Source organism: Besnoitia besnoiti, chromosome VI, assembly GCF_002563875.1.
Source record: "Besnoitia besnoiti strain Bb-Ger1 chromosome VI, whole genome shotgun sequence".
Taxonomy (NCBI): Eukaryota; Apicomplexa; class Conoidasida; order Eucoccidiorida; family Sarcocystidae; genus Besnoitia; species Besnoitia besnoiti.
Window position 1 is genome coordinate 119,467 of NC_042361.1, and position 61,864 is coordinate 181,330.

At 57.8% G+C, this 61,864-nt stretch overlaps 9 protein-coding genes across 9 annotated transcripts; 7 read left to right on the forward strand and 2 right to left on the reverse strand.

Moving 5' to 3' along the window:
* Window positions 1-4,453: 4,453 nt before the first annotated feature.
* Window positions 4,454-5,509, forward strand: BESB_064590 (microneme protein MIC17A; the record flags this gene model as incomplete). Its single annotated transcript, XM_029364854.1, has 1 exon — window positions 4,454-5,509. One exon carries the CDS (start codon window positions 4,454-4,456, stop codon window positions 5,507-5,509), a length of 1,056 nt encoding a protein of 351 aa, XP_029218437.1.
* A 2,069-nt stretch (window positions 5,510-7,578) lies between these two features.
* Window positions 7,579-8,652, forward strand: BESB_064600 (microneme protein MIC17A; the record flags this gene model as incomplete). Its single annotated transcript, XM_029364855.1, has 1 exon — window positions 7,579-8,652. The coding sequence occupies one exon, from the start codon at window positions 7,579-7,581 to the stop codon at window positions 8,650-8,652; it is 1,074 nt and encodes a 357-aa protein (XP_029218438.1).
* A 2,050-nt stretch (window positions 8,653-10,702) lies between these two features.
* BESB_064610 (microneme protein MIC17B) lies at window positions 10,703-11,758 on the forward strand (the record flags this gene model as incomplete). Its single annotated transcript, XM_029364856.1, has 1 exon — window positions 10,703-11,758. One exon carries the CDS (start codon window positions 10,703-10,705, stop codon window positions 11,756-11,758), a length of 1,056 nt encoding a protein of 351 aa, XP_029218439.1.
* A 2,069-nt stretch (window positions 11,759-13,827) lies between these two features.
* BESB_064620 (microneme protein MIC17A) lies at window positions 13,828-14,886 on the forward strand (the record flags this gene model as incomplete). The annotated part of the gene is made up of 1 exon (XM_029364857.1): window positions 13,828-14,886. The coding sequence occupies one exon, from the start codon at window positions 13,828-13,830 to the stop codon at window positions 14,884-14,886; it is 1,059 nt and encodes a 352-aa protein (XP_029218440.1).
* Window positions 14,887-16,961: 2,075 nt separating this feature from the next.
* BESB_064630 (PAN/Apple domain-containing protein) lies at window positions 16,962-18,011 on the forward strand (the record flags this gene model as incomplete). The annotated part of the gene is made up of 1 exon (XM_029364858.1): window positions 16,962-18,011. The coding sequence occupies one exon, from the start codon at window positions 16,962-16,964 to the stop codon at window positions 18,009-18,011; it is 1,050 nt and encodes a 349-aa protein (XP_029218441.1).
* Window positions 18,012-19,953: 1,942 nt separating this feature from the next.
* BESB_064640 (uncharacterized protein) lies at window positions 19,954-30,356 on the forward strand (the record flags this gene model as incomplete). Its single annotated transcript, XM_029364859.1, has 14 exons — window positions 19,954-21,546; window positions 21,732-21,832; window positions 22,322-22,409; window positions 22,767-22,893; window positions 23,244-23,312; window positions 23,481-23,992; window positions 24,554-24,838; window positions 25,163-25,253; window positions 26,398-26,643; window positions 27,403-27,407; window positions 27,552-28,205; window positions 28,572-29,177; window positions 29,638-29,736; window positions 30,255-30,356. 14 exons carry the CDS (start codon window positions 19,954-19,956, stop codon window positions 30,354-30,356), a joined length of 4,578 nt encoding a protein of 1,525 aa, XP_029218442.1.
* A 2,703-nt stretch (window positions 30,357-33,059) lies between these two features.
* BESB_064650 (uncharacterized protein) lies at window positions 33,060-39,802 on the reverse strand (the record flags this gene model as incomplete). The annotated part of the gene is made up of 6 exons (XM_029364860.1): window positions 33,060-33,649; window positions 34,168-34,277; window positions 34,875-35,657; window positions 36,174-36,229; window positions 36,582-37,927; window positions 38,128-39,802. The coding sequence occupies 6 exons, from the start codon at window positions 39,800-39,802 to the stop codon at window positions 33,060-33,062; spliced, it is 4,560 nt and encodes a 1,519-aa protein (XP_029218443.1).
* Window positions 39,803-41,611: 1,809 nt separating this feature from the next.
* Window positions 41,612-42,430, reverse strand: BESB_064660 (uncharacterized protein; the record flags this gene model as incomplete). The annotated part of the gene is made up of 1 exon (XM_029364861.1): window positions 41,612-42,430. One exon carries the CDS (start codon window positions 42,428-42,430, stop codon window positions 41,612-41,614), a length of 819 nt encoding a protein of 272 aa, XP_029218444.1.
* A 7,347-nt stretch (window positions 42,431-49,777) lies between these two features.
* BESB_064670 (uncharacterized protein) lies at window positions 49,778-58,689 on the forward strand (the record flags this gene model as incomplete). The annotated part of the gene is made up of 15 exons (XM_029364862.1): window positions 49,778-50,504; window positions 50,955-52,610; window positions 52,692-53,110; window positions 53,174-53,571; window positions 53,810-53,876; window positions 54,225-54,313; window positions 54,761-54,866; window positions 55,369-55,436; window positions 55,808-55,924; window positions 56,344-56,435; window positions 56,628-56,675; window positions 57,123-57,205; window positions 57,681-57,851; window positions 58,214-58,297; window positions 58,627-58,689. 15 exons carry the CDS (start codon window positions 49,778-49,780, stop codon window positions 58,687-58,689), a joined length of 4,188 nt encoding a protein of 1,395 aa, XP_029218445.1.
* Between the last annotated feature and the right edge of the window lie 3,175 nt (window positions 58,690-61,864).

A 61,864-nucleotide genomic window follows, 5' to 3' on the forward strand; every position in this document is an offset into this window, starting at 1 on the left:
AGCTACTGATACTGCGTTGACGGCCAGCTGAGATTATGCAAGCACGCGATGAGAACGAGTGTGACCAGCCCATGAAGGGGGGATTTGAAGACGAAGTGGGAGACGATCAATGAGCGATCGCTTCACTACAGCACTAACCGTTGGACGGCGAAGGGAGCGCTCGACCCGTCACCACAGCGTCGAGTGTCAGTCCACGAAAATATAGCTTATCGATAGCAGATGCCGACAGCTGTTCCACGCGGACCTCTGAGGCAGCCGCGGGCGACCGTTCGTTCCAGAACGTCTCGATGCTGCATGCCGGACATTTCAACGCTGCTTGTCAACCAGGGAAGACATCTAAGGGCCTGTAAATCATGGGGGTGCACATGGGACAGCGCACCTCGAACTTCCTAAAACTTACCCACTCGCGCAGGCTTGCTTTCTGCCTTCAGTTTGAAGTCTTCTATGCGGAAAAAAACTCCAGTTCTGGCTAATGCGCAGCATGACACCCAAGTCTTGCTGTTCACATGCCGTCCACGTATCTCGAGGTTCGCACGACGCGATGTAAAGCTGGTCCCCTCCGCCGAGGCGTGGGAGGGACACAACGCTGTCGCAACGCGCCGAAAGCATCCAGCTTCAGCTGCGGGTCTGTGTGGGTCCGCAGGAAACGTGCCGTCAAAGAACAGAGAATTGGATTTCTTTCCACTCGTTGGCGTTCTCTGAACCGCTGGTAGCTCCCCTTCAGCGAAGTTTACGTGTATTGGCACATTTTTCCCCACCGACGCCAAGTTTACTGCGGGGAAGGTGCCCGCATGTGGCTCGATCGTTGCCGATACTCAGGGCGCGGACAAGTAAAGGCTTGCCTCGAAGGAGGGCCCCCGCAGCGGGAGTCAGCAAAGGCATCCTGTGCGTAGCGCAGTCTTCAAGGGCGCTGGATTCCCATCACTTCCCTCGGTGTTTGCGCCTGGAGCTGCTCCCGATTAGATCCTCTTCTTTTCCCTCACGCAAGCCTTCATGCCGGAAGCGCGGTGCGCACGCTGCAGTGCTAGCCCGCGGACGGGGGGGACTCGATGCTCGTTAGCAGATGGGCGCGTCACCGGCAAGACACGCGCGCTGTTGCTCTCACTTTGACAGTGTTACATCCCACGAGCGCCAAGGTAGTAAGGGACCGAAACCCACGCGCAGTCGCGAATGCATTGCAGACTACTCCTCTCCCCCATTAACTTTGGCCTGCCAGGTCAGTAGGGGATAGAAAACAATGAGATTGCCCTGGTATTCTCTTCTATTGGTGTGCAGGCACGCGCGCCCTCCCCGCACAGCCCACGTCGCTCTACATTCGAGCTCCACTTTTTACTTGCGTGCACCCACTCAGAGCTGAGGTGACTCGATGGGTCAGCCTCTTTCCTGCCCTTGCCGCGGCATTTCGCCTGCTTAGTGGTGCAGAGGCAATGCGGAGCAACGGACTGCAGCATCGACTGAGTGACTTCCATTCCCTTGCCCAAACGACGGTGTGTTCGGCTAGGTGCGCTGTCGGCGGGACAGAGGACGGCGGCCCTCAGCTGGCCGAAGTCCTGGACGTCTCTGATAAGACCGTGTGCCAGATCAGGTGTAGCCAGCATCGGGCGTGTGCAGTTCACTCTGCTGAAGGGTGACAAGCGATGCATCCTCTACTCGCAGCAGCCCACGGAGACTGCGAAATGCGGATGCGGTTGCTGGCCCGAAGCGGTGTACGCCGTGCGATATGTTCGGATATGGCTTCAAGCGCGAAGGCAAACGGAACACATGGGGGAGAAAACTACCACACTGTCGAGGCGTGCCGAGAAGGCTGTGCGAAAGACTCACACTGCCAGGATTACGAGTTCAGTCTCGCCAGCAGCACCTGTTTCTCCAAAATCAACCCCAAAGCTGTGAAGGCTCTGACTAAGGCCGTGTCTCCACCCCAAAACATGCTCCCCAAATTGGTGCTCTATGAGAGACACTGACATTCACGGGTGTGACGCCCGGGGTAGATGGCAGACTGATACTCTCGACGAATGTGCTGCCGCCTGCTTCAAAGTGACACAAGGTGCGAGTACTACGTATGGCCGACCTACAAAAAAAACTGTCGGTTGAAGGATGGAGACGCCGGTGTCTCCAAGGGAACTCATACTCCGAATGCCTTCTTGGGATTGAAACATTGTGGCTTGCCCAATAAGCTACTTTCGTAAGATGCCAAGTACACTGGAGATCAGGTGGCGACCTTTACGAATTCGGAGGTTGGCAGTTTTGCTGCCTGTCAACTAAAGTGCTGGGGTGATAGCCGGTGTTCTCTTCTCCATTTCAACGCGAAGAAATGCACGCTCTCCGGAAGCAATGCAGTGCCTGTTGCGGATGCTGGCTCTAAAGCTGGCAACGTGGCTGTTTGAGAAGTTGTCGAGCACCGCATGCTCTCATCATTCTGCGACAGTAGAGGCTGCTTTCGTTCCTAAAACGGTTGGTGTGTGAAAGGGGCTGCATCCACGGACGCGTGAAGGCCGTCTGCTGTGTAGGACCCTCCTGTATTGCCGTCGCGCTCAGTGATGGGTGTCACACCTAGGAGCAAGCGGCATATAGCAGATCCCCGCGGCCACAAAATGCAGCATTCGTGGTTGGCAGTGACGATGGCTGGAATATTGTGCAACGACTGCAGCAGCGAGAGGTATCGTGCAACCCCAACCACGTGGTGTTACCTCGATTGAGTTCGCGCAGCCCCAGAGAGGGTTCCCAGCTTTTTTCCAACTCAAATGGTAATTTCAGCGTCACGACGCGGACCGAACCAGGTGACAGTGTTCGAGCTGCAGACTGAAGCGTCTCCCCTTCTTCCTTAATGACCCCCAGTGTGTTTTGTCTCCTTTGGTAGCAAGCCCGGCCGTTGCGTTTGTGAAGCGGCAGTCCATCCGTAGTAGAGAAGCGCATGCGGCAACAGCGGGTTAGGTTTATTGTTGATCTCATAACGAACTTCTGCTCGCCATACTACCTACAATTCCGAATTTTTTTCGTTCGAAACCGCCGCGTTGCCAGCGGCGGAACACCCATCAAGGAACTCTGCGAACTCTCTGTGGCAGACCTGTGGCGGTGCACCAGTAGAAGCGGACGCACGGGGCTGCTGCCTGGCGCGGAGCGTTGACGCTTACATAGGGTCGTTCCGTGACCTGCCGGCTCCCACGTGCAATCAGAGTGGTTTCGAACTGTTGCCTGGTTTCCGAGTCTGCTGGGGCCAGGCCGCCTGCGTCCGCCTTCCACTGTAAAACGAGCGCCCTCTGACATATCTGTTTGTTGGCGTCCACTGACATCGGAGAAAACTCGCACGCTAGAGGCCGCTGCAACGCGACTCCAGCGTTTTGTGCCTTCGTGGGTAAGCTGCTGTACTGAGCCGACGCGTATGGCAACGAGCGGAGTAGACGCTGTTGCTTGTGTTTCCGTTCCCCCTCGTCTTCGGCGAACACTGCGAATGCGTCGTCTATTCGCAGCCGTCTGCTGCTCATGTGGAGTGAGGGCGAGACGCAGAGAGTAGATCAAGGCAGGAGGCACGCATGCTGCAGAAGAACGCTCCTGATGCAACAACGGAACGCAGGAGTAAATAGGCTGAAACTTTATCGACCTTTTCCGAGGATGCACATGAAATCAGCCTCTCCCTCGCATGCCGGAAGTCCTAGTCTGCTTTTTTTTGATTCCTCTGTTTCCGAGGCAGTCAGCCGCATGCCGGCCACAGGTTGGCTTGGACGAGCTTCTTCACAAGTGTGTCGAGTGCCTCGCCTCCTCTTTCGGTTTTCCTCTAATCTCCCAGTACATACACCTGGATCGACCTGCTTCTGTAGAGGCCTCGACCTCACAAGGAATAGGAATGTACCTGCCTTCGTTCGCCGAGGCCTATGATGAACTGCTCTGTACAATCAATCACCTTTCACAATTCAAATTTCCGTCTACCGCTTTCTATCATTTCAACTGTATTTCGGCGCTATGAATTTTGTTTTGAATGACCACTTTGATAGTCGCTTCTAACCGGCAGAATGCGGGTCTTATTCACACAAAGCAGAAAATTATATTAACACAAGCATTTACGACAGAATTGCAGGCGGTGTCTGTGTGCAGGTAAACCTGACGGTTTCCCCAACACACACCGAGGCGTCGATCCATCGTGCAGAAGCGATGATGCCTCTGCACGCGGGGCACATCCTCCATATGCAACAGCTAGCGATGGGGAGTTCGATGGTGCCGCCTCACCGCCGCCGTGGGGTGGGGGAGACCAACTAGCCACGTGGGGACAGCGGCATGAAACGTCTAAGCTGAAGCACCACTTAACGTTCTTCCTTTCTGATTTCCCCTTTCAGTCGGTATAGCACGTGTGACTCCAGCAAACGTGGGTTTCTCTCGTTTCCTCCTTGCGTCAACACACGCTCGTGAGCGCATGCTTCCCCCGTTGCAGCGTCACGCCACTGATCGCGCCTTAGCAACCATGCGTTTTTCCAGGGCGGACCTGCCTCCGTGGCTCACTCTTTTTATTGCCACTGCAGCGCTGAGTCTGCCCAGAGTTACGGAGGCGATTCGGCACCAAGGGCTGCGGACACAAGCGGCCGGTGCCCATTCCTTTGTCGAAACTCAGCTAACGTCTGCCGGCTGTGTTTCCAGAGGCAGGGAGTACGGTAGCTACTTGTTGAGCGAGTTCCAACGCATCAGAGACTTCAGCGGTTGCCAAAAGGTGTGCAACCAGCATCCGCAGTGCGTGTGGTTCACTTACTTGACCGACACCAAACGATGCATCCTCCACTCACAGAAACCGCGGGACGGCGTGGAGAACGTGAACGCTGTGGCTGGTCCGAAGCGTTGCCCTATCTGTGTCATTGATGGGTATGATTTCCAAGGGGAGCCAAACCTTTCGGAGGGAGGGCAGCGTGGCATGAACACCCTCAGCGCGTGCGAAGCGGGCTGCCAGGCCGAGAAGTCTTGTCACTACTTCCTTTTCGATACAAAGAAGAAGTTGTGCCATTTCAAAGTTAGAGAGAATGCTCTGCTCGCGCTCCATCCTGCGTACTACGCAGCCGGTCCTAAAAAGTGTGCGGCCGACTGGTGCATCATGCCTAACACCGACTATCCCAAGAACGATATTGGAACGGCGGAGAAGACTGGAACGGCGGCAGATTGTCAAAAGTTATGCCGAAACGACGAGCGGTGCGAGTACTTCTCGTGGGATTCCGTCAACAAGTTTTGTTATAAAAAAGCAGGTTCTCAGGTAGCAAACAGCAAGATTAGGAAGAATGGTATATTCTCGGGGCCCAAACATTGTGGGTTGCCGACGACCGTGATCGCGGAGCGGACGAAGTACACAGGAGATGAGGTCGCTACGCATCGGCGGTGGGAAGTGGGCAACTTTGTTGCGTGTCAACTGAGTTGTTGGGAAAACAACAAATGCGCCTTTTTCCATTTCAACAACGAGGGGTGCACCCTGTCAGGCTCGGCGGCTGTGCCGCAGACTGACTCGTCGTCGAGAGGAGGGAGCGTCACACCTGAGTGAGACGCGTGCATGTTGTTGACTGGCTTAGGGCCCTGGACACAGTTGCCGCGGGTGGCAGTGCCTGCCGAGGCGCCTTAGGTGGCTAGCAACCTTGGGTCATCTGCCTTCCCCGAAGCGCGAGGGCGCATTTGTAGCCGTTGCGATGGACTACAGGGATCACGCCCATGCGTCGGAAACGCCCAGTGTAGGCGGCGTACGAGACGATAGCATCATTCTTCATGTTGACGAGCCATAGTGGCTAGCCCTCGGACTTTGCTTGTGAAACGCAGTAGGACGTGGTATCGTGCAACCCCGTGGTGTTACCTCGATTGAGTTCGCGCAGCCCCAGAGAGGGTTCCCAGCTTTTTTCCAACTCAAATGGTAATTTCAGCGTCACGACACGGACCGAAACGGGTGACAGTGTTCGAGCTGCAGACTGAAGCGTCTCCCCTTCTTCCTTAATGACCCCCAGTGTGTTTTGTCTCCTTTGGTAGCAAGCCCGGCCGTTGCGTTTGTGAAGCGGCAGTCCATCCGTAGTAGAGAAGCGCATGCGGCAACAGCGGGTTAGGTTTATTGTTGATCTCATAACGAACTTCTGCTCGCCATACTACCTACAATTCCGAATTTTTTTCGTTCGAAACCGCCGCGTTGCCAGCGGCGGAACACCCATCAAGGAACTCTGCGAACTCTCTGTGGCAGACCTGTGGCGGTGCACCAGTAGAAGCGGACGCACGGGGCTGCTGCCTGGCGCGGAGCGTTGACGCTTACATAGGGTCGTTCCGTGACCTGCCGGCTCCCACGTGCAATCAGAGTAGTTTCGAACTGTTGCCTGGTTTCCGAGTCTGCTGGGGCCAGGCCGCCTGCGTCCGCCTTCCACTGTAAAACGAGCGCCCTCTGACATATCTGTTTGTTGGCGTCCACTGACATCGGAGAAAACTCGCACGCTAGAGGCCGCTGCAACGCGACTCCACCGTTTTGTGCCTTCGTGGGTAAGCGGCTGTACTGAGCCGACGCGTATGGCAACGAGCGGAGTAGACGCTGTTGCTTGTGTTTCCGTTCCCCCTCGTCTTCGGCGAACACTGCGAATGCGTCGTCTATTCGCAGCCGTCTGCTGCTCATGTGGAGTGAGGGCGAGACGCAGAGAGTAGATCAAGGCAGGAGGCACGCATGCTGCAGAAGAACGCTCCTGATGCAACAACGGAACGCAGGAGTAAATAGGCTGAAACTTTATCGACCTTTTCCGAGGATGCACGTGAAATCAGCCTCTCCCTCGCATGCCGGAAGTCCTAGTCTGCTTTTTTTTGATTCCTCTGTTTCCGAGGCAGTCAGCCGCATGCCGGCCACAGGTTGGCTTGGACGAGCTTCTTCACAAGTGTGTCGAGTGCCTCGCCTCCTCTTTCGGTTTTCCTCTAATCTCCCAGTACATACACCTGGATCGACCTGCTTCTGTAGAGGCCTCGACCTCACAAGGAATAGGAATGTACCTGCCTTCGTTCGCCGAGGCCTATGATGAACTGCTCTGTACAATCAATCACCTTTCACAATTCAAATTTCCGTCTACCGCTTTCTATCATTTCAACTGTATTTCGGCGCTATGAATTTTGTTTTGAATGACCACTTTGATAGTCGCTTCTAACCGGCAGAATGCGGGTCTTATTCACACAAAGCAGAAAATTATATTAACACAAGCATTTACGACGGAATTGCAGGCGGTGTCTGTGTGCAGGTAAACCTGACGGTTTCCCCAACACACACCGAGGCGTCGATCCATCGTGCAGAAGCGATGATGCCTCTGCACGCGGGGCACATCCTCCATATGCAACAGCTAGCGATGGGGAGTTCGATGGTGCCGCCTCACCGCCGCCGTGGGGTGGGGGAGACCAACTAGCCACGTGGGGACAGCGGCATGAAACGTCTAAGCTGAAGCACCACTTAACGTTCTTCCTTTCTGATTTCCCCTTTCAGTCGGTATAGCACGTGTGACTCCAGCAAACGTGGGTTTCTCTCGTTTCCTCCTTGCGTCAACACACGCTCGTGAGCGCATGCTTCCCCCGTTGCAGCGTCACGCCACTGATCGCGCCTTAGCAACCATGCGTTTTTCCAGGGCGGACCTGCCTCCGTGGCTCACTCTTTTTATTGCCACTGCAGCGCTGAGTCTGCCCAGAGTTACGGAGGCGATTCGGCACCAAGGGCTGCGGACACAAGCGGCCGGTGCCCATTCCTTCGCCGAAGCTCGGGATACATCCTCCGGTTGTGTTACCAGAGGCAGGGAATACCGTAGCTACTTGTTGAGCGCGTTCCATGACATCAGTGACTTCAGCGGTTGCCAAAAGGTGTGCAACCAGCATCCGCAGTGCGAATGGTTCACTTACTTGACCGACACCAAACGATGCATTCTCCACTCACAGAAAGGGGCGGAACGCGTGGAGAACGTGAACGCTGTGGCTGGTCCGAAGCGTTGCCCTATCTGTGTCATCGATGGGTATGATTTCAAGGGAGAGCCAAGCCTTGTGGACCGAGGGCAGCCTGGCGTGAACACCCTCAGCGCGTGCGAGGCGGCCTGCCAGGCCGAGCAGTCTTGTCACTACTTTCTTTTTGATAAAGGCAGGCATTGCTATTTCAAGGTTAGAGATAATGCGCTGCTCGCGCTCCATCCTGATCAGAACTACGCAGCCGGTCCTAAAACGTGCGCGGCCCACTGGTGCATCATGCCTAACACTGACTACCCCAAGAACGATATTGGAAAGGAGGTGTCGACGCCAACGGCGGCAGAGTGTCAAAAGAAATGCCTCAACGACGAGCGGTGCGAGTACTTCTCGTGGGATTCCGGCTCCAGCATGTGTCATCACAAAGCAGGGTCTCAGGTTCCAAACAGCAAGGTTAGGAAGGATGGTGTATTCTCGGGGCCGAAACATTGTGGGTTGCCGACGACTGTGGTCGCGGAGCAGACGAAGTACACAGGAGATGAGGTCGCTACGCATCCACGGTCGGAAGTGGGCACCTTTGCTGCGTGTCAACTGAGTTGTTGGGAAAACAACAAATGCGCCTTTTTCCATTTCAACAACGAGGGGTGTACCCTGTCAGGCTTGGGGCTGTGCCGCAGACTGACTCGTCGTCGAGAGGAGGGAGCGTCACACCTGAGTGAGACGCGTGCATGTTGTTGACTGGCTTAGGGCCCTGGACACAGTTGCCGCGGGTGGCAGTGCCTGCCGAGGCGCCTTAGGTGGCTAGCAACCTGGTGTCATCTGCCTTCCCCGAAGCGCGAGGGCGCATTTGTAGCCGTTGCGATGGACTACAGGGATCATGCCCATGCATCGGAAACGCCCAGTGTAGGCGGCGTACGAGACGATAGCATCATTCTTCATGTTGACGAGCCATAGTGGCTAGCCCTCGGACTTTGCTTGTGAAACGCAGTAGGACGTGGTATCGTGCAACCCCGTGGTGTTACCTCGATTGAGTTCGCGCAGCCCCAGAGAGGGTTCCCAGCTTTTTTCCAACTCAAATGGTAATTTCAGCGTCACGACACGGACCGAAACGGGTGACAGTGTTCGAGCTGCAGACTGAAGCGTCTCCCCTTCTTCCTTAATGACCCCCAGTGTGTTTTGTCTCCTTTGGTAGCAAGCCCGGCCGTTGCGTTTGTGAAGCGGCAGTCCATCCGTAGTAGAGAAGCGCATGCGGCAACAGCGGGTTAGGTTTATTGTTGATCTCATAACGAACTTCTGCTCGCCATACTACCTACAATTCCGAATTTTTTTCGTTCGAAACCGCCGCGTTGCCAGCGGCGGAACACCCATCAAGGAACTCTGCGAACTCTCTGTGGCAGACCTGTGGCGGTGCACCAGTAGAAGCGGACGCACGGGGCTGCTGCCTGGCGCGGAGCGTTGACGCTTACATAGGGTCGTTCCGTGACCTGCCGGCTCCCACGTGCAATCAGAGTAGTTTCGAACTGTTGCCTGGTTTCCGAGTCTGCTGGGGCCAGGCCGCCTGCGTCCGCCTTCCACTGTAAAACGAGCGCCCTCTGACATATCTGTTTGTTGGCGTCCACTGACATCGGAGAAAACTCGCACGCTAGAGGCCGCTGCAACGCGACTCCACCGTTTTGTGCCTTCGTGGGTAAGCGGCTGTACTGAGCCGACGCGTATGGCAACGAGCGGAGTAGACGCTGTTGCTTGTGTTTCCGTTCCCCCTCGTCTTCGGCGAACACTGCGAATGCGTCGTCTATTCGCAGCCGTCTGCTGCTCATGTGGAGTGAGGGCGAGACGCAGAGAGTAGATCAAGGCAGGAGGCACGCATGCTGCAGAAGAACGCTCCTGATGCAACAACGGAACGCAGGAGTAAATAGGCTGAAACTTTATCGACCTTTTCCGAGGATGCACATGAAATCAGCCTCTCCCTCGCATGCCGGAAGTCCTAGTCTGCTTTTTTTTGATTCCTCTGTTTCCGAGGCAGTCAGCCGCATGCCGGCCACAGGTTGGCTTGGACGAGCTTCTTCACAAGTGTGTCGAGTGCCTCGCCTCCTCTTTCGGTTTTCCTCTAATCTCCCAGTACATACACCTGGATCGACCTGCTTCTGTAGAGGCCTCGACCTCACAAGGAATAGGAATGTACCTGCCTTCGTTCGCCGAGGCCTATGATGAACTGCTCTGTACAATCAATCACCTTTCACAATTCAAATTTCCGTCTACCGCTTTCTATCATTTCAACTGTATTTCGGCGCTATGAATTTTGTTTTGAATGACCACTTTGATAGTCGCTTCTAACCGGCAGAATGCGGGTCTTATTCACACAAAGCAGAAAATTATATTAACACAAGCATTTACGACAGAATTGCAGGCGGTGTCTGTGTGCAGGTAAACCTGACGGTTTCCCCAACACACACCGAGGCGTCGATCCATCGTGCAGAAGCGATGATGCCTCTGCACGCGGGGCACATCCTCCATATGCAACAGCTAGCGATGGGGAGTTCGATGGTGCCGCCTCACCGCCGCCGTGGGGTGGGGGAGACCAACTAGCCACGTGGGGACAGCGGCATGAAACGTCTAAGCTGAAGCACCACTTAACGTTCTTCCTTTCTGATTTCCCCTTTCAGTCGGTATAGCACGTGTGACTCCAGCAAACGTGGGTTTCTCTCGTTTCCTCCTTGCGTCAACACACGCTCGTGAGCGCATGCTTCCCCCGTTGCAGCGTCACGCCACTGATCGCGCCTTAGCAACCATGCGTTTTTCCAGGGCGGACCTGCCTCCGTGGCTCACTCTTTTTATTGCCACTGCAGCGCTGAGTCTGCCCAGAGTTACGGAGGCGATTCGGCACCAAGGGCTGCGGACACAAGCGGCCGGTGCCCATTCCTTTGTCGAAACTCAGGTAACATCTGCCGGCTGTGTTACCAGAGGCAGGCAGTACCGTAGCTTCATGGTGAGCGAATTGAACGACATCAGTGACTTCAGCGGTTGCCAAAAGGTGTGCAACCAGCATCCGCAGTGCGTGTGGTTCACTTACTTGACCGACACCAAACGATGCATCCTCCACTCACACAAACCGCGGGAAGGCGTGGAGAACGTGAACGCTGTGGCTGGTCCGAAGCGTTGCCCTATCTGTGTCATCGAGGGGTATGATTTCAAGGGAGAGCCAAGCCTTGTGGACCGAGGGCAGCCTGGCGTGAACACCCTCAGCGCGTGCGAGGCGGCCTGCCAGGCCGAGCAGTCTTGTCACTACTTTCTTTTTGATAAAGGCAGGCATTGCTATTTCAAGGTTAGAGATAATGCGCTGCTCGCGCTCCATCCTGATCAGAACTACGCAGCCGGTCCTAAAACGTGCGCGGCCCACTGGTGCATCATGCCTAACACTGACTACCCCAAGAACGATATTGGAAAGGAGGTGTCGACGCCAACGGCGGCAGAGTGTCAAAAGAAATGCCTCAACGACGAGCGGTGCGAGTACTTCTCGTGGGATTCCGGCTCCAAGTTGTGTTATCACAAAGCAGGGTCTCAGGTTCCAAACAGCAAGGTTAGGAAGGATGGTGTATTCTCGGGGCCGAAACATTGTGGGTTGCCGACGACTGTGGTCGCGGAGCAGACGAAGTACACAGGAGATGAGGTCGCTACGCATCGGCGGTCGGAAGTGGGCACCTTTGCTGCGTGTCAACTGAGTTGTTGGGAAAACAACAAATGCGCCTTTTTCCATTTCAACAACGAGGGGTGTACCCTGTCAGGCTTGGGGGCTGTGCCGCAGACTGACTCGTCGTCGAGAGGAGGGAGCGTCACACCTGAGTGAGACGCGTGCATGTTGTTGACTGGCTTAGGGCCCTGGACACAGTTGCCGCGGGTGGCAGTGCCTGCCGAGGCGCCTTAGGTGGCTAGCAACCTGGTGTCATCTGCCTTCCCCGAAGCGCGAGGGCGCATTTGTAGCCGTTGCGATGGACTACAGGGATCATGCCCATGCATCGGAAACGCCCAGTGTAGGCGGCGTACGAGACGATAGCATCATTCTTCATGTTGACGAGCCATAGTGGCTAGCCCTCGGACTTTGCTTGTGAAACGCAGTAGGACGTGGTATCGTGCAACCCCGTGGTGTTACCTCGATTGAGTTCGCGCAGCCCCAGAGAGGGTTCCCAGCTTTTTTCCAACTCAAATGGTAATTTCAGCGTCACGACACGGACCGAAACGGGTGACAGTGTTCGAGCTGCAGACTGAAGCGTCTCCCCTTCTTCCTTAATGACCCCCAGTGTGTTTTGTCTCCTTTGGTAGCAAGCCCGGCCGTTGCGTTTGTGAAGCGGCAGTCCATCCGTAGTAGAGAAGCGCATGCGGCAACAGCGGGTTAGGTTTATTGTTGATCTCATAACGAACTTCTGCTCGCCATACTACCTACAATTCCGAATTTTTTTCGTTCGAAACCGCCGCGTTGCCAGCGGCGGAACACCCATCAAGGAACTCTGCGAACTCTCTGTGGCAGACCTGTGGCGGTGCACCAGTAGAAGCGGACGCACGGGGCTGCTGCCTGGCGCGGAGCGTTGACGCTTACATAGGGTCGTTCCGTGACCTGCCGGCTCCCACGTGCAATCAGAGTAGTTTCGAACTGTTGCCTGGTTTCCGAGTCTGCTGGGGCCAGGCCGCCTGCGTCCGCCTTCCACTGTAAAACGAGCGCCCTCTGACATATCTGTTTGTTGGCGTCCACTGACATCGGAGAAAACTCGCACGCTAGAGGCCGCTGCAACGCGACTCCACCGTTTTGTGCCTTCGTGGGTAAGCGGCTGTACTGAGCCGACGCGTATGGCAACGAGCGGAGTAGACGCTGTTGCTTGTGTTTCCGTTCCCCCTCGTCTTCGGCGAACACTGCGAATGCGTCGTCTATTCGCAGCCGTCTGCTGCTCATGTGGAGTGAGGGCGAGACGCAGAGAGTAGATCAAGGCAGGAGGCACGCATGCTGCAGAAGAACGCTCCTGATGCAACAACGGAACGCAGGAGTAAATAGGCTGAAACTTTATCGACCTTTTCCGAGGATGCACATGAAATCAGCCTCTCCCTCGCATGCCGGAAGTCCTAGTCTGCTTTTTTTTGATTCCTCTGTTTCCGAGGCAGTCAGCCGCATGCCGGCCACAGGTTGGCTTGGACGAGCTTCTTCACAAGTGTGTCGAGTGCCTCGCCTCCTCTTTCGGTTTTCCTCTAATCTCCCAGTACATACACCTGGATCGACCTGCTTCTGTAGAGGCCTCGACCTCACAAGGAATAGGAATGTACCTGCCTTCGTTCGCCGAGGCCTATGATGAACTGCTCTGTACAATCAATCACCTTTCACAATTCAAATTTCCGTCTACCGCTTTCTATCATTTCAACTGTATTTCGGCGCTATGAATTTTGTTTTGAATGACCACTTTGATAGTCGCTTCTAACCGGCAGAATGCGGGTCTTATTCACACAAAGCAGAAAATTATATTAACACAAGCATTTACGACAGAATTGCAGGCGGTGTCTGTGTGCAGGTAAACCTGACGGTTTCCCCAACACACACCGAGGCGTCGATCCATCGTGCAGAAGCGATGATGCCTCTGCACGCGGGGCACATCCTCCATATGCAACAGCTAGCGATGGGGAGTTCGATGGTGCCGCCTCACCGCCGCCGTGGGGTGGGGGAGACCAACTAGCCACGTGGGGACAGCGGCATGAAACGTCTAAGCTGAAGCACCACTTAACGTTCTTCCTTTCTGATTTCCCCTTTCAGTCGGTATAGCACGTGTGACTCCAGCAAACGTGGGTTTCTCTCGTTTCCTCCTTGCGTCAACACACGCTCGTGAGCGCATGCTTCCCCCGTTGCAGCGTCACGCCACTGATCGCGCCTTAGCAACCATGCGTTTTTCCAGGGCGGACCTGCCTCCGTGGCTCACTCTTTTTATTGCCACTGCAGCGCTGAGTCTGCCCAGAGTTACGGAGGCGATTCGGCACCAAGGGCTGCGGACACAAGCGGCCGGTGCCCATTCCTTTGTCGAAACTCAGGTAACATCTGCCGGCTGTGTTACCAGAGGCAGGCAGTACCGTAGCTTCATGGTGAGCGAATTGAACGACATCAGTGACTTCAGCGGTTGCCAAAAGGTGTGCAACCAGCATCCGCAGTGCGTGTGGTTCACTTACTTGACCGACACCAAACGATGCATCCTCCACTCACACAAACCGCGGGAAGGCGTGGAGAACGTGAACGCTGTGGCTGGTCCGAAGCGTTGCCCTATCTGTGTCATCGAGGGGTATGATTTCAAGGGAGAGCCAAACCTTTCGGAGCGAGGGCAGCCTGGTGTGAACACTTTCAGCGCGTGTGAGGCGGCCTGCCAGGCCGAACAAGCTTGTCACTACTTTCTTTTCGATAAACAGCAGAAGTTATGCCATATCAAGACTAGAGAGCAGGCTCTGCTGGCACTGCATCCTAATAACAAGTTGACAGCCGGTACCAAGACATGTGCGGCCCACTGGTGCATCATGCCTAACACTGACTACCCCAAGAACGATATTGGAAAGGAGGTGTCGACGCCAACGGCGGCAGAGTGTCAAAAGAAATGCCTCAACGACGAGCGGTGCGAGTACTTCTCGTGGGATTCCGGCTCCAGCATGTGTCATCACAAAGCAGGGTCTCAGGTTCCAAACAGCAAGGTTAGGAAGGATGGTGTATTCTCGGGGCCGAAACATTGTGGGTTGCCGACGACTGTGGTCGCGGAGCAGACGAAGTACACAGGAGATGAGGTCGCTACGCATCCACGGTCGGAAGTGGGCACCTTTGCTGCGTGTCAACTGAGTTGTTGGGAAAACAACAAATGCGCCTTTTTCCATTTCAACAACGAGGGGTGTACCCTGTCAGGCTTGGGGGCTGTGCCGCAGACTGACTCGTCGTCGAGAGGAGGGAGCGTCACACCTGAGTGAGACGCGTGCATGTTGTTGACTGGCTTAGGGCCCTGGACACAGTTGCCGCGGGTGGCAGTGCCTGCCGAGGCGCCTTAGGTGGCTAGCAACCTGGTGTCATCTGCCTTCCCCGAAGCGCGAGGGCGCATTTGTAGCCGTTGCGATGGACTACAGGGATCATGCCCATGCATCGGAAACGCCCAGTGTAGGCGGCGTACGAGACGATAGCATCATTCTTCATGTTGACGAGCCATAGTGGCTAGCCCTCGGACTTTGCTTGTGAAACGCAGTAGGACGTGGTATCGTGCAACCCCAACCACGTGGTGTTACCTCGATTGAGTTCGCGCAGCCCCAGAGAGGGTTCCCAGCTTTTTTCCAACTCAAATGGTAATTTCAGCGTCACGACACGGACCGAAACGGGTGACAGTGTTCGAGCTGCAGACTGAAGCGTCTCCCCTTCTTCCTTAATGACCCCCAGTGTGTTTTGTCTCCTTTGGTAGCAAGCCCGGCCGTTGCGTTTGTGAAGCGGCAGTCCATCCGTAGTAGAGAAGCGCATGCGGCAACAGCGGGTTAGGTTTATTGTTGATCTCATAACGAACTTCTGCTCGCCATACTACCTACAATTCCGAATTTTTTTCGTTCGAAACCGCCGCGTTGCCAGCGGCGGAACACCCATCAAGGAACTCTGCGAACTCTCTGTGGCAGACCTGTGGCGGTGCACCAGTAGAAGCGGACGCACGGGGCTGCTGCCTGGCGCGGAGCGTTGACGCTTACATAGGGTCGTTCCGTGACCTGCCGGCTCCCACGTGCAATCAGAGTAGTTTCGAACTGTTGCCTGGTTTCCGAGTCTGCTGGGGCCAGGCCGCCTGCGTCCGCCTTCCACTGTAAAACGAGCGCCCTCTGACATATCTGTTTGTTGGCGTCCACTGACATCGGAGAAAACTCGCACGCTAGAGGCCGCTGCAACGCGACTCCACCGTTTTGTGCCTTCGTGGGTAAGCTGCTGTACTGAGCCGACGCGTATGGCAACGAGCGGAGTAGACGCTGTTGCTTGTGTTTCCGTTCCCCCTCGTCTTCGGCGAACACTGCGAATGCGTCGTCTATTCGCAGCCGTCTGCTGCTCATGTGGAGTGAGGGCGAGACGCAGAGAGTAGATCAAGGCAGGAGGCACGCATGCTGCAGAAGAACGCTCCTGATGCAACAACGGAACGCAGGAGTAAATAGGCTGAAACTTTATCGACCTTTTCCGAGGATGCACATGAAATCAGCCTCTCCCTCGCATGCCGGAAGTCCTAGTCTGCTTTTTTTTGATTCCTCTGTTTCCGAGGCAGTCAGCCGCATGCCGGCCACAGGTTGGCTTGGACGAGCTTCTTCACAAGTGTGTCGAGTGCCTCGCCTCCTCTTTCGGTTTTCCTCTAATCTCCCAGTACATACACCTGGATCGACCTGCTTCTGTAGAGGCCTCGACCTCACAAGGAATAGGAATGTACCTGCCTTCGTTCGCCGAGGCCTATGATGAACTGCTCTGTACAATCAATCACCTTTCACAATTCAAATTTCCGTCTACCGCTTTCTATCATTTCAACTGTATTTCGGCGCTATGAATTTTGTTTTGAATGACCACTTTGATAGTCGCTTCTAACCGGCAGAATGCGGGTCTTATTCACACAAAGCAGAAAATTATATTAACACAAGCATTTACGACAGAATTGCAGGCGGTGTCTGTGTGCAGGTAAACCTGACGGTTTCCCCAACACACACCGAGGCGTCGATCCATCGTGCAGAAGCGATGATGCCTCTGCACGCGGGGCACATCCTCCATATGCAACAGCTAGCGATGGGGAGTTCGATGGTGCCGCCTCACCGCCGCCGTGGGGTGGGGGAGACCAACTAGCCACGTGGGGACAGCGGCATGAAACGTCTAAGCTGAAGCACCACTTAACGTTCTTCCTTTCTGATTTCCCCTTTCAGTCGGTATAGCACGTGTGACTCCAGCAAACGTGGGTTTCTCTCGTTTCCTCCTTGCGTCAACACACGCTCGTGAGCGCATGCTTCCCCCGTTGCAGCGTCACGCCACTGATCGCGCCTTAGCAACCATGCGTTTTTCCAGGGCGGACCTGCCTCCGTGGCTCACTCTTTTTATTGCCACTGCAGCGCTGAGTCTGCCCAGAGTTACGGAGGCGATTCGGCACCAAGGGCTGCGGACACAAGCGGCCGGTGCCCATTCCTTTGTCGAAACTCAGATAACATCTGCCGGCTGTGTTACCAGAGGCAGGCAGTACCGTAGCTTCTTGCTGAACGAGTTCCCCGACATCAGTGACTTCAACAGTTGCCAAAAGGTGTGCAACCAGCATCCGCAGTGCGAATGGTTCACTTACTTGACCGACACCAAACGATGCATCCTCCACTCACACAAACCGCGGGAAGGCGTGGAGAACGTGAACGCTGTGGCTGGTCCGAAGCGTTGCCCTATCTGTGTCATCGATGGGTATGATTTCAAGGGAGAGCGAAACCTTTCGGACCAAGGGCAGCGTGGCGTGAACTCTCTCAGCGCGTGCGAGGCGGCCTGCCAGGCCGAGCAGTCTTGTCACTACTTTCTCTTCGATACGCACAAGAAATGCCTTTTCAAGGTTAGCAATAATGCTGTGCTCGGGCTCCATCCTGCAAAGAACTACATAGCCGGTCCTAAAACGTGCGCGGCCCACTGGTGCATCATGCCTAACACTGACTACCCCAAGAACGATCTTAGAAGGATGTTGACTGAATCGGCGGCAGAGTGTCAGAAGAAATGCCTCAACGACGAGCGGTGCGAGTACTTCTCGTGGGATTCCGGCTCCAAGTTGTGTTGGCACAAAGCAGGGTCTCAGGTTCCAAACAGCAAGGTTAGGAAGAATGGTATATTCTCGGGGCCCAAACATTGTGGGTTGCCGACGACTATGGTCGTGGAGGAGACGAAGTACACAGGAGATGAGGTCGCTACGCTTCCACGGTCGGAAGTGGGCACCTTTGCTGCGTGTCAACTGAGTTGTTGGGAAAACAACAAATGCGCCTTTTTCCATTTCAACAACGAGGGGTGTACCCTGTCAGGCTTGCGGGCTGTGCCGCAGACTGACTCGTCGTCGAGAGGAGGTAACGTATCTCTCTAGTCATTTCTTGTCTACAGGAAGTGGTGGGCGACTGCCTGAGGGGGGAAGGGGTAGATAAGGGCTGACGTTAAGCCATCGTGGTCTGCGTGTCGCCGCGTGCGCACATTCTCTCGAATGAAGTCAGGGGCACCATTCTTTCGGATGTGATGCCCTGTCCGCCCCATCAAACACATGACATGGCTGAGCAATTTGGCTGGCGCTATGTGAGCTGCTAAGTTTTTATCCATCAAATGTAATACAGACTGGTATTTTACCATGCGCTTACCTCTTGTCAGCGGGTCCCCGCACCAGGGTTCGAGACTTCTGTAGATGTTCGAGAGGCAGGTCATAGCAGCAGCACAAAACGCACCCTCTGAGCAAGGATGCTGATGGGACCGGCGTTCTCATGCGGGTCCCAGAAACACATTGACTCATTCAGTAGAAACCCCCGCAAGCCGTGTGAAACTGTCGTTCGAGTGAGGGGAGAGACTGCAGTAACAGTGGAGATGCGTGTGGCGGGGTTGGGCAAGCGCACGAACTCGGCGTGGTTAGCTCTTTCGCGCAAACACTGGTCGACACCACCCGCCTGCGTAGGCGGAAGAGCATCTACTAACGTGAACTCTCTGCGAACTGCGAGGTGCCCATGTTCTGTCGGCGCACAAAGGGGGAGGAGCCGCCGGGTTGGCGGGAGTAGCGGCGGCAACCTAGGAAACCAGTGGCACCACGAACACACACGTGCGTGCAGTCCACCAGTGGGTTTGGAATGATTTGCCGCTAGAGAGAGGGAAACTTTTGTGCATTCATGCGCAGCACCCTTACTATCCAGTACCGCTTGCGAGCGTGCGGCATCGCCCAGTAGAGCAGCCGGGGTCCGTGCTTCATTACGATCACTTGCTGCAGCCAGGACGCAGCAACCTTCGGCGTCGCCTCCTCACGCACGAACCACTGTAACCATTTCAACCGATGACACTAGATAGACTTCACCGATTCACGCGGTCAGACAATCCCGCGCCTGCGGGCATGACGCCACGCGGCCTGCAACTGGAAGCGCAGCGTACGATCTTCGAGCTGCCGTGGCAACTGCGCGGGTGGCACACCAGGTGATGTATCAGCGCGCACCGACCAGGTATGGTATCTTCTGGACCCGTTGCGCATGCGTCTCATGTCTCGTTTGTGCTCGTTTTCTTGGCAGCTCGACAGAAAAGGAAACCCGTTGTGGTCACGCGTCAGTGTCGCCTCTGCGGTACTTTCTAGCGCTCCTCGGCAGATGCAGCATCTGGGGATGGTTAGCGAGACTTTCACTGTTCAGAGTCCCCGGGGGGGCCTCCACCAGACTACGCGCAGGTCACCCGCATGCTGCGGCCTCCGACACGCTACCGGGAACATCGTGGCGTCGATTTTTGAATGCCTGATGTAGCCCTATCTGAATAGGAAACGTGTATGCGATACATTCGGTGGCAGGTCGTTGTGACAATGCTGCGGCGTGCCTCGGGGGACGGTGCTGCAAACGAGCAGCGCCAAGCGGACACGACTTAGTACTGTGCTGTGCGGTTCGCTCTCAGGCAGTCGTCGTTCCGTGACCTGCCGGCTCCCACGTGCAAACTCGGTAGTTTCGAACTGTTGCCTGGTTTCCGAGTCTGCTGGGGCCAGGCCGCCTGCGTCCGCCTTCCACTGTAAAACGAGCGCCTTCTGACATATCCGTTTGTTGGCGTTCACTGACATCGGGGGAAACTCGCACGCTAGAGGCCGCTGCAACGCGATTCCACCGTTTTATGCCTTCGCATTTTAGGAGCCATGTAACTGTCGGTCCACATACACGCTATCTCAGTCACTCTCCTGTCCGTTCACGCGCACGCGAGCGGGTTCGTAGTGCGTTGGTGTGGCCTTTCTGTGGATTTGCGCCCGGTTCGGCGTAGTGACGAGGCGACGAAGCTGATCCTTCCCGCAGCAGGGACATCACACGATGCTTTCGTGTCTGCTCTTTGCTGCTGCGGGCGCGGCTTCCGCGATTTCGGCACGCGCCGCCCGACTGGTTTTCATCTGTTCGGTCCTCGCATTCACCTGCGCGTCATGCGGCCGCCACGCCCTGGCACATGACAAGGTTTTCTCGGCTTCTGACTCTCCGTCAGAGCTGACAACTCCGGGGATTCTCGCCTTTGGCATCGCCGATGCTTGCGTGGGCAGCGAGGGGCTGGCTGAGAGTCAGAGAGGTCACGGAGGCGGGCAGCCCCCGGGCGTCGAACCACCTTCCCTGGCTGAGCGCGTTTCTTCTCGTGGCGGCGCCGAAGCTAGTCCACATCGCGCCGCAGCAGAAGCGGGTGCCAGTGGGCTGCCGCAGGGGCGTGCGCGAGGGGATGGGCAAGGGCCGCTGACCGCGGAGAGGGCCTGTGCAGCAGCGAGGAATGACAGGAGCGGCGGGGCTGCTTTGGCCTCGGCGGACTGCGCAGCGAATGTGCCAGACCCGCAGTCCTCTCGAGGCTACCAGCGCGCCGAAGGGGAGATGCCTGCGCTGTTCCCTAGACGCGGACCAGCTCAGCCCACAGGCGGTCATGCAAGCTGCGCCTCCCCCACGCCAGGGACGAACGACGGCGACACGCGAAAGCCGGACAGCTCCTCGCCTGCTTTGTCGTCTGCGCTCCGTCGCGCAGCTGCGGCGGTCTCCTCTATGGCCTGGGCTGCGCTGCCGTGTTCACCCCGTGAGCCCGTGGAGCCGCAAAAGTCGTCCACAGCCTCCGCCGAGCCGCCTCCTGCGAAGAAGGGCGCGGTGGTCGCGGGCAAGTTCCTTCTTCTCAGTCAGCTACACAGTGGTCTACACAGTGGTTTTTCTCCGTCGGCTCTTCCCTATCTCGGAGCTGCGCATGGGGGCTCGCCGGGCGTTTCAGCCACGCACGCAGCTGCGGCCTTCATCTCTGCGGTGGCGGAGAACACGCGGACGCTGAACGGAGAACAGGGAAGTGTCGCGCCTGCTTTTGACCCTCGCCCCTTTGTCCGCCCTTCCTCTTTTCTTCCGCCGGGCGTCTCATTCTCAAGCCTGTCTCTCCCTCCGGACTCCACTCGCCGGTCCTCGCACCTGTTGAAGCCGGCGGAGACGCGAGCGCGTGCTCGCGAAGAACCTGCAGGAAGCGACCCGAGTCTCCAGCTTCCGCCCAGAGTTGAGGGCGACGACGCGTTGCTGCCTGCGTTCCCTCTGGCTGGAGCTCCCACTGGGGATCCGCACCGGTCACCTCCGCCACGTAGTAGAGGTCAACCCGCCTTTCCGCTGGCAGAGTCGCCGCCTTTGTGCGGCGAAAACACCCGAGGGGAAAGGTGCTCCCCCCCGCTGACGCAACCAGCGACCTGGCTAATCGGGTGCACGTTTTTTCCCGCCCGCCCACGGACCACGAAGCGTCAAGGCGCAGTCCGTCGTCTCCTCCGCGCCGCATCTCTTCCGTGTGCGGGAACGGGCATCGAGCCGAGGGGGGCAGCTGCCTCCCCGTATCCCACGGAATGCTGGCTCTTCAGTCTCGCCATACCGGTGAAAAGGAGAGCGGAGGAGCCGTGTTGCAAGTGCTCACTCGTGAGGCCGAGCGCCGCCCCCCGCGCTTCGTCGCCCCGCCGCCCCTGACGGCTCGCGGAGCCCAACTCGCCGAGCGGGACGGGACGGGGTCTGCTGCGCCCGACGCGTGGTCTGCGGTTGCGTACTACGACGAGGATGTCCAGCGGCTGTGGATCGTCGCCTTCGAAGGCCCTTCCCTGTTTCAGCGCTTCGATCGGTCGGACCGAGGCAACGGCGGAGGCAGCGAAGAGGCCATTGCCGTGACCAGCGAGACCGCCTCTTCGGGGCGCTGCCTCAACCCGGATATGTAAGAGGGCTCACGCGGAGCTGCCAGACACGAGAAAAAAAGCCGAGCTGTCGCCTAGCCCCGAAGTCTCTCTATCGGCTTAGCGGCGCGGTGTGCGCGTGCTCAAGCGGACGCAAGACGAAACAAGAGAGGCAGAAGCGTTAGAAACGCTCTGCGCTACGCCTCTACGCGGGGTCGTTTTGCCTCTCAGCCGGGGGTTGACTTAGCCCTTTCCTGCAAACCCCTCCAGCGCCTGTGGGCTTGTTCCCCGCGTTCCGGTCGCAGCTGGTCGGGCGGTCTTCTTCGCCGTGTCTGTGTCTGGACTCTCGTGTAGTCTCGTTCTCTCCCATGCCCTTTGTGGCCTCTGTTTTCTCTCGCCTCCTCCCTCACGTGCGTCTTTCTTTTATGGCTCGGGTGTCGAGGGCGATCTCCTGAAGAACTCGGGCTTTCCAAGGGGGATCCATGTAGACACAAGGCCGCGTGCAACTGGCTCTCTGCGTGCCGCTGCAGATACCTCAAGGCCTTTCCGTTCTGGTCCGACGGCGACGAGAAGCACTACAAACTCTTCAAGAAGATCGGACAAGGCGCGTATGGCGAGGTGAGAAAGAGCTACGCAACCGCAGAGAACCGTGGACGCCATGCCGCGGCGACGAGCGTCGCAGCGCCTCGCTGGGCGACGCGGGTCTCGTTCCGCTCAGCCGGTGCTTGACGCCCAGGGCCAGGCACCCCAGGGCAGGGGCGAGACGACCCCATTTGAGGCGTGGGCGTGCGCCGATGACGCGGCTTCTGCGCGACTTCGTACGCTCTTCCTCATTGGCGAAGGCGTGCTTTGTCTCGCTGCAGCAGCGTCTGCCTTTCTGCCCGGCTCGGCCGTGCGAGAGCGGCTTCGCTGAACTCGTTTCAAGCCGTGCACGCGGTTCCCCGTCGTGTCTCTTGTTTCGCTTCGAGTTCGCAGGTCTGGAAGGCCTTGGCTCTCGATAGCGGCGCCGAGCACAGACACGTCGTCCTGAAGCGCATGCGGCATCCGCGCGATCGCCGCGGCAAGCAGATTCGCTTGAGTGGAGAGAGAGAAATTTTCTTCGGTGAGGGGCCGCAACCCCGCTTGCGAGCACCCCGCCTTCGTCGGGCGGTCTCACGTTTTCCCTGTCGCGCGCGTGCCCGGTTCGCAGTTCTCGTCTTTCGCGGTAGCTCCCGGGCCTCTCAGTGCAGTTCAATCTGCCTTCTCCTCCGCCCTTTGTCCTCTCTCGTGCGTCGCGATCCTTTCCCTCCGGTCGGGGTCTGTCCGCGGCTGCGTCTCTGCGCCTGGTCTTGCGCCTCTCCGCGCGAGCGCTCTGCGCCCCTGGTTGGGCTGGCCTTTTTTCTCTTCGCTTCTTTTTCGTGCCCTCGGTCTCTTTTGCGAGCTCGTGTTCGCCTCTGTTCGGGCCCGCTGCAGGCCGTGCGCCTCGCGCAGCGAGAGACAGCCGTGGGCGCGGAGGCCAACCAGTTGAGAATCTGCGCACCGGTAGGAACTGCAGCCGCAGTGGCCTTAGCAGAGAAAGAAGCTCGGGCGGCACGCACCTCTAGAGAAAAGACAGGCGCGCGACCGCGCGAAGGAGGCGTCTGGTTTGTTCGCTGGCGCCGGGCGAAGAAGACCCTCTCCACGACTGCGCGTCTCCTTCTCTTCCCTCAGGCCAAATGCTCTCGGGGGCAGGGCACATCGCTCGCTTCCTTGAGGCGTTCACGCTGCCTGGCGACCCGGCGGCCGCCGAGGCCGCTTCTCCTGCGGACGTGACAGACACAGGGAGGAGACCAGACGCCGCGCCCGCAGACCCTTCCGGGGCTGGTCGGGGAGCCGGAGCTCGCCAGCGCGCAGCAGGCGCCGCGGGGGCGAAGGAGGCGGACGGAGAAAGCCGCGACGGCGCGAGGCGCGCCGCCGCGGCGACCTTGCGGGGGAAGCGAGACCGGGGGGGGGGAGGGGGTGACAGCGAGGAGAGCAGCGCCAGTGAAGAGAGCCAAGCGAAGACAGCAGGACGCGCGCGGCCGGGAGAGCCGCGCGAAGAGGACCCGCGCGCGAACGGGGAGGATCAAGGCGCAAGGCGCGACGAGGAGGAGGACCTATGGCTCGTCTTCGTGAACGAAGGCTACTCGTTGTCGCACCTCTTTTTCTCGCCCGACGAGCGACGAGGAGGTATCTTGGCGCCCGTAAGATCAGGGCAAAAAGAAGCGGAAAATGCACGCACACGAGTGCGCGCACGTTTCCTGCTCTCGGGTGTTTGCCTTGCCTTTCTCGAGACAACTCCTTTGCACGTTACGATAGCCGCACCGTTGTAGCTGTAGAAGGTGCGCTCCCCCCCTCTCCCCCACCTGCATGCTTATTTGCGAGCGGAACTGTGCGTATGCCTGCATGCGGAGTCTTTCTGCTCGGAGGACAACTACGCACACATGTCTGCATATATAATGAATGCGTGTGCAGGACATAGCTCTGCGGAGGTGATTATAGGAATGTATGAGCGCCAACATTTACGTATCGAAGTCTCCAGAGGAGCAAGTTGCGCACTTACACATGTATATATATATATATATATATATATATATGTGTAAGCACATGTACACATGTTGATGCATGTGCGTCTGAAACCGTTGTCAGCTGCGTGTCACGCGCTACGCGTATGTCCTGTCCTGTTGGCTGCGTGTTTCCGCAGTTTTTCTCCCTCGCGTCTTTTCATTTTCTTGGACTTTTTTCTGTCATGTGCGTTGCGCCAGTCGGAGCTTTGGTGGCTTCTGAAGCGTCGCGGCAAGCTGCCGGGGGACCGGGCCCGAAACCCGTCTGGGGGTCCGGTGCCGGGCAGCGGGTTCTCGTCCGAGTTTTCTTCCTCTGCTGGAGCGCGGCCGCGCGCGGCGTCGCCGTTTCAGGCCTTCTACGAGGTCTTTTCGCAGGGCTCGGCGCCTCCCGACTTCCTTCTCTTCCTCCGCGTCATTGTGCGGCAGCTCCTCGAAGCGACCGCTCACGCGCACAGAGCCGGCATCACCCACCGCGACGTGAAGCCAGTACGGGGCTGTCTCGTTTTCTGCTTCGCGCTCGACTCGCACGAGCGCTCTCTGCCGCGCCTGTTTTCTCTCCTCTTCGCTCAGTCCATTTTCGCGTAGGGCGTGTGGGCAAGCAGCTTTGTGCGTGCGTGCTGCGCCCGGCTTTGTTATTTTTTTTTGCTCTAGGAAGCGTGTACTTCCTGCTTGCTACTCCTGCGCATGGGCTGCGGTTCTCGTGGGTCGCGGTGAAGGGCGACGCGTCGGCGCTGCTGGCGTCTCTTCTTCCGTGCGGGTCGCTCTGCAGTTCCCCGTCTGCGCCTCGCGCGTCGTGTCTGGCCTGCTCAGGAGAACGTGCTGCTGCGCCCGTCGTTCCCTCTCGACATTCGCCTCGCAGACTGGGGGAGCGCCATCTTGACCTCTGCACATCGGAACGCGAGTGAGTCGCCACGCGCGTTGGAAGTCGGCGCGACGCCCCGCGAGAAGACAGCGTCGCAGAAGAGAAAGCGTTGCAGAAGAGAAAGCGTCTCTAAGAAGAAAGCGTCGCAGAGGAGAGAACGTCTGCTGTGGCTTGATCGGTGTAGCAATTTCATACGCCTGGCGGGGGCATGCACAGCACAAGGGCCATCTCTGAGCATGAAAAAAAAACAGACAACATTCAGCCGTATCCATGTTCAAATATGGAAACCAGTCCATATATGTTGAACACTCGCCCTCACGGCCTCAGCGCTGGCGACGTCCTGGCGTGGACGACGGCGCGCGATGCAGCTTCGCCGCGGTCGCCTGAGCCGCCCTCTTGCTGAATGGCATTTCTCTTCTGTCGCTCCAAACGGGTCATGAGACGCGGCGGAGGACAGCTTTTTTTTTCCGCGCAGCTTCTCCGGAGGGTTCATCAGTGCCACATCTATCTATCTGTCTATCTATATCTATCTGTTTGTCTATTCTGTATATCTATATCTACAACTATATGTATATCTATCTATCTGTTTGCATGCTGTGTGATCGGCTCAGACGCACGTTCATGGTTCACACACCCACACATGGGAACGTTTATATGTGGAATCCTGTATGTGCTTGTGCGCGGAGCGCTCAGGCTGCGCATGCATGTCCTTTCTGCCCGCGTGTTTCTGCCTCGCTGCAGTATTTCTGCATGCTTTGCCTCTATTCTTGCCGCGCTGATCTCCCCGTCGGGCATTCCTTTCGAGAGTGCACTCTTCATCGGTCTCTTTCTGCTTTTCTCCCTCACTCCACACCCGCTGCGAGGGATTCCCTGGCAGAATAAAGATGAGAGAAAGCAAGGCGAGAGAGAGAGAGCTTTTCCGCGGGGTATCTCCGCTGACTTTATTAGAGGGAGTGGGGCCCATTGTTTGTGTGCACCTTGGCTGGTTTCGAGTTTTGCGTGGAAGGCGAGTCCGCGGGTGAACTCTCAGGCTTCCACGCCCTCACCTGCGCAGCGGCGGGGATCGCGGCTCTGTACGAGTGCAGGGCGGGTCGCGAGAAGTCTGAGATCGCGGCGGAGCCGCGTGTGCCTCACCGGACTGCGGTTTGACTGTGCCAGGACACGCGTGCTTGTCTCTTTTCAGCGGCGATTGAGACCTTTTTCTCGCTTCTCGATGAGGGCGAGCCATCGGCGGCACAGGAGACCAAGGGCTACCAGCCCCCAGAGAGCTTCGCGACCGCCTCGATTCGCCTGAACTCCGCGCGGGAAGACGCGGCCGAACTCGGACACCAGGCGACGGAGATCCTCGAGGCGGCGCGGGATGCGGCCGCGGAGCGAAGCGAGGAAGCGCACGTGAAGGAAAGGGAGCTCGGTGGCAGGGCCTGTCCAGGTCGGGGGGGTGCGCCGCGCGCGGGCACGACGAGACATCGAGGCGGCCGAATAGCGGAGACTACGCAAAAACGAAGAGATTTGCGGAAGGAGAATACTGGAGATCGCCTGCTTACGACATATGGGGCGTCGGCCTTACGGTGCTGAAGATCGTCCTCGGAGACCTCGACCCGCTCGTTGTCCACGACGCGCGCACACGCGTGAAGGTGAGATCACGAAAAGAGAAGAGGGCGAAAGACCATCAATCCCACGACACCCTAGGCCCTTAATCGGCTTAAAGAGACAGGCTAAGGCGCAGCGCGGCCGGAAGAAGAGCAGCCGAATATGGGAGTCTGAGAAAAGCAGAAAAGGCAGGGAGGCGAAAGCAGGTCGGGGATCACTCCGTGGGGGTGGGAGTGGAGTGTTCCGGGCTGGCAGGTGAGGACGAAAAGGCGAAGGGGGAGGAGCGCAGGAGATCCTCGACCCAGCGCGAGGCGGCCAGGCTTGCTGTAGCGGCAGGTAGAGCGTGGCGGAGGCGAGGCGCAGATGAGCAGACCAGCGACATCCAGGCCCAGAGACCTAGGAATGCGAGTAGAAAACACAAGGAAGACGAACGCGTACTGCGGCGAACAGAGAGACGGAAGAACTCTAACGATAGGGGTCGCGGCGGATTTTCCAATCCAGAAGGGGCACAGAGAGAGAGCGCAGCAAGATGTGCCGCTTTTCATTCGTGACTTCTGCGCTCTTTCTGCTCAGTGTTGGTATGTGTCTGCGGGGGTAGGAGAGGTAGGTGTGCACACAGGTCACCGACCGAAAGCGCTGACGAGCAGCTGAATCTGAGCTCGGTGTCCGTGGGTCTCGCGCGTCTTTGAAGTGCGCTACGCATGCATTCGAGTGTTTCTGCGTGTTCTCCTCTGCTCTCCTCGCCAGCTCGAGCGCCGCTTCGCGTTTCAGTCGGCGGCCGCCGTGGAGAAGGCGCTGCTGTACCAGGCGCTGGGTGCGCTCTGCCTCGTTCCTTGGCCGCAGGACCACGCGCCGTCGCTCTTCGTTTCTGCCTTGTCGCCGTCTGCTCGGCGGCCTTTTCCGCCCCAAGCCACGCGCCTGGAAGAGCCCTTTAACGCGCCACCCGCCAGGGCGGCGCTTCTCTCTTCCTCGTCGAGTCAGGGAGGCTGCCGGTCGGGCTCTGCGGGCGGGGCGGCTCCTCTTGCCGCTGGGTCCTCCGCATTTGCGGACGAGGCCGCAGTAATGGCTGCGCCGAGCCTGGCGGTCGCTCCGCTGCGGTACTTCGCCCCGGTCTACCTGTCGCCCTTCCTTACCAACTACCTATTCGGCTCGGTGCTGCGCGTGCTCGTTTCGCTCTGCGACTCGCTCTCGAGCTACTCCGCAGCGCTTGGCTACGTCTGCCGGGCGGCGTGCCCTGTTGCGGACTTTCGAGCCTGCGGCGGAGACCGGGGCCTCGAACGCGCAGAGGGCGACGCGCGAGACTCCGCGCCCCACGCGGTCGGACGCGGAGCCCAGGGGGACTCGCCCCCTCCTAGGCTCCTCGAACGCGAGCCAGAGAGAGCGGCGAGCGGAACATTGAAGGTAGGAGAAGATACAGGGGTCCGGGGACAAGTGGCGGCTTTGAACGACCCTCGACAGTTTCGTAAGGCAACGCCCGCCTCCCGTTTTTGCACCGACACCCGGGCTCGTCTGGAGGCGGACGGGCCCGCCCCGGGTAGGACGCGGACGTTTTTGTTTTGAGGAGGTGCCCCCCGCCCCGCACCCTCCTTCACGCATACGCGGCTGACTCCGCGCGCGCCTTCTGCCGCGCCGCAATGCTGTGTCACGCTTCTGCGCCGCTACGCGGCCTTTCTCTCGCCAGCTGTGGGTCGCCGTGTGAGGCCGTTCCTTCCGCGCGCAGCGTGTGAACTTTTCTCACGAGCGTCTGTTTGCCGTTTGGCGCTTCAGGCTCAAGGCCTCGACTCGCCCGAGGAGGCGCGCGCGGAGCTCTTCCAGTTCCTGCAGCTGGTGCGGCGCGAGGAGGAGACCGGACTTTCACTCGCCGCCCCGCCGCCGGGTCCGTGTCCGTCTCCTTCTAGCCCGACGTGCGCGGCGGCTGGCGAGCCGCGCGTCGTGTGCCGGGCGCGGCGGGGGCGCGAAGCCGCCGGCGGAGCGCAGGCCTTTTGTCGGGAGGCTCTTGGCGGCGCTGCGGAGGAGACCGCAGGGGGGCGCGCTTTTCGGCTTGCGCCGAACGGGTCGGCGAAACTCCTGGCCTCGCCTGGGGCCTTGAGCCGCGAAGGCGACGGCGGCGCAAAAGACGCGGCTGTGGTAGTCCGCGCACAGCGTAACGCACTCATCCAGGCCGCCCGGGGCGCGGCGGAGCTGGCTGTCGCCGCGAAGAAACCCAAAGGCAGGAAGCGCGTCGAGCGAGCGGAGGAAGAGGCAGGCGAGACCGCCGATGGCGAGGAGACCGAGCGCGACACAGAGAAGACCGGCGAGCTACCCCCCGAAGGAGGCGCGAGGAGCTGGAAAAGGAAAATGAGCCACGACCCCGCCGAGTGCGACGACGCTCTAGTAGGCGCTGCAGCCAACCTGCGCAGACTCGCATCAACCAGCGTAGACACATACACGGTTTTGTGCGCGTGTGCTTGTTGTAGGTATTTTCATGCACATGGCGGCACCTCTGCTTCTGCGTGACTACGTCTGCTGCGCTGTGGGTGCTACCCGTCTCTGCCTAGGTCCTATCAATTATACGCTTTTACCGAGCAGGGGGAGGAGGGGAGGTGAACTGTCTACATCCAAATATACATATGCATACATGCTCTCACGCAAGAGGGATGCATCGTGTTGCATGATGTAAATGTGTCGGCGTCGAACTAAGTATATATCTATGTATATGTTTGTGTATATGTAGTGTATGCGAGTGCCTTTGTCGAGTATGTGTAATTATGGACGGGAGGCGCGCGCGGGAACCTGCCATGTCCTTCGCACGCGGGCGTGGAATCTGCGGACATGCGGTTGTTTTTAATTTCAGTTCGCGCGACTCTTGCGCGAGCGCGACCGGGCGAGCGTCGGCCTGCCGAACGGACTGGCGCGCGATTTGCTTCGCAAGCTGCTCGCCTTCGATCCGCAGGTTCGTTTTCTCCCTCTGTTTCGGCCTTCGCCGCCCCGTGAGTTGCCGCGGCCTCATCTGCCCTCTTGTGTTCTGTCCGCTGGCCCCGCCGGAGTGCCTCTCTCCCGTCGTCTCGCTCCGTTTTGCGTCCACGCAGCGTGTTGCCTCGTCTTGGGGGAGCCGAGCGGCCGTTCCGGGATCTTTAAAGCCCTTGTCGATTCGATTTGAGTGAATTCAAAAGGTCCTCGAATACAATACTCGTGGTGGTGTGTCTCTCGCTGTTGCCACACATTCTCAAGGGAGAACCGACGAACTGCGTCGTGGGAATGCTTCTTCTGTCTTCGCTTTTCCCTTCGTTCTGCGTGTGCGTTTTCTTTTCTCGACGGACTTCCGCACACACGACTCTTCCCTCCCTCCCTCCTCCTCTGTCCTCTGCGTCAGCGTTCGTGCGCCCGTCGTGCCTCCGTTCTTCGGTGTGCTGCCGGGGGAGTCTCGCCTTCCTCGCGACTTGCCTTTCGCGTCTGTCGCCTTCTTTGCAGGAGCGACTCTCGGCGGAGGAAGCTCTGCGACACCCGTGGTTCTCCGTCTCGCCTGCAGCGGCTGGAACGCAGCAGCGAGAGCTGCGCGAAGGCAGAGAGTAGTTCTAAAAACAAGAATGTAAGCAAGCAAGCACGCTGGAGCAAAAAACCCCACAGGACATCACAGACTTTGCGGAGCGCTACACGCGAAGCAGAGGCAACAGGAAAGGGAAAACACCCCACCGGCCGCGCAGGAGGAGCGAGGTCGCGCAGTCGCTCACGCGCGGGGGACCCCAAGAGGCAAGGAAGTGACCTCATTTTCTAGCGGAAGTGAGCGCGACGCTGAAAAAAAGGGAGAACAGCAGCGCTCCAGAGGATCGCAGGGCGAGCGCTCCGCTCTCAGAATCCAGGTGGAGGGAGCGCGGCCGGTTCCCGGCTACGTGACGCTTTGCGTTTGCGTCTCCTTTCCTTCAAAGAGATCTCGTTGGAGCCTGACGACGGAGAGCGCGCGCTGTAGGCGCAGCGATCTGATGCGGATACGCCGTGCATGGTGTTTCACCAAGCTTTAATGTACGCTCCTGATCATCCAGACAGCAGAGATTCCAAGATTGTGGGGGGGCGTTCCCGATTGAAACGGCTCCAACAGAGGAGCTGCCCAAAATATCATATCAAAGGACCGCCGAGGCCAGCTGCGCCGCCCTCTGCTGCTTGACGAAGTTCTCTATCTGTATGCTGTAGAGAATGTAGGGAAGCTGCAGAGACGCAGGAGCCACATTCGAAACTAGAGATCCACGAAGATCAACCCAGAGGGCACCTCAAGCAGTGCATCCTCCCTGCAGCCAAGGCGACCGGGCTCGAATCTACCCGGGACAATTTTCACGGGCGTCGTCAAGTATTCTTTCGCTTTTTCCAATTCTCTCTTTTGTCGGGCGGCCGTCCTGGGGTCGGTGGCCGCAGCGACCTCTGAGGTCGCGCTGAGGGATGAAGCTCAGGAGAGAGATCGAGACAGAGGACTCCGCGAGTGAGACTCGAGAGCGAAACCTGGTGAAGAGTGGCGGGTCCCTGTTTTTTTTCGTGGCTGTCGCTTTTCCGTCAGTCTGTGGCATCTCATTTCATGGCTCCTTTCTGTCTCGTTTTCCTGCGAGGAGCTTCTCGTTTGCCGCGATGCGACTTCAAACATTCAAGGTTCAATCCTCGCTTTTCCTGACGTCGCGAGAGCTGTCTCAATTGTGCGAGCTGAGGCAGTGATGTGATGCGTCGGCGCTCCAACCCGACTGTATCCCGGCGCGCGTTTCGTTCCTTCGCTCCGTGCGCCTGCCGTCTCACAGAGTGCGCTGCGGTGTGCCACTAACCGTTCGAATTTCTCTCTTCTTGCGTATTCTGTCTTCGTCTCCGCGAACGAAAAATTGCGTCTTGTCCGCGGGACAGATTAGGCACAGTGGAGAGTGGAAATCTACCGACGTAGTGACGGTATGCATGTATATATATATATATATATATATATATATATATATATATATATATATATATATATATATATATATATATATATATATATAGGGTTTAGGGTTATATATATATATATATATATATATATATATATATATATATATATATATATATATATATATAACAGTCATCTATATGCAGCCACGCAGGCTAACTCTCAGCAGTCTTGCGTACCTCACCCAAAAACCCTGTGCCGGGCTCACTCGGCGGGGGAAACCACGAAAGACAGTAGAAGCTGCGTCTGCTTCTCGCAGCATGGAGTGTTCCCCTTTCGCTACCTGTTGCGTTTTTGAAGGGCTGTGTTTACTGTTCCAAGTTCTCTCGTATTTTGCGTGACCACGATAGTGCATCGAGCCGCGCGGCATCAAGCGTATCTTTGACAGACACAGCTCAAGGCGCCTCACGCTGTGTTCGCGAAATAAAACTCTTTTTTCGAAGCGATGGAGGTGTTGTACTTCTAGGAGTGAAATATAAATATCTATCTGTCTATCTCTATATGCATATATATAAATAATTATATGCATATATCGCTAGCTGCCACCAGAAAAGGGCTGGCACTGGTGAGGCAGAGACACGCTGGTGCCCCTCCCTCTAGAACGCGTATCAGATATACATATATATATATATATATATATATATATATATATATATATATATATAAGAACTTGATTCCCTAAAATCCCTAAAAAACTCATGCACGGGGGGAAAGCGCTTAGCCTGAAGGGCAACCGAAGCACTCTTTTGCGGTCGAGAGGAGCGGCGACCGACCGGTTCAGCCGAAATCCGAGCATGCAACGCTGAGAACGCCTCGTATTCTGTTCGGATAGGGCCAAGGCGCGCGAGAAGTTCCACAGGAGCCTCCGCCCACGGACTCGAGCGTCCGGGGCAGTTCTTTGAGGCCACGAGACTTAGAGAAAAGCGAGGTCGTGTGACCCCCGAGGCGCAGCAACCCTTGACATTGAGCCGTTCCCCTACGAATGTGCACGGAGGCGCCGCCTGGATAAAACAGCCGCAGCCCAGAAGGCCGTTCAAACACAGTAGTTGCACGCGTTGCTTCACCCTCACGCCTGGTGCACGGCTTCTGCACGAAGAACTCAGCGATCTGCCAGGGTTTCCTTTGAGGCAATCCATGGAGAAAACGCCAAAAGGAACACACGCGCGACGCTAGGGGGACCGGGTGCGTGCAAGGCACTGGTGACCCACCGCGTTTGCTCTTCCCCCTTCACACAGGCGAGCTCCAGGCGCAGCCAGGGGACCGGCGATGCATTCGAATGCGATGCTCGCTTTTCTTTCTCTCCCTGGCGGATGACAGCCCTTCTATCTGCGCTGGACACTTTTCAACTCGCGTTTCCGTCTGGCGTCGCCGTCGTCGCGGGGTGCCCGCGGGATCAGATGCGGAGGCAGAGGCGGAGGGTGGAGAGACCCCCACACGATATCGGAGTCCTCAAATGTTTGAAGCGCTGCCGCTGCCTCGCCGCTCTCTCGTCTCTTTTCCACGTCACCTTCCGCTTCCTGCGTCCGCAGCGCCTCTGCTCGTCTTTCTTCAGCGCCGGTGTCGCGGTCGGATGCGGAGTGCTCCGCAGGCATATAGAGAGAGACTTCCGCTGACGTGGCCTCGGCTGCAGTCGGCAGCCGCGACCCTCGCGCCTTGCATGCAGGCGGAGACGCAGACGACAGCTCGTCTGTAGGTGTTGCTCCGCGGGCGAGTTGCATGCGTCGTTCGAGACCTTCCTCCTTGCGCGCCTCAAGAAAAGCGGCCTCTCTCTCTGATGCGCGTAGGCGCAGGAGCGGCGACTTCGCCCCGCCCATGAGCGTCACTTGGCGCTGACGAGACAAGAAGCCAGGATAGCTAGCCAAGCTCGCCAACAAGTCGGTCTTCTGAGGCGCCCAGTAGTCGACGTTGAGTCCTGAAGAATTTTGAAAAAAAAAACTCAGGCGCCGCAGAAGATGGCAGTTGCGACTCGAGAGCCACAGCCACAAAGTAATGGAGGCCAGCATACCACCGCGACCCACAGGTGCGGACACTTTCATCCCGCAGCAAGCAAGAAACCAGACACTCAAGCGTGTATCATATATACATATATACATCAATGTGAATATGCACGGAGACCTATTCAGTTTGTGTGGTGCCTCTACGAACGCGAGACTGACGCACGAAAATGCAACACAGGAACGTTTAGGCCAGAAAAATCGACCAGCTACAGAAAGTCGCGGTAAACAGAGACCGACGCGCTTCGAACATATATATTTTTATAAGTATGCACCCCACGTGTACGTAGGTCTACACAGACACTAGCTACGTGGATGCAAGTGAATATACGTGAACCTACAGAAATGGACATCTATATCGCTCCGCGATGCATCCGAAGAAAAAGCGCATGCATATGGGCAATTAGTTCAGCCGACGTAGACACATGAAGCGTACCGGGAGCATTGAGGAGATGCAGGCGAGCTGCGAACTGCTTCGAGACAGGAGGCGGAGAAGGAAGGCCGAACGAGGAGAGAATAGCGTTGACAAGCGAAGGCACTTGCCACCTGAAAGAACCATGAGCATCATTCTGCGCATATCTGGACTCTCCGTGTGAAACAAATAAAGACATCTACACACATCGTGCAGATCTCAATACAAAATCCAGGTGTATAAGTACATATATTCTGTCGAGAAAGAGAATGAAATGCATGCACGGCGATAGCGTGCGGTGCCCCAATCCAGCTTATTCTGGCTGGCGGCAAGAGCGCCCCTCCGCAGAGACACTCATGGAGACACGCGTGCAAAATATACAAGACATGCGCATTTGTCTATCCGATTGTTGATATATTAATATGCGAAAACGATCAATAAGTAGATATATATATGCATGACTACATATATATATATATATATATATATATATATATATATATATGTGACTACATATATACCCATGTACACAATAGTATGATACGAACATAGGAAGATAGTTGTGTAAATGAATATGCACATATATATACATATATCTATACCTCGGCACCGTTAACGAGTAGACCCGTAGATCTGCGCAGATATGTGTTTGTAAAAATTCCGCCCGTGTGCGCTAACAGCCTCGCTCGGCTGTCTTGTCTGCCGGGCATCAGTGTGTGTGTTCCCCGTACTTTTCGAATTTGAGGCGCCTAGACTGCATGGCATATAGTCCGAGAAGCGAGCGATAAAAGAGGTCTGCAGACGCACGCAGCCAGGGCAGCTCGCTCCACCAAGCCGGCGAGAAAGGAACCGCTGGAATTGACAAAGCGGGCAAGCGAACAGAGAGATCACCGTTCTCTCCCCTGTCGCTTCTATCTCGAGGCGCTGACTCTTGCGCCGAAGCCTCCGCCTCTCCAGCCGCTGATGAAAAACTGGTTGCACGGCGAGGAGAAGCAGCAGAAGAGACAGAAGAGGAGGAATCTGCTGGCGAGGAAAAGGCGCCGGACAAAGGAGCGTTTGTTGGCTCGTCGCAGGTGGCTGCGCTTGCCTCCGCGTCCGTGTCTCTCTCTCCAAATCCTCCTCTCTCTCGGCGCCGTCTCCCTTTCTTCTCCCCGTCTCCTCTCAACTTGCCGCGGTCTTCGCGCGGCGTGGTCTTCATTTCCAGCGGCTGCCCGAGGATCGCCGCGAGCGCAGGGTTGCGCTGCAGCAGGGAGAGAGCCGTGCGAGGATGCAGCTCGCTCAGATTAATGCCCTCTTGAAAACACTCGTAAAGAAAATGCGCCTCCAAGTCATGCAGAAGCAGCAGCGAACGCCCTTTGGCGTCTGCAAGCGCCGCGTGCCGTGCGGCCTGCTCTCCTGTGCCTCCTTGCTCCGCAGGGAGCCGCGGCGACTCTGCCTGCGCAGAGTCGCCGCGGGAGAGGGGGCGTGGCGAGGGAGCCGTGGGCGAGGACGGGGGCACCACGGGCCCCGGAGCCCTGAAAAAAGAGGGAGCGCATCGACGAGAAGGCGCGCGAATCAGACAAGGAGACACACACACGCAGAACCTCGAGGGACAGCGGAGAAGACATGCAGAGACAGAGGGAGCCGGGAGATTAGGTCGGCGAGAAGCCGCAGAGAAGCCTCGGCTTGAGACGCTCAAATTGCGCTTGACCTCGACGCTATGGCATCACCCGCGCGCAGCGTCCGAGGGCCGGGCAGCTTGTCGTCATCCGCGAGTTTTATTGGTGTTTAATTCATTAAGTAATTTAAAATTGAACATTCAACCAGTTTTCTCGCGGGTTGCCTGCTGCAGACCGCCAGCTGAGCAGGGAACCTTCCTGAGTCACGCTCTTGACCGGCATACGAGATCAGCTGCTGAGCGCCTAGCCGAGCCCTTGGCGGGCCTTTGGTGCGTTTGGTTGACTCTTTTGCACTTCTGCACAAGTGCTGCAGTTTTCTTTTGCAAGCGTATGCCCGCTGCTTCGCGACCCACGGCATCGCCAGTCGCTCACCTGGTGACTCGCGTGAGCCGCTGAATGAGCAGCTCGGGCTCCCGCGGCTTCCCCACCTGCGAGGCACGCAGCCACACGGCCCCGCGGAGGCGCAGAATACACGAAAATGCACTGCTGGGCTTCATCCGCAGACCAAAGCAGCGGGAGACGCGCAGCAACGACCATGGGGAGAGAACCACCGCCGCCTTTCTTCGCTCCACAGTCGCAGTTGAGAGGCAAGCTCGCTGCTCCGCGAGTCACAAGACTGGCAGAGGTGTGGCTCGCGGGTCAGCACGGTCTCTAGCAGGGTAGCCTACACGAGTCTGAGCGTCACGTAGAACAGTTCAAGGCCGCAAGAGAAGCGAAGGGCGAAGCGAAAGTCTCTGCGAAGCAAACGCTGCAAAGTTGTCTCTCCTCCTTCTGCCTTACGTGAACGATGAAGTCGAGGCGCCCCAGACTCAAGCCTGTCGCGGCGAGGTCGGTCGCAAAGAGGATGTGGAGCTCTGTGGGGGCCTCCGGAGCCGCTGGCGACGCGCTCGACGGCGTCGCGCCACCCCTGTCACCGCCGTCGTCTGCTACAAAAGCCGGCGGTCGGCGAGATGAAGAGAAGGCTTCTATCACCGCCTGTCTTTTCTCGGCGCTCAGGCCGTGGTGGAGGGCCGAGAGCCTGGGCAGCCTTGGCGGGACTGCCGGCGGCTCGGGAGGCGCCCCCCCACAGGGAGACGCAGCGGACGAGGCGGGAGACGACGGAGAGGCAGGGGCGGAGGCGTTGAGTGCCTGCAACACGGGAATGATGTAATGTTTGAAGAAGACGTAGTGAAACTGCAGACTCTTGAGCGAGGAAAAGAAGAAAATGCCCCGAACCACGTGGGCTTCGTCACGCGTAGTAGGGCGCAGGCTGTCCTTCCCTCCGACTCCGCGGCGCCGAGCCCGTTCGGCGTCGAGCTCCGCTGCCCGCTGCGCCTCGTTCATCGTCACGTTGAAAAGCACATGCGCATGCAGGTCCGCGGGATACAGCGCGAACTCGGATTGCACGGCCTCCCCCGTCTCGCGTCCTGCGCCGCCTTCGGCTTCGCACTCTTCGTCGCCTCGCGCCTCCCCCTCTCTCGCCCGACCCCCTGTCTCCGTCGCCCTCTGGAGCTCGCGCCACTGCCGCTCCTTCTTCGCGAGGAACTCGGAGGCGCGCTTCGGCCCCCAGAGCCCCACAGGCTCCTTCACATGAAGAATACTTTCGCGAGGAGACGAGGCGAGAGTGACAGGGGAGGGAGACCGAAGCTCGGCTTCAGCCTCTTGAGACGTTGAGGCCCTCGCCCCTTCCGCCGAGGCAGCCGCGGCAGCGAGAGGCGAAGAAAGGAGAATAGGGCAGGGCTCTGAGGGAGGAGACGGCGGCAGCGAAGACGCAGAGAGGGCGGCTGGAGGAGAGACAGACGCACAAGGAGCGGCGCACGAGGTGCCAGGGGAGCAGGGAGAGGAGCCCGCAGCGGGGGGAGACGCAGCAGACAAACACGGTCCGGGCGAAGAAGAAGGAGAGGACGTCTGAGCAGGAGAAGGAGACTCACTTGAAGACAACACAGAAGAAGAAGAACCTGAGGCGGAGACCGCGGAGCCGCCCTCTGAGCCAGCGCTCGGCGTCTCCACCGCGTAGGTGAAGACTGCGGGAGACAAGCAAGGCGTCTCCAACGCGTTGATCGTCAACGCGCGGACTCGCACAAGGCGGGAAAAGAGGCCGCGGAGATCCGGAGGCAGCCAAGGAGACAGAAAGACTGTCTGATGCCCTGCAGACACATACACGGCCGTTCGCCTCAGGAACTCAACAACGTGTGAAGCAGACACGCGCAGAAAGGGAGTCTCTCGCAGACCGTCTCCTCCGGCCTCCTTCCTCATCCTGCCGAGCAGAGAGGGGGAAAGGGGGGGGGGGGAGCTGAGGGGGGGTCCGCCCCTTCGCGCCTGCTCCCGTACGTCCATTGTCTCTCACCTGCTGGCAGTCTTTCCTTCAGCCTGAGGAGTGCGGCCATCGCCTGCATGCCGCCTTCGTTTTGCTGGAGGAGGACGGCAGCTTCTTCCACGATGAGGAGCTCGCACCGCGCAAAGGGCCTCTCTCGCCGGTCTCTCACGTTGGCGTCGCGCGATGGGCGCTGGGTGCGGCGACCCTCGCGCCAGTTGAGGAAGCCGAGGTACTCTTCGAGCTTTCCGGGGGTACAGATCCAAATGTGCGCGTCGAGCCGCTCGAGTCTTTTGAACACGCGGAAGCTGCGAAGCGCTCTGGAGTCTCCGCTCGCGCTCAGGTGTCTCTGTGGCGCCTCGCGGGGCGCCGAAGCTTCCCCGGCGGCCTCACCTTCGATTTCTGCATGTGCGACGTTTGGAAAGGCGGAGCTGCCGCCCGCGGTGCTGCTGCCCACTGCGCCTTCGCGCTCCTCCAGCGCCTCGTGGGTGGCTTGAGAGAACGCCGCGGAGCCGCCAGTGAGAAGCGCCACGCGCAGCTGCGGAGTGTAGCGAATCAGCGCGAGCAACTCCGCATGCGTCTGCTGCGCGACGTCTCTCGTGGGCGCCAGGAAAACGCAGCGCGGGAAGGCGCTCGGGCCTGTTTCTGGGCTCGGGTCGGGCGCGCCCAGCAGACGAAGCAGGGCCGCGAGTTGAACAGCCAGCGACTTGCCTGTCTGCGTGCGAGAAAGCAGCATTAAGTCGTGAGACGACGTGAGACAAAAGGGCAGAAAGAACTGCTGCAGAGGAGAGAGGACGGAGACGCCGATCCCCTGAAGCGCGCGAGCGACAGACGGCGGGAGCACGCTCGGTTCACAAGGCGCCTGGGGAGAACTACAAGTCAAGGCACTCGGCGCGGCCGAGAGAGACGGGGAAGGAGGCGGCGGCTGAGACAGGAGGGAGGGAGACTGTGGCGCGAGCAGAGAGAGAGGGACAGGTGGAGGCAGCAGGCGCGGCCGGATTTCGCAGCAGCTGCCGCCCCACAGCCGGAGGTGCGGCGGAGGAAGCGTCTGGAGAAAAGGCGAAAGCGCCGAGAGCCAGGTGGAGGCGAGGGGAGAGAGTGATTGAACAAACGAGTGAGCCAGAAGAGGGGGAAGCAGAGGACACTCCACGATTGTGGGAGGCGGTGCCGAGGAAGACACCTCAGCGGGATCGAGCAAAGACAGCGAAGAGGGAAATCTATTTGCACGAGAGCGAGCTGCAGACACTGGCGACGCGTCCGCAGGCGACCGCGACGACGAGAGGCTCTCAGAGCACCCACGGTGGAGTTCCTCTCTGCTCGACTCAGCCAGCGTCCGCGAAGATGCGCAAAACAAACGAGGAGAGAAGAGAGAGCGCCCCAGAGGCCAACGCAGCCCGGAGCGGTCAGCCAAAGAGGAGACGGAACGCAGGCGTGGTTCGACGAAGACGCCCAGTGAAGAAGAGAAAGCCAAAGACGCGCGCGCCCGCGACCCACCCCCCCCCGAGTCACAGCGTCGACGCCCAGGACGGAGGTCTCTCTTCGGTCCCGCAGCTCGCGACCAGATGCCTCCGCCCGAATCGGCCGAGGCAGCCAACGAGCTGGAGGGAGCGCCTCGTGAGCCGCCCCCCCGTCTTCCTCGGAGTCTCTGCACAGGAAGGCGCCAGTGGACAGAGAGGAGACGCCGCACATCGTGGCTCGAGGGCTCCATGTTGCCTGGAAACCTGTCGGCGCTGCACCCGGACGATTTCCGCTGCGAGACGCGCGCCTCACACCCGAGACGCGATCCCAGTTGGAGAGACGCCTCGCGTGCACTGCCGCAGCGCTCCGAGCCGCCCCAGGCTCCACTGCTCCCTGCGCGGGTGCCTTACAAAAGGCCTTTCTTCTCCATGGCGCCAGCGCGCACACAAAGAAGGCGAACAGGTCGCGGCTCCGCGCCCCCCCCCCGAGAGTCGCCAGCACAGCGAGGAGACGGATGTGCTGGAGAGCGAAGCGCAGCCAGTGCAGGGGGTGCAGGCGCCCCATCCACCAAAGGTGAGCCTCCACGAGACCAAGCTTCTTGCGTCTCTCGTCTGGGTTAAAGCGGGCATCTCTGCTCTCCTTAGCGCGCCTTGTCGCGCTTCATAAGAGATGTTGTGAGCACGCGCGGAGGGCGATGAGAGCGGTACGGAGACGAAGGGGAATTGAGGAACGATGCGAGGAGGACTGCGCGAAAAACTGGGACTGGCATAGGGCGGGGAAGAAGACAACCCCTTTCGGACCTCGTTGACTGAATGGAGACAGAGAAGCGCAACGACGCAGAAAAAACGACAGGTGTGTCGTTGTCCTTCGCTTTGGTGAGCGTAGTCCAGCAGACGTCGTGAGACGGCCGGCGTCCCAGCCCCCCGACCTTCTCAACAGGCCCGCACATGCGGCCGCGCTCGCAGCGTGAGGACTCAGGCTCTCACAAGGAGTCGGGGATGCAGAGGAGAAGATCCAAAACGCTTTCGTCGGAACTGAACTCAACGTCGAGGGTCACTGGAGCTGCCGCGTCGCGCCGGGAGAGCGAAGGACAAAGTCTCAACTCAACCTTGACCGAGGAGACAGCGCGACAAGGCATGCGCAAAACAACAGGGCGCTGCGAGAAGAAGCGCATGTGTATCTGTCCAGCAGTTTTTCCAGTCGTACGGAGCGCGCGCACATTCCGTCGCTTGCGTAGCGGCAAATGTCTCTAGGAAGTGTAGTCGCCCTCGAGACAGGGAACGGTGACTATTTTTTTCCTGAATCATGACACGCACTTCGCTGCACGTGCACATGCGTGGTGCCCAGCGGCGGAGGACCGCGCCGCGAACGCGTCGAGTTTTCCCACTAGGGGACGCGAGGAGAAAAGGCGACTAAAAAGGCAACGAGACTCTCCCCTGTGGAGGGAATCTCTCTCGACGGAATCGTAGCAGGGACGGAGCGCCACCAAAACTGAACTGGAAAACTGCGGCTCCAGCGAAGCGTGCCTCCGTGATACGTTTTGCGTACTGGGCAGCGCGCCGAGAGACAATGAATATAGAACCCCAGCGCAGGGTTAGTGTGCATACTCTGCCTGATTATATGCGAAGCAAGAACCCGGCTCGCTGATCAGTCTGTACGACATTCTTTCGCATATCCTGCAGAGCATATTTTACGTGCTGGCCTTTGGCAAGAGGGTTGCGACTGGGAGTCACGTGGACGCGACAGGTTTGACATCGCCCTCAGAAACAGCGTTTTTGCCGCCGTCGAAAATAAGCTGCGGACTGCGCTGGACGTCACCCTTACGACGTCCTGCCTGTGCGCTTCCGGTGACAGCCACAGGATATTGTGGCTCAACGTCGCAGGCGCAGTGCAAGGCTAAGAAGCCTTGCCGCGACTATTAGGACAGATAGGTAGAGCCGACAAAAGCACAGAACGCCATGGAAGCAAGGAAGAAACCTCGACTTAACAACGAAAAAAGATATTCCACATGCTCTCACCTGCCGCTGAGACTCACGAACGAGTACCGTCTATGTTGCGTTCACGCGTTCGGTAAGTTTAGCTGCACTTGGACGGTCCGAATTGCGCGTCTAGCAAACTCGATGCTCTCCGCTAAATTGCCACAAAGATCTGGGTCAACACGCCGGCGCTCCACCATGTCGCTCGCTTTCCAAATGTCCACGTTCAGGTCGCTAATCATATTTAATACTGCCTGTCGCGCCCACGCGATGAAATTGGCCGTGTACGCCGCCTCCCTTGAAATCTCATTTCGCTCGGCCGGGTGCAAGTCCGACTCCGCAGCGGCGGCAGCGGATTTCCTCTCTGTCCTATCTCGAAGTTTCACAACCGCTTCTACCCAGCTGGTCATATTCGCCGCGCCCATAACAATTTTCTGCTTCAGGGCAAGGGCCGCCGCCACAATGACAGGGTTGTTCGGGTCGACTGCGGGTGACAGGAGATCGCCCTCCTCTCCTGTTGATTCACTGAAACGGCGGGTCCAGGACGCCGCCCCGCGTCGGCCTTGGCGCAGAGAAGACCGTCCAGATGAGCTTGATGCGCTACGCGTCCCGGGTGGCTGCGCGCGCCTGAAAGACTGAATCAGTCTATTTGTGAGGCGCGGACGACTGCCCTCTTCCTCTTTGACGTGCTCGTCTCCAAGGCCTTCAGCAAAGGATAAGTGTTGCTGGAGACGTCCCTCTTCTCGGTGCGCCGGTGCCAATGCTTCTTCAGAAAACGTCACCGGACCCAGGAGCCGCCGCTCTTGCTGGTTCGCTGCCCTGAAACATTCTGCAAAATGGCCGTCGCCGATGCGGACGGCAACAGCCAAGAACAAAACTGGTCCATACCACACCGACACCATTCTGAATACGCAGGTCACGGGACGAAGAGCAGCCTCGAGTCTTCTGTCTAGGATCAGTTCGCAAGAGCCCGCTAGGTGGGTGTTAGAAAAGTATCAAGTCACCCCAAGGTCACCTGGGCTGCAGTTGCCCATATGTCGTACAACCAACACGATTAGCGATATTCTATGCACTCCCGCACTGACTATTCATCGGTCACAATATTTACGACTTCCACATCATAATGGCCGTGCTTCTGCACCACGCCGCGTCTTTGCGGACGTTCATAGGTTTCTGCGATGCACAGTCGTCCGTGAGCCTCCCGTGTGAGTTGTCTGCACGTGCCTCTGTCGGAGCACGAAATCGAATTCTTTACGGTGAAAAGACAAGACTGTCGAGACGTGACTACACGCAGACAAGCTCTGACGCCATAATGAGGCTATTGCATCGAGTGCACTGGAGGGGGGAGCCGCTTATGGGTCGGCGGCTAGCCATCGTGCTGAGGTCCTCTTACAGACAAGCCAGTTACGCCTGCCTCTTTTACGCGTCGCTGACGTATCCCCTTGTCTGACGCTCGCTCTGACCTGTCTCCATACTAGCTCTAAGGTCTTGTCTCGTGGGCACAGTGCTTCAGGACTAGATTGCATAGGCGCAAGATGCCCCGTGCAGGTAAGACCCGCACTTGATCCTGTGTCAGTCTCCTCATCGATCATTCTTCTGCACTTCAACTGACACTACACTGAGACATGTTTGGAGGCGTGCTCTGAAGGACAGCGCGGAAATGGTTGTTGATCTGCACTCTTGCCAAGAAAGAAGGCGACCGACGCGGTGATGGCGGCTGGGCGAGACTCGGCTTACGGTAGGTTGAGAGATGCCGCAGAGCCTTGCAGCTTACCTGCGCCTCCTTGACTGCCCTATACGGTACATGAAGACTTCCCGCTGAAGGGGAAAAGCGCACTCCACAGGCCTTGCTCAGAACATCCACATCAGGCAATTGGTGGATCGTGAACTCGTTAGCGTCGCAGGCGCTGGACGAGTGGGACAGTCGTCCGGCAGACGAGCTAGGATAAAGGAGTCAACGATTTTCTCACGCCGTCCTCAGTGAACCGTTGAAGGCTTCGTGGAGATGAGCGTGTACAGTAGTCGCATGCCCTTTTCAGTTGCGACTCTTCGAGAGGCATGACAGAGGACTGCCTCCCCTCTGTCACTGGCATCAACACAGCCTCAAACGGATGAACACTATGTTGCATTTCTGACAAGGAAGCAAGCGTGTCGATCCGCCTTCAGTGCGGCAGTGGACTGGCGCAGCAGGCGTAGAATGCGTTCATCCAGTTAGTAAACAGTTGCCTCTCAGGCCTATAAGAATCCCATATGTATATTCTGTACAGACTAGTGCATGTTGTGAACACAGAAGACCATCGGAAATATCTAACGGCGTGCTTTTGTAAGGCACGGTACAAGCTGTAAACACAGAACTTCCCCGCCGGGGGTGCATGCCTCTTGCTTTACTGGCATGCTCAATCTACATTCACCCTTTTACTTCGGTGTCTTAGTCGTAAACACCTTTGTGCTCCAAATAAGTACAGGCGTGGCTTTAGCGTCCTGACTAAGACATACTGAGTCACATTTCTGCATCTGTTGGTCTGTGTGACCGCCTCTCGATGCCCACAAATCGAGGAACTAAAGTTCACGCGTGGATGAAGAGAATCAGGGAGAAGCGTATCCATTGAGCCTGGCACCGCCAGCGCGCGTATATATGCTGCGGATGGCATCCACTGAACCCTAATCCCTCGCAAGCCACTTTGCGTAAGTCGATGCTTCCTCTGGAAAGAAGTTCGGGACATGGGAAGCATGAAACCATAGGCACAGAAGGCTTGAATAAAACCGCCAGAGACGACAGGAGGCGCTGATGCTGAAGTTATCTTACAGTAGCGACAACGGGCGCAACGGTACACATCGGTGCCTCGAGAAGGCGCCATCCTCCAGTACAGATGCCAGCAACGCCGGCCCTACTCTGGGCTGGTTGAAGTGTTTACAGGAACGTTGGGCCGGGCTGACGCCATTGTTTCTGAAATACCGATCAAAGCACATATTAGACAGGCTTCGCCGGGTGCGAGGCATTCCGCCGCGCAAGATGGATACAGTGAGCCTTGTGCTCTCTCCAAAAACGAGGAGACTGTTCACACCAATGCATCTGACGGTTCGTTGACTCTTTGCTGGGACTCCAGCACCTACACCGTGCGGCACACTGCTCGAGCTCTTTGGGAACCGGTAATCCGAGAAGAACGCAGACGTGCTTGGTCATATTTTTCTGTGATTCAAGCGCGTTCGAAGACGGATTGAACCTCCTCACTGACTGCATTGTAGGCAGCCATATTCTGAGCTTCAATCACAGTCTCGCGTAGAGATTGCATTGATGCTTCCGCTTGTTCTTTCAACATCTTCAAGGTCGCGTCTTGTGCCTTCTCTTTGTCAAGCGGAGACTTCTGTGCTCCCGCCACAGGAGTCGGATCGGTGTATTCGGAAGGATATGACGGCTGAACCAGTTCTTTCAGCCGTACCGGGAGACATATGTCTTCCTGGCTACCCCCGGACTGAGAATGCACGCCGAAGGCCGGCTAGCAGGCCTCGCGGGGTGCTTATCTATCTAGACACCTCGGCTGGAGTTATGTATTGCACCGGCGTCTTCCGAGATATATCACGACGCGTTTCGTTGGAACTGTGGGGCGCTAGTCAGCGGCATGAGAAACTGTGGAACATGTCTCAGAGGGTCAGAACTCAGAGATCTTTCTGCGCCTTGAAGACCGCCAGTTGCCAGCAGCGCTCCATGATCTTCTGTAGAGCCGGCGGGGATTTGGCACGCGCTAGCCGCTACGATGCTAATTATGCTAATTGCAGTAGCGCTTCTTTCCTCGCGTTGCAGAGACCTTGCATCGCAATATGCGCTTCACACCTGCTGATGATATTTTTCATCGGTTGCGAGCGAACGCGACAGCCCCGCGGCCTTTTAAACGAACGACCATGCGACCCGCCTGCACGACACACAGCTAAAGAAAACCTCTGCGTAGGTAGCCGTCGGCCGCTGTGCCGCCTCAGAAAGCTGGTGACATTGCCCGTGTTTGGTGAAGCAGGCATGTACTCGATGTGTGAGAACGAATGGCCACCACCACGAGAGGAGAAAGCTAGATTTGACGAAACAGTTCGGAACTCGAAGGGATGCCGCGCAAGAGACAGCGTGCTTTTGGCTTCGGGTTCATGCCCACACACAACTTCCATCCGCGGGCGCCGCCGCCCACGAGTTATCCTATTGTAAAGCGGTACAATGGAAGGCTGGCTCGCACGCTAATACTGTTAGCCGCCAACGTATGTCGTAACCTTTCCAATATTCCGCTCCTTGCGCAAACAATGGATCGGAAACAAGGGTTTCGAATATAGTACTCTGGCCGGATGGCAACCAGTTTTCAGGGCGTGCGAGCTTGCAGAGAGAAGCAAGACGTCTCGACGCACCGGGACGTGGCGTCTGACTATGAGGAGCTATTGACAAGACGCAAACGCACCTTCTGGAGACCATCAAATGTTTCATTGCTGGGTTCGCTACGAGCATTCTATGGAAAGGGACGCGCAAATGCTGAGCAATTTTAGGGAGGTACAATACAGCTAGATGGCTGGCAGCCCCGTTCCGCCTGAGACGTATAGTGTACATCAGTACGCCCTGGGGGGCATCATGAATTTAACTCTGTTATACGATAATCGTAACAAAGGTAATGTTCTCGTTCACAGAGATCTTCACATGTCTGGCATTCAGGAGAGGTGCGGATTCAAAATGTCTACGGACTCCAATGGCTCATGCCATGAAGTATTGAAATGCTGAAGAGAAAAGATTTTCTCTTCAGCATTCCGCCTTTAACACGCTGCGACAGCGGCAGTGTTTGTGCCAGCGTCAGGTGTAAAGCCCTGTATGACGCTGTACCGATAGTTGCTGCTGGACTCGACGAATCGTTTCATGACCGAATGTGATAGTTGCTGAGAGAGCTGGAAGAAGTTCTGGACTGACCGCGTTATAGAGTACCAATTGATTGGCGTTGTGCATTTCTTCAGCGAGATATGTAATCATCGCCTCAGCCTTCTCTCGTGACCATCGAATGAAATCTGCAATACGCTCTGAATCCGTTTGGATCTGGGAACGTTCTGATTCAGTCAGGGCCCTTTGGTTACTGCGTATCACCCGAGCATGCCCCTCCTCTACCATAAGGGCAATCGCGTCACTGTAGTCCCGCAGCTGCTCTGCATCAAACCGGATTGCCTGAATAAACATTTCAGCTTTTCGATTTGCTGCGTACGGCACTTTTTTCGGGGGTAGCGGCGGTGGCCCTTCTGTTTCACTAGCTGCCGCACTGAGTGCCCCTGACCCTTGGGTAGCTGCGTCGGTAGGCGGTTGCTCCAGCGCTTCTTCAGATCCTTCAAGCGCAGCTGGAAGACTTGAACGGCGGGAGGATGCACGCGCTCGACGTCTAAGAGACGGTGACAGCCGTCGAAGAAAGTTTTGCGGTTTCGGCAGTGTTCGACTGGGTTGACGTTTCCGCCCGAATATTCCAGCGAGTCGCTGTTTCCAAGAGCGTTGGCGGCCGCTCCCCTCCTCGCCCATATCGTCGCCTGACGTTTCAGCAAACGAAACGTGCGTATAAGGATCATGTCGCTTCGGGTCGTACAACTCTGCAGCAAAATGTTGAGGATCTCTGACTGGATCACCAGCTGCTTCCGTAGCCTCAAAATAACTCAGAGCAGGGCTCACCACGGCGAGATGGGAGACTAGAACACTCAAGGTGACACCGAGGTACCAACACGATGCCGCCATTGCTGAAGTCTCTCAACGCAGAAGGAGGCCTCGCGCGCGAGGGATTGATGTTGCTCGACGCTCCAGATCTGTACACTTGGCGGGAGGTGGGCAGTGCCTTCCTGCTTTAGCGTATCACATGTCTTTTTCCACAACGAACAAGTCAGCAGGATTGACGAAACAGATGATCTCGAGTAACACCCGGCTGACGCACGAATCGCGACAGTCCAACAAGCACAAGGACGACGCAGAGAACAGGATGGCAAAATTGGTTCCTTTCTGCAAAGTAGGGCAGGGTTTCCCTACCTGGGTTCATCCCACTAGGACCGTGATCCGGCGAGAAAGCTGCCAGGTGGGCCGCTCTAGCTGTTTTGGCTGCACGGCCGTCCCAGCCTGAGGCCGCTGTGCCTGCACCGCCAGAGGCGTCTATCTAGCGGCCGGTAGTGCGTATCACCAGGAAATGGTGGCGACGCTCGTTACAGTAATGCCACGTATGAAGACTCGTCTGAACCCTTGTGCGCGAGAACGGCTTCATTGGAAGCTCCTCTATAGGCAACGCGTCTTTACTAGCGGCGAGCATGACTACAGATATAGTGAATACCCCGTCGCGCGATGAGCCAGTTTCACAGAGATTCCTCATTCACTCGACAAGACACCTCGTCTCCAGAACCTCCGGCTGGTATTAAAACGAGTCTTCTGCTAGTCGGATCCCTTACAGAAGCACCGCGTACACATCCCGCTAGACGACAAACCGTTTCATTGAGTTCAGAAGTTCGTACCCACCGTGCTTCTCAGTCAGCACGCTCCGTGAATGCCACATGCCACTCATAGTCCGGTCGTCGACTGCACTACGGCGCGGCATCCTGAATGGATCACACGTTATGTTTGGGGGCAGGAGCGCAGCACTGGGCGTGAGCACAACTGTATTCACGCTCCACACAGGGAGGCTTTGCTGTTTACTAATCGCGGTCGCTTGTGGAGCAACAGACAAATTATAGACTGCATCGGCCGGGCCTCTCTTGCTGAGGCAAACTGCACCTTCCGTGAATCACTTCTCCCTCTCTTCACTCTGCGTCAGTCCAAAGCCAGACCTCCAGCGGGCCCTGTCCAGCTACTGCAGGCCCCGCTGCTAGCGCCTTTTTAGCGCGGCGTTGACTGAAATCTCTCCTGACCTCGAAAAATGGCCCGCCACCGGAGATAGCAGAGGTGTTGCCCTTCACGCCGTGCAAGTGTTTTTTCTACACGTGACGTGCTGTGGGTTGTGGAGTGGGAGGCAGCGTGAGTCTTGCGTTGTGTTGCGCGACACTGCTTCGCCGCCCAGTGTATTTCGCGGAGAGCAAGGTCCATTTCCTCGTGAACGCCGTCCCGCCGCAGCAGCGCTATCCCGCGCTGACCCTCAGCCCTTCATCTTCCACACGCGGGCACCAAGGCGATCAGCCGGCAGGTTCACCAGAGCCCGGTTACTTGGAGCTGTGACCCGCCGTTCGTTTAGCCTACAGGCTGCGTCTGCAGGGACGCGTAATTCGGTTTCGACAACATAACTGCCCCGGAGCTGCTCTCAAGCGGAAGGTAACTCGCCTGGGTCCAACTGGCCGCGCGAGAGGGTTTGTCTTGCTCGCGTCCCTCAAGCTCGCGAGTTTTCGCTCGGCGAAGTGCAGCCCTATAAACACACACTAGACGACTCCAGCTTTTGGGTTTCGTGCCTTCCCAGCGTCGCGGTCGCGGCTACTCCGCGGACAGGCCCTCTCGAACTGCCGAACTGGTCAGCAGATGAAGAGGAAACAAGACACAGGCGCACTCGGCGGAAATGCTTGCACAGAAGCTTTCCACCGCGTCTGCCGACTACGCACACCCGCGCCCTCCGGGTTGGTAGTATCTTGCCCCGTTGACAGAACGCGCACACTTCGGCGCGGCCGACCGCTTCAAAGAAAGGCCTAACTCTATCTACTTACCCAGAGGTGTTTCTTGCGCGGCTAGAGGCGTGCTTTCCCTCCGAATTTCTTGGCCTCTCTCCACGTTTCTTCCGGCAACTCGTCTTTCACTTTCCTCGTCTCAGTGCCCCGCCCCCCTCCCGTCCCTGCGGCGTCGGCTGTCCTGCTTTGGTGGACGCGCGTATCTCGAAGAAGAGGAAAGATGCAGGCAAGGGAAAGATTCTCGAGCGCGCATTCAGAGTTACATCCGAATTTCCTTCGAAGCGAGCGTCGTTCGCGGGGGTTTGCGCACTAACTGACTCAGCTGCATTCGTGGTTGACGATGGAGTGCGCGCTCGCCACCAAGACAAGCACGACTTTTCTTTTGTGTTTTTCGCCGAAGAAAGCCGGACACACGCAAGCCTCTCGGTCTCTTGGACCGGCTAACGTGGTCTTTTCTCTTCGCGGGCTCTTTCTTGTCCGCGGGCCTTTTTCGTTCCGCGATTCCAAGTCCGCCAACCCCCTGGCTCCGGGCGGCGGGACGCATCCACGGCGCGTGCGCAGCACCGACGAGTTAAACCCTCGAGACCTCCGCTGTGAAATCAGCTGGCCGAAGCGGGAAGAAAATGGAAGATACCGGCCCGGCTCAGGCGGGCGCCAACGCCTTGCGTCTCCTCTCCTCTGAAACCTCCTCCGCGGCTGCCTCCGCGCCGCGTGCTCGCGGCAGCACGTCGTCAGAGCCCGGATGCCCGCCCGTGGAGGTTGCTCGCGAGGACTCGACGCTTGCTTGCGGCTCGCCCTCGGCTTCAGCGTCGCCTCCGGGGGCTTCACGGCCGTCTCCTGAGGCTTCAGCCCCTGAAGACGAAGAGGCGGGCAAGAAGGTCGAAGCGCTGCGCCTCCTCCGGGAGCTCTTCTCCCCCTCGCAGACGTCCTCGCTGGACGCCCTTCTTTCTGAGGCGTCCTTCACCTCTTCCTGCTCCCGCACGTCGTCTGTGCCCTCGCCCGCGAGTTTGCCAGCGGCGGAGACAGGCGGACATGGCGCCTCTACTTCCCTCGCCGCCCGGCTAGGGGCGTACATGGTCAGCGCCCTCGCCAGGTACAGAGAGATCTTGCGACGCGAACAAGACGGCTGCCCTGTCGACCCTGACGAAGAGGAGGAGGTTCAGGCTGCTCTTGGCACCCTTCTGAAAGCGACCGGCGCAGAGCCCAACAGGCCCGAAACCGACCGCCCCGAGCTCCTCGCACCATTCAGACCCAAGTACGCCGGGCGCAGACTTCTGCAGAAGACTGCGCAGGACCTTTACAAAGTCTATCGGAGAGAAAGGCAACGCGAGGAAGAACAACGCAGCCAAAGTGAGAGAAACCCTCGCGATGTCGGTTGTCTCCGACAGAACGGAACGGGGGGGGGGTGGGGGGGAGGTCCGGGGTAATTGCGGAGGTGGGGGTTTGCGGCTTATGCGCGATAGCTGAACATGAGGCGCTTGTGCCAGGATTCAGTTTGCGCTCTGAAGCCTCCGCTATGAACGCATCAGTTCCAGCCCCTTCCCGATGTTGCCGTTCCATTTGCTCTCGCACGGGACACACACAGATTGCTTCTGAGTCCTCTGTCCGCGACGCGGTTGAGCAGCTGCTCGGCGCTTGCCAAGGTAGCTTGTTGCTCGCTTTTCTCAGGGAATCTGTGCGCCCTTTCCAGCGGCACTGCGTGCCTTCCGCTGCTTCTGCGCAAGTTCGCTGCGATTTCCCTTCTGCACCTCTCTCGCATGACTCTCGCACGGTTTCGGTGTGCTGTTTCTTCTTTCTCAGGCGGCGCCCAGACGCCCTCGGGTTTCCCGGCCTCGGACTGCGCGCTGCTTTGCCTCGCGCATCTATACGGAATGTTGGGTCAGAACTACATCAACACGGAGGAGACGCAGGAAGGAGAGAGGCGTCTGCGCAAGTGCGTGGAAGTCCTGATGAAAGTCCCGCCGCCTCCGTTCGCGGCCGCTTTGTCCCCCCTCGACTGGAGCCTCCTCTTGCTATTCTCGCCAAGTGCCCTGCGCCTGCGAGTTGCTGTGGCGCTTCTCGACCTCGCTGGACTCTACTGCCGCTGGCAGCGAACTCGCGACGCCCGCGCGTGCTTCTGGAGGGGGGCGGCTCTCCTGTCGCTCGCTGAAACAGAGCTCGACGCACGGCTCCAGGCCCTCGGCGGAGCCGAAGCCGAGGCACGGAGTTGCGCACGCGAAGGCGCCCACGATGACGCGCGAGCGACTGTCCGCCTCCTCCTCGTGACGACGACTTCCCTGCGCTTCCTCCAGCGCTGCGTCTCGGCGCAGCTGAGGCTCCTGCCGCTGGAGGAAGACCCCAAGGGCGTTCCCGAGCCGCAGACGTGCCTCCGCGCGACAGCTCCACTAGAGGCCGCGCGAGAAACGTGCGTAGCGCTCAGCGAGCTGCTGGAGAAGCGCAGCGGCCTCCTCGAACGCGCGCGGCGCAGAGAGGCGCGGGAGAGGCAGGAGGCACCCAGTCCCACTGGTGCGGCGGCGGGCGCTGGCGCCGCGCCTGGGGATGCGCCGAGCGCGCTTAGACCCGCGGCCGCTTCGGCTGACGCTCTTGTGGGGACTGCGGGTGGTGTGCGGCCGCCCAGCGCGTCTGACCCCTCTGCTTCGAGACGGAGCGGGGCGGCGACGGCGACCCCCAACTTGGTCCTTGCGTTCTTCGCCTTTTCGCCCTTCGTAGTCGACACAAAGGAGATCGTGAGAAACCTGCTGTCCCTCGCCTCGTTCTTCGGGTTCTCCTCCGCCGCGGCCGGCGCGTCAGTGGCGGGCACGCAGGCCCCGCCCTCCGCGGAAAGCGGCCTTCTGAACCTCTTCTCGGCTGAGTACGTGCTGCTCACGGCTGAGGTCCTGTTGGAGGACGAGCGCGCGCGGGCGGCGGAGCTCAGGGGCCTTCGCGAGGAGAGGAGGCGAAGGCGGAAGGCCAACGCCGCGCGCGAAGCGCAGAAGCGCGAGTCAGGCAACTGGTCCGCGGACGCTGGCCTCCCGCAGAACCCAGCCGCCACAGAAGAGGGCGGAGACTGCGAAAGCGACGATGATGCATGCGACAGCGAAGAGGCTGACCGCGAAGGCGGCGAGATCGTCGCCCGCATCTGCAGGCCAGACTCGCGGACGCTGGACGAGCTTCTCGCGGAAGTCCACCGAGACAAGGGCCTGCTCTACGCGCACCGTCTCCGGGCCTCGAGAGACGTGCTCTCCGACCCCGCGGGGTGCCTCGCCCCTCTCGTCAGGAGACACGAAGGTACAGCGACGGAGACGCCGGGCTGCAGCGCGGCGAACCGCGCCGAAGACGCCGAGATGGCGTCCGAGGTGCACAGCGCACGCGACGATTCCCACCGTTTTGTTGATCTAATAAACAAACAGGTAAGGGGAAAGACAGGACACATGGAAGAAGTGCGCGTGGAGCCTCAACACCGGCGCGTGCGCACCCGTGCGCCGTCCCTCGCGTGGCCTTCCTCGCGCCGCCGGTTTTTCGAGCTGTCATTTTCTCTCCCCTGTGCGTGAGTCTCAGGCTCTCGCTCGGCGCCCAGCCTCCTCGCTTCTGTCTGCTTTGCAGTCTTCCTGGCTCTTCCGCTGTGCAGCAGCGCCTCTTCTGAAAAGCCCCGCGTGTCTCAGGATGAGCAGCCTAGCCGCGTCGGGCGCTTTCATCCGTGCCTCAACAACTCAGCTCCGTATCTAGCAACGTCTGCTGCCCTGCACGCCTACGCCGCGAGCCGCCCCTCCCGCGCCCGCGGCCCCCCCGGGCCCCGCAGGTCCCCCGGGCCTCCTCTGGCCCCTGGGGCCTGGCTCGTCGCCGCTTCGGCTTTGCATCCTTCGCTCTCGCACGCGTCTCGGGCGTTCGGTGGACAGTCTATGATCTTAGCTATGGGTTGCATTTCTATTCTAGGTTCCTTAGTATGGGCACACCATATGGTGACAGTCGGTCTAGAGGTAGATTCCCGAGCTTATTTCTCTGCTACGACTATTATGACTGCAATTCCTCTCCGCTGCCAGGACTGCCACTTCCCGCCAGCCCTCCTCAACGTGCAGGACTGCCTTGCGCTGCTCTCGCTGCCTGAGGCTCTGCTCGCCGCTCGCCTCGCGGAGACTGACGCGCCGACCCTCTCGGCGGCCGGCGATGAAAGCCGAGCAGGGACGCGCGCCGCTCCGCCGCACTCCGCAGTTACAGGCCCAGAGGCGCCTCGCCCTGCGTCGTCTTTTGCTGAGGTCTCCGCGGCGACGGCGTCTTCAGCGCCGAGCGACTTCTCTTTGCGCGCCCTGGAGGCGAGCAGACTGCTGCCTGGAGGTGAATCGCAGGCGAAGACGACACAAGAAGGCGGCGCCACAGAATCTCCGAGCAAGGAGGAAGTGACGCTGTGGAGGCCGAACGCAGAAGAGCGAGGAGACGCGCGGTAAGACGAAAGATGAGGAATCAGCAAGGGTTTGTCGTTTTTTGGCTCGCTTCTTCATCAGACGGAGGCCTTTTGCAGTCTCGCGCACACGATGCACTTTTGTAGCTTTCAGTGTTTCGGGCTTAGCTCCCCCTTTCTCTTTCTGCTGCCGACTCCTCTCCCGGCTGCGCCCAGCCACCGCATCCCGGTTTACCTTTCGTCACACTTCGCGACTCCTCCACGTTTCGGTTTTTTGCAGCCTCGTTCGCTTGACCGACGTCCTCTACGTGCGCTGCGGAGTGCACTTCCCGACCATGCATCAGCAGGTGTGCAGTGTTCAGGCAGACAAAGCATTTAAAGTTCTTTTAGAGACTTGGCAGAACAGCAAGAAAAGGCACGCAAACCTGCAGTCCACTGATTTATCTATCTACCTATCATCTGTCGGTCTACATCTCTCTGTATCTATCTATATCTATCTATCCGTATCTATCTGTGAATAGATAGACATATTGCCCGTATACATGCGTTGTTTTCTTGCATGCGGAACCATGCATCCATATCTACATGCAATACTTTTTTGTCTTTCACTTTCAGCGTCTGGCGCATCTGTGCCGAGGCACGCGTAGCGGTGCTCAGAAATTCGTCGCTGCATGCGGCTTGGCCTGTCTCCTCAGGTCGCGAAGAAGATGCAAGCGATGAACCGCGAATTCTTGACGGCAATGGGCGACCTGCAACACCTTCACTCCTCCCTCCTGCCCTACAAGTGAGGCGACCTGCCCAACCCCACTGTCCTCTCCCGTGTCGGCTTTATTCGACACTCTGCAGATCCCCGCGCTAGCAGAGGACGCCTGCGTCTTGTTACGCACTATCCGGCTGCCTTGAAGGCGTGGGAAATGCAAAAGCCACCACGAGGGGCTTTAGAGCTCTCTGCATCTGCTTCCGCGCGTGGTGCAATACAGGCGACCTCCGGCGGCGCTGCGCAGCAGCCTCCCGACTTGCCTGCCGCTTTGTAGATCTCAGCGGCGGTGAAAGGCTGTTTTCTCTCTTCGCCGCGTCGTCGCGGCCGCCTGCGCTCCTTTGCCGTGTGAGGTCGTTGCCGCTGGTTGCCTCCATAGCCCGGCTGCTGAGCCTGTCTTGTTTCCCCTTTGCGCAACTGTTTTTGCCCTTCCATCGCGGCTGTGCGTCGCGCGTGCGGCTCCCTTCGCTTCAGAGACTTCATCGCTCGGCATCTCATGGCGCTCGCGCTCTGCGACGACTTCGCCGCGCCGCGGAGTCTCTTCACGATGGCGCGCCATGAGGCACAGGAGGCTCTGAAGGTGCGCAGGCGCCCGTAGGGTTTGTGGAAATCGACGTTTCCACAAACCCTAAACCCTAAGCCTGCTGAAGCTGAAAGACAGATGGAGGCGCAGGGAGAAGAAAGACGGCGTGTGGAGCACGCAGAGAAGAAAGCAGAGAAGAAGAGAGCGCGTGAAAAGCGGCCCAAACGAAGAAATGCGAGAACAGGAGATGCAGCAAGAGGCCGGAGGGGATTAAAAAAACGTTGAACAGAAAGCTCTGCAGGAGGACAAACGCAGCAAACAGGGTCACAGGAGGAAGGAGAGACCAAAGAGGAGAACTGAGGACGGCGAGGAAAGACGCCTGGACGATAGAAAGACGATAGATGAGGCGTTTGCAGAAAACTGCGATGAGTTTTCCTTGACTGGAGAAAAAGACCGGCAGCAGTCACAAGAGAGTGAAGCGAAATCAAAGCGGTGCACGCGTGCCTTGACTCCGGCGCGAACACAGAATTCGATTATCTTGGAGTTCGTTTTTTTTCAGACCTTCGTCCTTGATGGCTGGGCTAGCGAGCACACTCGGCTGATTATCCACGAAGCTGCTCTCTACAAGTACGTCTTGCCTTCTCTTTTTCTCTTCTCTGTCTCTGTTCCTGTGCCTGTCGGCCCCATTTTCTGTCTCCCTCCCATTTTCGCAGTCCTTTTTGTATTTTTTACAACTTCACACGTTTATCCGTTTGTCTTTTCTGCGATAGGAGACGAGCACCTGTATGTAGAGACAGCAAAATGCTTCGTACCCCCCCGTGTTTCCTTCCTCTTGTCTTCGCAGAAGGATTCGCTTCCCTCCTCGCTAAAGGCGGAGCCGTACTGCCGCAGCTGCGGCCGCGTCGTATGCGGAGAGTCGCGCATTTCGATGCCCTGATTTCGCTCCTCGCGCGAATTTTATTTCCCTTCGATTTCGGTTTCCTGTCTTTTTTCTACAGGGAGCTGATCTTCTTCGAGGACGACCTCCAGCGCTCCTCAGCGATGCTTTCTCGACGCGCGAAACTCCTCTCCTCTCTCGTCACGGAGTTGAATCCGCAGCACTATTTAGACCTCGTGTACGTTAGACGGGTTTCATTCCTCTGCGCTTTTCCGCCTGTTTGGCTCTTTCAGCCTCTCTTTTCCATGGCGCGAGGAATGTGCGAGTCTTTTTCTTTCGACACCGTTTCTGTCCACGCCCCCCGAAAAAACGAAGACGCTCCTGAGGAGATGCAGCACGCGCATCCGGTGCCTCGTACGCTACGCATAGCTGCTGAGCGACTTTCGCAAAGAGAAAAAAACAAGTTCGCTCTCTTTTCTTTCTGCTTCGATGTCTGCGTGTGTGGTTGCCTGTCTCCGCTTCGGCCGCGGGTCACCTGTGAGCGCCGCGACCGCAGTTGTCCCACCTCCGCGCACGGCTCTAGAAAATTGAAAAAAAATGACGAAAAACACAAAAACTCGCCAGAGCTTGCGTGGGGGAATTCGCTGTCTTTCTCAGGAGGCAAATGCAGTTCGAGCTCGGCGACGTCTACAAAGACCTCTACGAGCTGAAGTGGACGGGCCGCATGAACAAAGGCGACTCGCTGGACGGTAAGCGAAGGAAAAGAAGTAACAATTTCTCACGAGTCGAGCGGCGCGAGCGAAAAGCTGGTGCGAGACAAGACGACGGAGCTGCACAACGGCGCCGAAAGCACAGCATCTCCGCAGCCGATGGTGTGCCTCATGTAGACAGGAGCGCCCGCATGCCACACAAGAGCTTCTGCTTGGGTCTCTCTCGCGCAGACCTCGTTGAACTCGATCCGGACATGGTGCAGAAGGAAGAAATCGAACGTAAGTCTCGCAAGAGAGCCAAAAGCTGGAGCACAAGCTCACGGTCGCGCCTTCGAGCACTAAGCCCTTTCCTCTCTTCACGTCAGGGTTCAGGGTCTGTTTCGTGCGCATGATCACGTTTACTCCGATGTCTCCGCGGCTACGTGTGAGGCGCCTGCTTGTGCATGCATCTGGCTGGCCGTTTGGGTCTGTCTTCGGCGATGGCGAGCAGGCCTCAATTGTTTTCGTTTTCACTCGTTGCGCCCTGTCGATCGCCTTCCTGCGCTCTCCACGAGTCTCTGCACACAAACTCGGGGTCTCTCCTCTTCTTTGCGTACACGGGGGGAGAGGGGGGGGTCTCTTGTCCTCCAGCCGAAAAACTCCTTGGAGTGTAGGTGTTCTGCAAGTTCCCTCGCACCTACGCAGGCTAAGTCCACACATCGAGTTCTATTCTCCTCCCTTCTTCAGGCATGAAGAAGAGCATAAAACTGCATGCCTACGCCGAGCGCAGCATCGCGTGCTTCACCAGCTTCATCGACTCGTTTCGCAAGGTGCAGCAGGAGAGATGGGGACAAACGGCTCGCTTGGGGGAGAGGAATGCATCGATCTGAAACAACGCCTTCGTTTCACGGCGCAGAACGATGCAAAAACATCGTCGCACCCACCTCTCCCCAACCCCGGCCACGTTCGATTTTTACGATTTTTCTGTCTGTTTTAGAAACGGTTCCTCTCGCGGCTAGCGCGCCGTCTCCGCCGAGGAGCGCGTCTTGTCTCTCTTCTCATCTGATTGCCGCCTTTTCTTCGCTCTGCCTCTCCTGCGCCCTTTCTTCTTCTCCCCTCCTTCCTGCTTTGTTGCGTTCTGTTCTTTCCGCTGCTTCCGCGTCCTCTCGCTGTTTTCTTTAGTTCCTTCTCGCGTCAGCAGTTCGGGGTTTTCTCTCCTCGGCTCGATTTCTTTTGCTTTTCTCGGGGCTAAGGCGATGTCTCGGTGAGTTTACGACTTTCGCTCGCTGCGCGTTTGCTCTTCAGACTGCGCCACGCTCTGCGCGCAGCAAAGCGCAGGAGGCGGAGCCTGAGCCCGACATCCCCTCTGAAGTTCTGCCTGTCTATCTCGGCGCCCGCATTAGCCGCGCGAAGATGCTGACGCGCGCGGGACGAAACAAGGACGAGATGATTCAGGCAATGGCTCAAGCTCTCAAGGTGCGCGAACAACCAAACATCCGTGGGAGTTCCTTCTTTTCCCACATCTCGGATGAAGAGGGAGGAGGGTTTAGGAGACACCTTCTGTGGCTCGCGCCGCGCTGGAGCCGCTTGTGGACAAGCAGCGGAGAGCGGCAGCGAGCAGCTTGGTTTACCTGCAGCTGAGAATTCGCTTCGATGCGTGGCGTCCGCGAGGAGTTCGCGGTTGCTCGTTTAGAAAGTGAATCCTTCTTCCCTGTCGCGTCCGGCAGCGCCCAGGCATCGCTTTTTTCGCCGCTTGTGTCCGCGTATCGTCTCCTGTGCGGCGTGGGACTCGGGTTTCCTATCTGAAAGCTGTGTCTCTTTCTTCCGTGTGCTGACAGGAATACGAATGGCTCAAGCAGTTCCTCTCCAAGCAGCGCCCCGAGGGACGCTCGAATCCGTTCCTCCTGCATCAACTGGAGCTCGTAAGACTCAGCCAAGTCCTCAATTTCTCATTTCTCCAGTGCAGAGTTCTTTCCTTTCGTTTCCTTCTCTTCGAGTGTCTCTCCTTCCCGGCTCCGTCCTCTCGTCGGTTCACTTGCCTCCTTGGCTCCCTCTCTCTACGCTGCTTCTTCCCCGTGAGCGTTTTTTGTTGTCACCACCCCAAACCCTCTCCTTTGCTCCTTCCGCATGACATCCGTCGCTGCTCCTTGCGTCGTTTGCCGGTTTCCTTTTTCTCTCCACTCTGTCGACTGCGCCTCTGTCTTCGTCACCTCACGGTAGTCGCTGGCACTCTCTGTGCATTTGCTCTCAGTGCGAGCAGACGCTGCAGCTGCTGCCCCTGCGCATCTCCAAGCTCGCCGCTCTCGGCCGCTGAGCTGCTGCACTCCGCTTCAAAGTTCGATTCGACTCTGCGAGCGAGTTCTGAAGTGTAACCGGTCGGCACCTTCGAATCCTGCCGTCTTTTCACCCGGCGGGGGCGGAGGGAGGCGTCGCTGAGGTCCTTTCGCGAGGGCAGACGGTTCAGGATCTAGTCGACGCCGAGACTGAAGCAGCGTGCTGATGTATACCCCTCAAACCAGTACACTCATCCGCGGACATTGCATCTCTATTCACACATGCGGATACTCGTGCGGCTTGATTTAACCCTTCTTCTCAAGCTCATCCATTTCTGAACCCTGAGTAACCTAGGACGAGACGAACGAAACATGCGGAACATGCACGTGCGACAAATATACATATACACGCATTAAAATAGACATACATATACATATATATGAGAGACTTCTCATGAACCGTAGACTTCACGCGTCCACGCGTAGGAATCGGCTCGGGCCGGTATATATATGCATATATATCTGAACTTTATACCCTATATATATACATATATATATATATATATATATATATGCATACATATACCTGCCCGAGTCGCCTCCTATGCATGGACGCGTGAAGTCTACGGTTCATGGAAAGTCTCAAAGAGAAGCAAGGAGCATCTATGGAAAGCCGCCGGAGGAAGAGCTGAGTCGCCTCCTGGCGAACGAATAGAAGCCATGCGCCTCGGGTGCAGCATGACGCGCCGTGAAAAAACTTTCTGCAGACAAATGGCGACTAGGCTGACTAGACCTGGTCTCCGTTCCCTCGGGTTCCTTTTACTTGTCACGTTCACGTTTGCGACGTGTCTTCAAAGCCCCCCTAAAAGGAGAGAACTCTTCGTTTCCGCTCTTCTCGCCTCTGTCGCTGTCTCAACCTTCTGTAAGCGTATCGGCGTGTCTCCCCGCGGTCGGAGTGGAGCCCTCTGTCTCGGCATCTAAAAACCTTCCACGCAGGCTCGACCGAGGCCTCTCGGCAGCGCATCAAACTCGTGGGTGACGAGGGCGCCTACGGACAGCGTCTAAAACTCTAATACTTTACTGTCTCAGCAGTCGAGCCCACATCGCCATGGAGAGAAGGAAACTCGGAAACAGCTCGATCTCGTGAGCTACCCCGCTGGAGCTTTAAGGTTCAGGCGACGGCGTCGAGGCGGGCGCTAAGTCCCTTCGGATCGCAGCGAGGCCGTGCATCTTTTGTCTCACATTAGAAGGGGCTACCACCTAAAAGGAGCTCCAGAGAGACTCCGAGTGAGAGCGTTTTGGTGTACGTAAATCCGATGTGTTCATCGGCTTTTCACGCCGCCTCGGACGCCTCAAGCAGACAACTCGTCTCAGCCCTGGTGACTTTCCTGTTTGAGGCGTTTCCCTCTGTCGGCGACTTGCGCGCGCCAAGAAGAGGGGAGGGAAGGCGGCTCGGAGGTGCGACTCAGAGTTCTCATTCCCGTTACTGCATCTCTTTCTGCGATTTTCACTCGCTTTTCTGTTTTTGGCTGCTGTCGGGACAAGATCGTGTCTGACTTAGTAGCCGAGGCGGCTGTCTGTTTTTAAAGTGGGTTCACAATCTTTCCTCTCACACGTCAGCTCACGACGTGCGCGTCGTGAGTTTTCGCCGCGAGCGCGGCGGCTCGACAGCGTCTCCTCTGCGGTCTACGGACTCTCAGATTCACAGTAGCCAGGTCAACAGTTGGTAGACCCACGAACTGATAGAAAGAGGCACAGGAAAGGGGGCAGATGTAGAGAGAAAACTCCGGCAAACAGACGTGAGTGCATTCAGTGGAGGCATCCAACACAGACGTTTGAGCCAGTATGCCGTGGACGCCACGTTGGCATGAACCAGAGTTCACTCACGAATGCAATCGAGAAAAAAGACAAACAGAGGCCTGGAAGGTCGAAACAAGCCCAGAGCTTCGGAGAAAAGTACCTCGTGTGGCTGAGCACAGGCAGCCTAGTCGAGACAGCGCCGGCGTTGCGCGCGTGGAGACAGAGGTGGTTGCAGCGACATTGAGACCGACTTTGTTTTTTCTCCCGCTGAACCACAGACGAAACCGAGCGCCTTGATGGAAGATAGAGCGAGGTCTTCCGTCTCTGCAGCTGCAGGCATGAAAGAAATATTAAGGCTTCCCGCGCGAGACGCTTAGCGGAGATTTCCCTGCGCGCGCACACGCACCCGCGTCGATGCAGAATCCTTTGCTCGCCTCCTCGGCGTCGTGTCTCTCTTTTGGACTGTTCATTCTCGAGGGTAGAGGCGACCATATGAAGGGCGAGAAGCGAGGACATCGCCTCGAGTTGCTACAAAAATCGACTTTCCTCGCGCAACACCTTGCATGCCTCTCTTCTTTTTACCTTCTCTTCAGAGCAAGAAGCGTGTGTGAGTGCGACTCGGCGGCGCTGCTTTTCTCTACGCGGCCGCGCAAAAGCGGGGCTCTCGGTTTCGCCTTTTCGTCGTTCGCTGCGAACCCTGGCTTCATGCTCCCGTTTTTCTTCTTTCCTTGCCAAACAACTCGCCCCCTTTCGTCTTTGTCTGTTTGAAAAGTTGTCAGATCCCCCCAGCTGCGCGCGGAGACTGCGGAGACTCTCCTGTCTTTCGAGTTCCGCGGAAAGTCCTTCGGCGCCGCATCCGAAACGCGAAAAAACTCGAGGCGACCTCTCGCCCGCTGTCTTGTCAGAGCAAACCCACTTTTTTCGCCGCCGATAGTCGAATTCAACGCACTCCGCCCTTCAAACAGGGACGCGCAGAGCCAAACCGAGTGGAGCCTGACGCCCTTCTGCAGCGGGCGAAGGCCGCGCCTGCGGTACGCAAGACTCCTTCGAGGCCGATTTCAAGGTTGCCTTCGTTTCGCGTTCTCCGCGCGAAAAAGTACACCTAATGAAAGCTGCTTCACCGCCTGGGGACCGAAACACGTTTGTTTTTTCGAGACTTGAACGTCACTCCATTCCGCGCCTCTCCACGAGGTCTCCAGCCTACGCGGGCGCTGCAGAGAATTCCTCTTTCCGAGGCGCGCCGCAGTGGATGTGCACTTCCCCTTTCTCATCCGTCTTCTCGCCTTCGCGCCGCTTGGCTTGGCCTGCCGTCTTTTAGGCGTTTTGCTTCTCTGGTTTTTCCGCCTGACGCCTCCCCCTGCGCTCTCCTCTTTAGCGCGGCGCTCTAACCGCCCGTCGCCGAGTCCGCCGCGACAG